This window comes from Mustela nivalis (genome assembly GCF_964662115.1).
Source record: "Mustela nivalis genome assembly, chromosome: 7".
NCBI classification, from domain to species: domain Eukaryota; kingdom Metazoa; phylum Chordata; class Mammalia; order Carnivora; family Mustelidae; genus Mustela; species Mustela nivalis.
The window spans coordinates 98,837,476-98,909,564 of NC_139026.1; the positions used below are offsets into that span (position 1 = coordinate 98,837,476).

The 72,089-nt window shown below is 35.2% G+C and overlaps 2 pseudogenes across 2 annotated transcripts; one reads left to right on the forward strand and one right to left on the reverse strand.

The window, feature by feature from the left end:
- Positions 1-34,272: 34,272 nt before the first annotated feature.
- On the reverse strand, positions 34,273-36,267 carry LOC309868686 (RNA-binding protein EWS pseudogene; annotated as a pseudogene). Its single transcript has one exon. The product of its transcript is annotated as an RNA-binding protein EWS pseudogene (transcript).
- Positions 36,268-40,302: 4,035 nt separating this feature from the next.
- Positions 40,303-40,881, forward strand: LOC309870025 (ATP synthase subunit d, mitochondrial pseudogene; annotated as a pseudogene). Its single transcript has one exon. The product of its transcript is annotated as an ATP synthase subunit d, mitochondrial pseudogene (transcript).
- Positions 40,882-72,089: the final 31,208 nt, after the last annotated feature.

The window sequence follows — 72,089 nt, forward strand, 5'->3', positions numbered from 1 at the left end:
CCCCCCCTGAACTAGAGTTGTTCCTGCCAACAACCCAAGAAATAGATAGATTTAAGTTCCCTTGAATAAATAATTTGTATCCCCTAAATAGACTCACCTGAAACCTAGGTATAGAGCTGAGAGTGAGTTGACTAAAGCACAGAGATACTGTTTCTCTTTCTAAACTCCTTCAAGTTCAGCAAACTTCACATTCACTTGTTTTGCAAAATGTCATTTCACAGACCAAACTTGCAAGCAATACGGGTTTGACTTAATAGGGATATTATAATTGATTAACTTATAAATTGTCCTTTTGTATCCAGGGTCAGTCTCGATTACTCCATATCTGCTATGTGAATTGGGCAACCCTTACTTTTTGTCGGCATGGCAGAATTATTGCATCATGCAATTTACAGTCATAAAAACTCTTTGTTATTTGTAATAACACATTACAAATATTTTGAGAGAAGTCATTTTCATTTATTCTTTAAATCATTGGGATCTGTATTCATTTCTATCAAAGACCTATGTACCAAAAATGCCTTTTAAAAAATAGAAAACTAACTTACCAACCAGTTATTTTACCAGCTTAAAGAAGACAGGCAGGATCAGGTTTGTACTTCCATTAGTCTTAAAAGGCCTGTGATTGGGCCTGGAATAAATTGTACAATAAATGGTCAGAGAACATCGGATACCTGGATAATACAGTGGTCTTGCACACAATTAGTCATTTTGATGAATATTTATAAATCCCTGTGTATTTAACATTAGTATATTATATTTTGAGTGGAAAATAGCTGTGTGTTTCAGATGGCAAAGTTTCGTGTGTCAGTGGAGGTCCCTGGGTGCTTGTAAGTCCTTGCACTAGAAATGCATCTGGAGTGCAGTTGTTTGTTATGTAAAACTCTTGAGAGCGTGAATTTGTGACTACAGCATTTCCTAGCCTCTTCCGAAATATATAAATCTCTCAAAGGCAAATTGTCATCTACTCTTAAATGAATATGCGAGGTTACCGGTGCAAGCAGTCCTCCTCCTAAGATGATGAAGATTTTAGAATACATAAGGAGTTTCTGCCGTGCATTCCTGTGTGTTGCATCTGAGCAAGTTTATCTGGCCTCCTTCTGTGAAGGACTTTCGATTTTGATTTCTGAGTCTAAAATATATCCTCATCTTTGGAAATCTACTTATTATTGAGATTATTTTAATAATGCCATCTGTCTTCCTTTTCCATTGAAAAATTAAATTTATATTCAATTACTTGTGGTATTTTTCATTGTTTAACTGTGTCATTATCTATTTCCTCTTACTTATCTACTTGAAAATAAATATAGATCTTCTTATCTTAGGTCTGTAGTGATCTCATCATGCTCAAATGAATTTCAGAAAGCTGGTGGTTATCCTTTTCCTTTCATCAATAAGCTGATACTTTTCAAAAAATCATATTATTAAAGAATATAGTTCACTTTAACTTTTCATTACTCAAAGTTTTCATCCTACCTTCTTTCAACATCTGCTAATAACTTTTAATGTCCTGTGGCTATTTTTAAAAAGTTTAGAATTGAGGATTTCTCACTCTTTCTCTCTCTCCTATTTCTGTAGCATAAAATTATTATTATACCACAGTAATCAAAGATCTTATATCTCTTAGAGTCATGTTATTCAAGTCATAATATTATTTTTATGGACCTATCCATATGCTAAAAACATATGGTTTCTTCATTTCTCTCCACATATATGTTTCTTTGTTATAAAAATTATTATATGCATATATATTTATAAATAGAGATATATAGATAATACACTAAATTTATATGTCTTGCTTTCTGCCTAATACTGCAAATAGCACTTAATTCAGAACAACTGTTAAAGTAGCTACATGATGCTTTTATTTTTCAAATATACTAGAAAGGTTTCTTACTGACTTAAGGCACTACTGCTATCTCTACCATAAAACTCAGCATTGTGCTCAAGTGAGATTCTGTTGTCTCCTTTGCCACTTGGCTTAATGAAATATTTAAGGGTACATGCAGAGTATTTCAGAATTTCCCTTGTGATTTTCCTTGAATCCACCCCAGTGTATTCATAATCAGACTAATAGTGCTTTTCTGCTCGAAACATTGCAAGAACGTCATATCATCCTTGTAATAATATCCAAAATCCTTATAATGGTTTTATTTGGTAGGTCTTATAGGATATTATCTCTGCCAATTTTTCAAATTCCCAACCATGTTTCCCTGGTATATTTCTGATGTATTACATCTAAAATCTTGACCAGACTTCTTTGTGCAATTTTTTAATCTTTGTCAAACATACCAACCTGATTCATGCTTTATAACCTTACCATTATTGTTTTCTTTACATGAAATTCTGCCTAACTTCCCTATCTCTTAACTTGCTCATTTTTTCACATTATTTTTAATCTTTTCTCATGTAAAAAGCATATATAATGTTTTTCTGAGAGAGAGATCTTTACCTCGTGTCTTTGTCTGCTTGGGGTGCTGTAACTACATCATATCATAAGACTGGGTGGGTTAACCAATAAAATGCCTTTTCTCATGATTCTAGATGATGGGAAGTTCAAGTTCAAATGCTGCTGGCAAATTTGGTTCCTGGTGGACAATTTATTCATGGCTTATAGATAATTGCCTTCTTGCTAAGACCATTCTCAGATGGTCTTTCCTTAGTGCCTTGGCACAAAGAAGGAGAGCAAACTCTGTTTTCTCTTTTTATAAGGACACTCACTAATCATTATATCAAGGCTCCACACTCATGACTACATTTAACCTGAATTACTTCCTTGGAGTCCCCACCTGCAAATACAGCCACACTGGAGGTTAAGACTTCAACATATGGATTTGGGAGGGATGCAAATGTCATACTATTACTAAAATAGTATGATTCTTCATCTACTGTTCTGTATCCCCTATTCTTCTGTGATTCTCGTACTGAATTCAAAACTATTTAAAATGCTACTACAGGACGCCTGAATGGCTCAGTCTGCTAAGCATCTGACTCTTGATTTCAGCTCAGGTCATGATCTCAGGGTCTCATGACCCTAGGAATGAGCCCTGCATCAGGCTCTGCACTCAGTAGGGAGCTGGCTTGAGAGTCTCTCTCCCCCTCTGTTCCTTCCACCCCCACTCCACTCTCTAAAATAAATAAATCTTTAAAAAAATAAAATGGTAGTATATATTTGTTTTCTTGTTTATGAAATCTCAATGAATTCAGACATTTTTTCATATTTTTAAAATTCATTTTCCTAGGATCTGTTATTTGTTAAGCATTTATTATTTTGGAATAACTAAATGTTTCAAGAACAAATGAATCCATTATGGAATAATAATAGAGTCAATAAAATTTAGGAAACAGAGACATGTTTGAAACATGCCATGAAACATCAGAATGTCATGGCTCTAATTGAACTTGGGCACTTCTTAAGCCTATGACTTTCCTCTTAATTCAAATTTGTGTTAATAATATCTAGGGCAACCTGAGTGGCTCAGTTGGTTAAGGAGCTAACTATTGATTGCAGCTCAGGTCATGATCTCTAGGTCCTGATAGAGTGGGGAGTCTGCTGTAGGATTTTCTATTTCCCTCTGCTGTTCCCCTACCCAACTTGTACCCTCAAACTTTCTCTCTCTCTCTAAAATAAATAAATCTTTAAAAATAATAATAATATCTAAGTCTCTGTTGGATTTCCCAAGTAGAACAGAGGGTTGGAGATGTCATTATATGATTTGTATTTATCAAATTTTTTTTTTTTTGTATTGAAGTAGTTAGTATTCAAAGCAGCATGGAGATTTTATTCATTTTTTACTTACAAATGAGATCTTGTAAGAATAAGTGAGTCATGAAAGCTCCCATCACTCCTATTTCAGACAATTTGTGTTACTCATATTTCTTTTAGGAAACTCTTCCAACTCTTTAAGAATTGTTTCTACGTAACTCTATTTTTTTTATTAAATTTTTTATTTTTTATAAACGTATTTTTATCCCCAGGGGTACAGGTCTGTGAATCACCAGGTTTACACACTTCACAGCACTCACCAAAGCACATACCCTCCCCAATGTCCATAATCCCACCCCCTTCTCCCAAACCCCCTCCCCCCAGCAACCCTCAGTTTGTTTTGTGAGATTAAGAGTCACTTATGGTTTGTCTCCCTCCCAATCCCATCTTGTTTCATTGATTCTTCTTGTACCCACTTAAGCCCCCATGTTGCATCACCACTTCCTCATATCAGGGAGATCATATGATAGTTGTCTTTCTCTGCTTGACTTATTTCGCTAAGCATGATACGCTCTAGTTCCATCCATGTTGTTGCAAATGGCAAGATTTCATTTCTTTTGATAGCTACATAGTATTCCATTGTGTATATATACCACATCTTCTTGATCCATTCATCTGTTGATGGACATCTAGGTTCTTTCCATAGTTTGGCTATTGTGGACATTGCTGCTATAAACATTCGGGTGCACGTGACTCTATTCAGGGAGTGAACAATATATCCACCTTGATGATTATAGGATGCAAACATATCCTTATATAATTATAGAGCACTTAAAGTGTAAGTACCCATTGGACAGAGGTAACTGAGTAAAATTACATAAGAAACTGTTTGTTAAACAATTTCTGTAGAGTTTAATCGACCAGAATATTGGTGTTTTCAAAGAATGTATTTTTATTTAGACACTTTTGTTTGTTTTGTCTTGTCTCAGCACTGGTTTTGTATTTGTTCTCATTGCTCTGTATTGCCTGCATGCCTAAAGAATAATGGTGTCCCTTCTTCACTTTTGCCCTCATATAATATGAGCCAAATTAACCAATCCAAAATACACATAATGCATATGTGAATCTATTTTTTCCTCCAGGATCCTACAGTGCACTCACTAGAAGGAGAAGTTGCTTGGAAACAACCATTAGGATAAAATAATTTGATCTGATATGATTATGGACCCCTTAAATCTGTGACAGTTTCATCTCTTAGTCCATTGATTTCAGAGAACAGCTTCTGGTACTTAAAAAAAAGCTACATTTTCAGTGGATATTGGAAATGATGTCAAGGAAAGCCACTCCTCTAAACATCACTTCTAACCTTCAATACCTCATTATTGACCAGATGCTGGCTCATTCATTCAAATTACTTAATTGAACAATTCAAGTTCAAGCATAATGTAGACAAATTAATTTAGTGACTGTCAATGGCTGACATTCCCTGTGAAGCTTTAGAAACTTTCTGTATAATTTGTAATAATACTCTGACCCATTTTAAAAACTCATTATTTGAGTGAACATTGCCTTGAATTCTGCTTTCAAATACCATTGTGTTTTATAGTCGTTTATGTTTTCTTTTCCTTATTGACATAGGGTTTTACTCTTCTTTTCATATCTTGAATCTAGTCATCTTATGACACTTATTTTGCCTTTATTGTTTAATAGTATGGGTTCAGCTTCACCTTCTAAACCAACATTTTTACAAAAGTATTTGGTATCAGAATTTCAGAGGAGAGACAGGGCATACAATACTTCCCATGTAAGAAATTATGGAAAAAGAAAGAAAATTTTTATTGCACACCCAACTGAAAGATAAAGTGCCCTCCAGTCTCCCAATTGTAAAAGATACAATCTCAGCTACAACAGTAGATTTGCAATCAAATCCACACTGAAAACTGAGTGTTGAGATCATCATCCATTTCCAAATTCCTTTTAGTTTGTATTTATAGAGAATTCACAAAGAATTAAAAACTTAAAAAAAGGACTGCCTAGGGAGCACAGTTGGTTAAGTGCTGGACTCTTGATGTGGGCTCAGGACATGATCCTCAGGGTCATAAGGTCAAGCTGGCATGAGATTCTGCACTGAGTGGGAGTCTCCTTGAGACTCTCTTTTCTCCATACCCCTCATCTCTCTAAAATAAATAAATGAATCTTAAGAAAAGTACTTAGAAAAATTTTTCTTATTCAAAATACATCATTCTTTAGAAAAGTGCTTAAAGCTAAAGGAAAATAATCCATCTTTTTTTCTTTCAGATTTAACTTGTCTTTTAACTCTCAGAGACATAAATGATATGACCATTCTTTTATAAAATCAACAATTTCCTAAGAATATCCTGCATAAATAAAATACTTTATGTAAAGTATATGTGCACCATATTTAAGAGAGTTCTTTGAGCTTTTAGTAGGACAATTTATAGCAAATTAAGTTTGAAGTTATAAGATAAAGAAATATGCCTAAAATAAAAGTATATTGATAAAATAACAATAAAAGAGAATCCTAGCAAATAACTAAAATAAAAATGGCATAATTTTAAGGTTGTTTGACTCAGTAAATTTTAAACTCTTTATAATACTGTATGAGAAAATTTATGTAAATCCCTAGTAATGCAAAGAAATCTATAGTGGCAGAAGGAGAGAGACTACTTGCAGAACTGGATTGGGGAGTTGAGGATAGGTGGGAAGGAGAAATTAGAAAGGGTATAAAGAAACTTGGGGCGTAAGCTACATGTTTGTGATTTTGGTGATGGTTTTGCAGATACATGCATATGTCAGATTGTCAAATTGTACCCTTTAAATTGGTGCAATTAATTGTCTATAAATTATACCTCAATGAAGCTGGAAAAATACATGCACAGCAAAATTGGCACAACTAAAAGGAGAAATAAATCTATAAATAGATTGGGAGGCTTTAATCTCTCTCAGTAGTTACTAAAACAAGAAGATGATACACGAGCAAAAGATAGATGATTTGAAAACCATTTAATCAAAATGACCTCATGAAAATACAAAGGACATTGTATTTTATGGAATAAAAAATAAAAAAGAATACATTCTTAATTACACATAAAAGATTTATCAAAATTAACCATAAACTGGCCTGTATGGCATCAATGGTGAGTTCCTTTAAGTATTTAAGAAAATTTTATATCAGTTTTACATAGAGTATTTCAGGAAAATAGAAAGTAAACACGTAAGAACTAGTTAAATGAAGCAACTATAACTAAATCAAAATCTGGTGATTTTTTTTTTTTTGCCAGAATTCTACCACAGAGAATTATTAAACATCCATTTTTCCATTAACATACAGTTACAAAAATGCTGACCAAAATAGGATCAAAACAAATTAATATAAAACAACAGGGGTTTGAACAAGATTTATTTGCAAAGTGAACAATCTTCAAAAATCATATCTTATGTATTTATCACATTAACATGGAAAAAAGGTGAAAACTTAGGTTGTTATCTTGATAGAGTCCGTAAAAAACTTTTAACAAATTTTAACACTGATTTGTAGTTAAAAAATTGGAAGTTAAAAAAATCAAACATTTTAAAAATTGGAAAAATTAGAATAAAAGACAGTTTTGTTAGTGATTTTCAAATACAGTAAAAACCTAGAACATATATATTAACATGGTTTATTGGATAAATATATCTGAGGTCATCAATTTTTTACAATAATGTGTTAGAGGTCCCAGATATTGTAATAAGGTGATAAAATTTTTTAAATATCAAATTTTTAGATGAAATGACTGTGTAAAAAATGAAACTTCAGATAAATATCTATCTATTGCCAGAAACCATAAACTATTTAAGAATAATCTTAGGAAAAATGTCTTCTGAATCTGTACATTTTAAAGTACAAAATGTTGAGAGAAATGTTATTGAAGAATAATTAAATATACTAAAGGGCATTTATTCCTCTTGAATTAAAAACCTGATTTAAAGATGGCATCTAACTACTAGTAGTCCTTGTATTTTTCACATCAGGCCCACATAGAAAAAAAACCAAAGGAATAATTGCCAGTTTTACAAAAGAAAGTTCTTAGTGAATGATGAAATAGGAAATATACATAAAACATACTAAAAATTATTCAGCCTTAAAAAAGAAAAAATCCTGCCATTTGCAAGAACATGGATAAAACTGGAGAGCATTATGCTCAGTGAAATAACAAGGAACAGAATGACAAATATTACTTGCTACAACTTACGTGAGGAATCTAAAAAAGTCAAAGTAAAAGCAGAATGTTGCTTAGGGCTGGAGGAGGTAGGCAGGGGAAATAGGAAGTTACTAGTCAAAGGGTACAAAGTTTTGATAAAGGCAAGAATGAGGCCTAGAAATCTACTGTACCCCATAAGGCCTGTAGTTAATAATATTGCATTATATAATTTAAAAAATTGCTAAGCATATAGGTCTTACATTGAATGGTTTTTATTGGATAAAAAATAATAAAAGGACAAGAAGAAACTTTAGAAATGATGGATATGATTATGGCATAGATTGTAGTTATGATTTTACATATGTATATTATCTACAAACTTGGGATAATTGTTCTGTGTTCTGGAACTTTACAGTCTTGAGTTCTCTTTCAGGACAAAGATTTTTGAAACTTAATCAGTTTGGTTTGTTTTTTTAATGATAGCACTCCTTTTATAATGTAATAAATATTAAACAGTCTAACCACTGTAATATATGTGAAGAGTGCACCTGGAAGAAGACAGAGATTGGTAGGCAGTGGGAAATAATAGAAGAATATACCTTTTTGTTGATGCATCTAAAATACAGTACACACATACACAAGCCATATGCAAAATACTCTATGTATTTATTCTATTGAAAATTATTAAATCACTTCTGAGTGTTAGATGTCTACAATGCAGGAAGATTATAATATAGTAGTTGTATTTACATACAATATATGGATGTCACAGATTGGTCAGAATATTTTTTTCGCCCCACATTCTATTTTGAGATATAACTAGCCCATCAAATGAAGGTGAGTATTTCTTTCCTCCTTAAGCTGATCTTTTAACATATTTGACAGCATATTGAGGAATGATACCGTGTCACTCTTAAGGCTGGATTTTAGGAGAACCACAGTTCCTGCCTTAGCATCTTGAGATTTTCCTTCTTGGAGACTACATTCACACAAAGGGGCTGACATGTTAGAGAACAGAAGCTTCTGGCTGTCTCAGTTGAGACTCAGTAGACAGCTAGCACCAGCTACACAAGTGAATTCATTTTCAAACCTCTAGATATGCAAAGTCCCAGCTGAAACCAAGCAAAGATTAAGAACTGCTTGGTCAACTCACAGAATCATGAGAAGAAATAAATGTTTATTATTTGTGCTCCTAAATTTTGGAGTGATTTGTTATACATCAAGAGATAACCAAACAAGTCCTGAAGTCATAGCTCTGTCTTAAAAAATTGCAATGAAATATTTTCATGGAGAAAGTATTTTAGGGGGACCTGGGTGGCTCAGTCAGTTAAACGTCTGCTTTCGGCTCAGGTCATGATCCCAGGGTCCTGGGATCAAGCCCTGCATTGGGTTCCCTCCTCAGCAGGAAGCCTACTTCTCCCTCTCCCACTTCCCCTGCTTGTGTCTCTCTCTTTGTCAAATAAAATCTTTTAAAAAATTAAATTTAAAAATTTAAATTAAAAAAAAGAAAGTATTTTAGAAAACTGTTTTGTATATTTATCTTCCTCTGCTATTTTCTATCTCTTACCACCCATTTTAAAATCTGTATTATTTAAACCAGGGGTCAGGAGACCATAGCTCACAAAATTGTTATGGGTTGAACTGTGTCTCCTAAAGATATGCTGGAGTCCTAATGCACAGAACCCATGAATATGACCTTATTTAGAAAAAGGGTATCCAGTTGAGATGAGTTCTGGGTTAGGTTGAGTGGTATCTTTATGAGAAGAGAAGAGACACAAGGAGCACACCATGTAACAATGGATACAGACTGGAGAGATATTTCAAGAAGCCAAGAAATGCCAGAGATTGTTGGCAACTACCAGAAGCTAGGAGAGAGGCATGGAAGTGATTCTTCTTCAGAGTGCCTAAAAGAAACCAACCCAGCTGAAACCTTGATGTCAGACCTATAGGCCACAAAACTGTGAGAGCACAAGCCACCAGAGGTGTAGTGATTTGTTATGATACAGAGCCAAATGCAGCCTACCACCTGTTTTTATAAATCATGTTTTATTGTAGTCCAGCCAGTTAATTCATTTGTATACTGTTTGTGGCTGCTTTCAAGCTACAATGGCAGAGTTGAATAGTTGCCACAGAAATCATATGACCTGCGAGAGTGTGTGTGTGTGTGTGTGTGTGTGTGTGTGTGTGTCTATCACCTATTATGTCATGGATCTTTTCTGAACACAATGGCATAAAACTAGAAATCAGCCACAAGAAAAATCTGGCAGAAAGAAATACATGGACGTCAAATAACATGCTACTAAACAATGAATGAGTCAACCGAAACATCAGAGGAGATAAAAAATATATATATATGGAGACAAATGGAAATGAAACCTTAACGGTCCCAAATCTTTGGAATGCGGCAAAAGCAATTCTTAGAGAGATTACAGGCCTACTTCAGGAAGCAAGAAAAATCTCAAACAAGCTAACCTTTTACTTAAAGGAGCTTCAAAAAGAAGAACAAAGTCAGTAGAAGGAAGGAAATAATAGAGATTAGAGCAGAAATGAAATAGAGGCAAAAACACAATAGAACAGATCAGTGAAACCAGGAGTCCTAATGCACAGAACCCAGAATGAGTTCTAGCCAGACTCATCAAGAAAAAAAGATAAATAAGTAAAATTAGAAATGAAAGAGGAGAAATAAGAACTGACATCACAGAAATACAAAGGATTATAAAGGAATATTATGAAAAATTGTATGATAATAAATTTCTATATGCTAATAAAGAAATGGGTAAATTCCTAAAAACATATAACCTTTCCATACTGAATCAGGAACAAATAGAAAATTTGAACACACTGATTACCAGAAGTGAACGTGAATCAGTAATCAAAAAAACTTCCAACAAATGAAAGTCTAGGACCAGATGGCTTCACAAGTGAATTCTACCAAACATCTAAAGAAAAGTTAAAACCCATTTTTCTCAAACTGTTCCAAGAAATAGAAGAGGAAAGAATACTTCCAAATTAATTCTACAAGGCCAACATTACCCTGATCCTAAAACCAGACAAAGACACTGCAAAAATTCTACAGGCCAATGTCTCTGATGAATATAGATGCATAAATCCTCAGCAAAATATTAACAAGCCAAATTGAACAATACATTAAAAAAAAAATCATTCTCCACAATCAAGTGGGATTTATTCCAGAGATACAAGTGTTGTTCAGTATTCACAAATTCACAAATCACAAATCATCTTTTTTTTTTTTTAGAAAAGATTTTATTTATTTATTTGGCTCAGAGAGAGAGATCACAAGTAGGCAGAGAGGCAGGCAGAGAGAGAGAGGAGGCACCAGACTCCCTGCTGAGCAGGGAGCCCAGTGCAGGGCTCCATCCCAACCCTGAGACCATAACCTGAGCTAAAGGCAGAGGCTTAATTCTCTGAGCCCCAAGCATGATACATCTTATTAACAAGAGAAAGGATAAAAAAAAAAAAAAATCATCTCAATAGATGCAGAAGAAAAGCCTTTGACAAAGTACAACATCCATTCATAATAAAAACTCTCAAGAAAGTGAGTTTAGAGGTAAAATACATCAACATAATAAAGGCCTTATATGAAAAACCCATAGCTAACATCATAACTCAATGATGAAATACTCAGAGCTTTTCCTTGAAGGTCAGGAACAAGGCAAGGATGTCCACTCTTACCTCTTTTATTCAAGATAGTATGGAAGTCTTAGGAGCAGCAATCAGACAAGCAAAAGAAGTATAATGCATCCATATTTGTAAGGAAGAAGTAAAACTTTCGCTATTTGTGTAAAATATGGTAATATACATAGGAAACCCTAAGGGCTCCACCAAAAAACTACTTAACTAGTAAGTGAATTCAGTAAAGTCACAGTATACAAAATTGAGCCACATACAGAAATCTGTTGCAATTCTATACACTAATAATGAAGTAGCAGAAGGACAAATGAAGAAAACAGTAACATTTACATGAATGTATACATATACACGGGTGTATGTATATATACATGCATTTACACATACATATATAGATATGTAAAATTTAAATTTATTTTTATTTGAAATGTGATGTTTGAGATAAAAACAAAATATATTTGCAATATCTTCCTCTATAACAAATACTAAAGTTATAATGCTCTATGGTAATGGGGATACTTACCAGTAAAATAAGTCATCTAACAGTTAAAGTATTTGCTTGGTTCCCATAGAGATTCTGAGATGAATAAATAGGATTTTTTAATATGACTTTGTCCTGAATTATATTCAAATTATAGTCTTTATTTATGAGGATAGTTTGAGTATATTGTTTTGATTAAATAAATAAAAGGATCAGTTGTTTTTATAATATCTATTTATACATAGTCAAAAAAGAGCTAAAACCCTGAGTTACTTTTAAATCCTATTTAGAGTCAGTAAAATTTGAGTTAAATTTATAAAATGGTAGATTTCACTTGGTTCTAACTTAATAGTTCTAGGTAATTAGAGAAAGTATTTTAACACAAAATTTGAAGCTCTCATCAGAATTTCCTAAATATATGTAATATTAAAGGAAATATGCTATATAATCTTAAAGTTCATCTTCATAAGATCAAAGTGACCTCCACACTTATGAAACATGGAAATTCTAACCAAAACATAAATTTTAGATTTATGGAAACTCGTATCAACATTTATAAGCTTTATATCTTCTGCATCTATATTCTCTTTGTACACCTCCAGATTTAAAAGTATTCTTGGGAATTAATGCTTTCTTCCTAGTATAACTGCTGTTAAAATATGTCTCTGGAGCAATCATGTCTACAGAAATAGTTCTTTGGCGATATATTTTCCTTTGTGTCCTTTGACAATTATTTTTTTTTTGTCAAAAAAGTAGAAAACAGCTTTATCTCCTGTATTTGGAATAGTTTACTTTTTAAAAGATTTATTTATTTTAGAGAGAGAAGGAGGGAGAGAGCATGCATGTGAGTGAGGGGAGAGGGAGAGAGAGAGAGAGAGAGAATCTCAAGCAGACTTGCTGCTGAGCACAGAGCTCTGACATGGGGCTTGATCTTACAATCCAAGACCACAATCTGTGCTGAAATGGAGTCAGAAGCTTAACTGACTGAGCCACCCAGGTGCCCCTGGAATAATTTAAAGTGTGTATGTCTGTCTGTGTGAGGAAATGTGGGTGGCTAGCACCGAAACAGGAAAAGAAAGGAAAATTCTCTAAGAGATGTTTTGGCTATTGTTATTTTTTAAAATGGTAATATTTTCCAAAATGTTGTAATATTTACTACATCATAGGTTTCATGACTATTTGATAGCAACTGAGTTATATACATACTGTCTGTGGGCCATATTTAAAATAACTGTCAGTGAATTGTTTGCAGAATACTCTATCAAAAAGTTGCAGTATATATACACAATGGAATACTATGCAGTCATCAAAAGAAATGAAATCTTGCCATTTGTGACGACATGGATGCAACTAGAGGGTATCATGCTTAGCGAAATAAGTCATGCAGAGAAAGACAACTATCATATGATCTCCCTGATATGAGGAAGTGGAGATGCAACATGGGGGGTTAGGAGGGTAGGAGAAGAATAAATGAAACAAGATGGGATTGGGAGGGAAACAAACCATAAGTGACTCTTAATCTCACAAAACAAATTGAGGGTTGCTGGGGGGAGGGGGGTTGGGAGAAGCGGGGTGGGGTTATGGACATTGGGGAGGGTATGTGCTATGGTGAGTGCTGTGAAGTATGTAAACCTGGCGATTCACAGACCTGTACCCCTGGGGATAAAAATAAATGTTTATAAAAAATTAAAAATTTAAAAAAAAAGTTGGCAGTTTCCTTAGAAAGCAAGAGTAAGATACTGGAGTGGGACTTTCACTGTTCCCCAGCATTGGCAACTGGAAATGCAAGTATAAGGTTAAGAGGAATCAGGAGAGCTTCATTAGAAAGGAATCTTGAAAAGAGGAGCATATTGGTAGGTGAATGAGTCAGCTCCTCACCTCTGTCACCCTAGCCATCTCGGCTTCTGCACTGCCATAAATCCAGGAGTGAGGAGGAGAGATTTCTTTGGATCATGAAGGAATCCTGGGGTTTTCTTTCTTCCACCAGGAGAGAATTATGACTGTGCAATCCTTTCAGTGAGGGTGATGATGTTTAAGACATAAACTCCTAGAGATTTTTCCTAAAAGAAAGGGAGACCGCCTTTCTTTGGGTGTTTGCTTACGCAGTGCACTTAAGGAATGTGGTTCTGTGCAAAATGTCTCTATAACCTGTAACAGCCTTAGTCTAAATAAAACAATGATAAAATAAGTAAATTATCTTTAGTGGATCAATATAAACAAAGCTGTCAAAATGTAAATAGAGAGTTGAGAGACTGCTGTATATTATTTAAACGAGAATTATTAGATGCAAAAACAAACTTTATTTGATTAATAATACTTCTGTAACTCCTTTATTACTCTCATAGAGTTTTTTTCCTTGCTGTTTTTAAAAGCATATCCCACTCTAAAAAGTATTTTGGATTGGGCGCCTGGGCGACTCAGTGGGTTGAGCATTTACCTTCAGCTTGGGTCATGATCTCAGAGTCCTGGGAGCAGGACCCACATCAGGCTCCCTGCTCAGTGGGGAGAATGCTTCTCTTTTTCCCACTCCCCCTGCTCATGCTTTCTCTCTCTCTCTCTCTCTCTCTCTCTCTGTTAAATAAATAAATAAATAAAATCTTTTAAAAGAAAAGTATTTTGAATAAAAAAGGAAGAATACTTTGACGCAGTAAATTCTAGTGCCCTTTGGAAGCAAAAGACAGTTGAACTAATTATCAATATCTAGTTTGGCTTTGAGTTCTCAATTTTTAAAACACCTTGGAAAATAGTTTTAAGACAAATAAGTCATGCACTTATAACCAGATACCAGTGAAGGTCTCTTTCTCCCTTAGTATTTAAAATAAATCTTTTAAAATCTGTGAAGAACAGTGTTCTCTCAAGGATTATTGCTCATTCCTTGCAGCAAGCATTTTCATGGTTACTGCTGGCTCTGAGCTCCTACTTTGCTAAATTTAGAAATCCTATAGTATTTCACTTGGATTGTCCTGTTTATACCTTAGTGAAATTCAGGCCTTTTACTTAATTTCTTTCCCAACAGAACTTTCACCTGGTATTAGATTGCATTAAAGATTCTAGGGGAAAAAATAGAAATTAAAGTTAAATATTCTAACTCTAGGCAGTGCTTCATCCTTTTTCTTTTTAAAAAAAAAATTTAAAGATTGTATTTATTCATGAGAGAGAGAGAGAGAGAGAGAGAGAGAGGAAGAAGCAAACTTCCTGCTGAGCAGGGAACCCGATGCAGGCCTGGATCCCAAGACCCTGGGATCATGACCTGATGCTTAACCATCTGAGCCACCCAGGTGCCCCAATTCTTCATCCTTTTTAGAGCTGTGAAACTTGAGTTGGTGTCATACTCCACATCTTCCCAATCACTTAAGAATCCATTCAGATTCTTGTGTATAGAGCTTTCTCCTACTTGGTAGATTTTTTTTTTTAATTTTTATATTTAGTTAATGGCTTACCTTTTCTCTAAAATATACAGAACTAATGGGTCCAATAATAGACTCTCTCCATGACCTAATGAAACATCATCTAGGTAGAGAGCTCATTCTCCATTTTGATAAAACAAACAGAAAACACTCAGCTTTCTCAAGAAGGGAGGAGGTATAAAAGACTTTTATCCAGGTTTAGTGTTGCCTTGAGTATATTCTGTTGAAATGCTTCTTTACTATTCTAGTTATTAACGCATGCACAGCACTGAGAGATTTACTCTAATTTTAACATATAGTCCAAGTTTCTCTGTGAAGGAAAGAGAATCCATTAGAACACAGTAGTTTAGGAAGCCATATGAAAATGACAGAAGGAAGCCAGGGAATGAAAAAGACTTAAGCCATGAACTTTGGGAGGAAATCAATATTGTTGTGGTATGAATATAAAACACATGAAACTAAATTTATTCTTGGATTGAATTATATCACTTAATGATGTAATTGCATCTTAATGATGTATTTCATAATCACATATTGAGAGAATTATGACTGGATATTTTAGGCAAATCTCTAGATAAATCCAGTACTTCTTTTTTTTTTATACATTTTTTTTTAAAGCTTTTGTTTGTTTGATAGAGATCACAAGTAGGCAGAGAGGCAGGCAGAGAGAGAGGAGGAAGCAGGCTCCCCACTGAGCAGACAGCCCCATGTGCGGCTCAACCCCAGGACCCTGAGATCATGACCTGAGCTGAAGGCAGAGGCTTTAACCCACTGAGTCACCCAGGCGTCCCTAAATGCAGTACTTCTAACACTCTTATCATCCTTATGTATACTCACACTAGTCATCTGAAACTTTCAAAACATGACAGATACATGGAGTGTGGGTTTTATAAGGACATTAAGAGGATATATATCCTCTGGACCTCTTATTATACAATTAATAACTTGAACATAAATGATGATGTATCTTTAACAAAACTACAGAAAAATGGCAAAGTTAAGACGAATCTTGATTGTAAGTTTATTTTAGTTTTTTTGTTTGTTTGTTTTTATAGCCAAGGTTTAAAATAATATACTATTTGCTTACTCATACTGGAAAATGTACACTTTATATTGATATTTATGTTTAGCACAAGTTATTCATTTCTTCAGAAAGTTGTTTGTCTTTGTTCTGGCTTCTGTGACAAAAATATGGACTGAGTGGCTTAAACAACAAATAACTTTCTCACAATTCTGGAGGCTAGAAGTCCAAGATCAAGGTTCTGCCAGCTTCTGTATCTGGTGAGACCTTGTCTTCTCCCTGTGTCCTCATGTGGCAGAAGGGGGAGGGAGCTCTCTGTTATGCCTTTTAATAAGGCGCTAATCCCATTCATTAAGTCATCCTCATCACTCAGCCACTTCCTAAAAAATTCCACTGTCAGATAACATCATACTGAGGATTGAGTTTGAATATATGAATTTGACGGGGGGAGGGTAGGGACACAAATATTTAGTCTACAACATTATATAGGAAAGCAAAATATTTTTAATTTTTTTGAGATATAAATATTTTAAATTAAATTTAAAGAACCATTTGAAGGTATTTTCTTGTAAAACAAAGTATCTTTAGGAAAAGTGAATATTCTTGTTTATCTGTTTAGTTGTTAAATGTATTCATATCAATCTATGTTTACATATCACTGTATCTACCTATATACCAGTATACATAGATGTATAGGTACATTTTAGTATGCCTAAATAAAGTAATTCCTTCCAAATTAATTTTGTCTTCATTCAGTAGGAATAAAATTTGAGGTATTCTCTAAAACAAATGTAAAATTAACTTTTTAAAAAATCTATTTTCATAAACTCTGTGTGGCAGAGGTATTATGTTTCTAAACGCAAACATGTATTAAAAACAAATGCTTAGATGTTCTTTAAAACCAAGTTTCTGATCTTGTAAAGGCTTGCTTCTTACCAAATTAAAGTTAAGATGATGGTATTTTTCTTATATATACCTAACGTTTAAAAAGAAATTTTCTGTACACAACATTAAAATATGAATATTAGTTATATTTTAAATAATTTTATTCCAGAATTTTAATATGCTCTCTTGCTAAATAAGTAATATTAGCTAGATTTATTTAGAATATACAAAAATAACTACTTGCAGAGAAGATAGATAATAGATAATTTAAATAGATTTTATTTCATCACTATTCGTGACACTAAGGTAAACATGCAAAGTACAAAATTTCATATCTTTTTGTTCAAATTTCTCATACAATTCAGAAAGAATTTGGCTTAAACATACATATATTGAATTGGCATAGTGTAAAGGATTAGTTTTTTTTGTTTTGTTTTGTTTTGTTTTCCAGTTAAACTTGTACTGTGTCTGATTTGGGTATTAGTTTTAAGACAATACCTTTCTCATACAAATCCATAGGAAATTTAGGAAAGTAAAATATTGGTTGTCATTACATATGCATATAAGACCAACTTGAGCATTAAGCATTCATCATTATTTTGAAATAAATTTCCTTAATCATTTTATAATTAAGCTGTATTAATTCACTGATTTAATTGACTGCGTTTGATGATCTGCCCTTTCTGGAACTTTTTTCCTGCTCTGTCATAATTTTAAAGCTGAATGCATGAAGAAAACTGAAAAATTTCTTGGGTAAATATTTATATTTAATTTTCATGGAAAATAATTTATTTCAAGCTGATATTCTATTTCCTAAATAAAATTGGTCTTTTCAGCCAAAAAAAATGACGTAGGAAATACAGAGTATTATTTTTTTAAGAAGGAACAATGAGATTTAATATGATTAAAAGTGAATGAAAACCATGGTAAACTTAAGTAAGGTAATGTATGTATGGATTCATATGTAACTTAACACCAAGACACCAAAATGAGTAAATTTAAGTATATTCTTACGTTTTGAGAAATCAATGGAAGTAGGGTCAGATTTCAACAATGATTTTAGGTTTTATCAACAAAAGGAAAATATAGCTTTAAACTGGAAAGCATGATGGTAAACTGGAAGGTATAACACTAGGTTTTGTAATATTTAGAAGTTTACACAATATGTTTGTTTTTTTCTCATCAGATCTTCCCAACCTGCCTTGTATACAGTGTAAAGAATGCTCGTTGCATAGTAGATTAGACAGAAGTTTACCTCTGCTTTCATACTGATACTTTGTTTATGTGATAGCATCAAAAAGGAAATGTATAAACCTTATAAACAGAGATTCATGGGGGAATAAAGAGCCAACGATGAATAAATATTAATAGGTAGTAGAACAAAATAAAAGGATTTAGCATGGTTAAAGGAGCTAAACACCAAGAGCCTGCAAAGGGGGATACTTATAGAAAGAAAGATAATTCAAGCCACATATTCCTAGAAATCCTCAAGGAGCCAGTAGGTGCAATGATAAAGGCAAGATGAGTGGGACTGGCTAAAAACAAGGGAAATAGGTGAGGGCATTTATAAGAAGTAATGAGATCCTCAAGTCCTTTCCTTGTCCACACATCTGTGTAAGAACTTCTCCCACAAAGATTCTGTATTTTCTGTACATAAGTTAGAATAAAAAGATTGTAGTCCTGGAGAATTAAGATGGTGAAAGCTGGGGAAAGGTGATATATGGAAACAGGAAAATGAGTCTTCATTCCTCCACCCTCTTACATTGTGAAGCTTTAAGATTACTGAAATCCAGATAAGTGTGTATCCCTCTGGAGAGGGATGGGGAGATCCTTTGGAGAACCTGAGGAAACTGTATGGCAGAACAACAAAGATTGCCAGACATTTGTACCCAACACAAAGGTCACAGAAACCAAAACCAAAATCAAAGAAAGAGAGAATATAGGTCACTTACCAAAGTTCAGGAATTCAGATGGGAAAGATTCTCTCATTAACAACACTGCATACTAGAAGAAAATGTAAAACTACTTTGAAATCCTGAGCAAAAATGTTACCTAAAAATCTACACCCAGCCCTCCCCGCTAAGAAAAAGTGAGTATAAAAGAAACAGGTCATTTGTAAACAGGATTTCCTAAAACATCTACTTATCTTCCTTAGGATACTTAGGGAGAATGTGATGCATTAAATAATAGAGTCAACCAGAAAAGAAATTGTCAAGGAATGAACCTGAGAAACAGGACTTAGTACAGAATTAGGACACAGTCTCAGGAAGAAAATCGTCTGTTTAGGCAGTAAACAGTACAGATTGTAGAAGGAAGATCATTTCATAAGGGCTTCATGATGGTAGAGTAGGAAGGAAGGAATGACTGATTACCTCTTGTGTAACATAATATGGAGACTATTCTGTACAGAGGTTTATAATTTCATTGGAAAGAATTATGATAGAGACAGAAAAAAACAAAAGATATAAAATCATTTTCATTATTGACTCTAGGAAGTATAAAAAAGCTATTACATATAGGAAAAGTGATCATGATTCACTATTTGAATCAGCAGCGATCAGTACATAACTATTAAGAATAAATGTTAAAAGGTAAGTTAATTTAGTGAGAAAAATGGAGAAAAAAAAGTGTGAGCTTGAGTCAGTTCGAGTAAGAATTTGGGGATTTAGGCTTGAAGAATTCCTTTTTTTTCCCCAAATTTTAATTGTGGCACAAAAAAAACTTAGCTTAAAATTTACCATCTTAATTATTTGTTATGTGTGTAGTTCAGTAATGTTAAGTTCATTCACACTATTATGCAACCAATCTCCAGAACTCTTTTGTCTTATGACTCCATATCCTTTAAACAATACCCATATCTCCCTTTCCTCAGTCACTGGCAACCACTACTCTATTCTACTTTCCGTCCTTATGAATTTGACTACTCTAAGTACTTTATGTAAATTTAATTATATTTGTCTTTTTGTAACCGGATTATTTTATTTAGAATAATGTCCTCAAGGTTTATCCATGTTGTAGCCTGCTTCAGAATTCTCTTCCTTTCTTAAAATTAAGGATATATTAAAAAAAAATTAAGGCTATATAATATTGCACTGAATATACATAATCACATTTTGCTAATTTGTTCATCTGCCTGTGGACATTTGGGTTGTTTCTACCTTTTGGTTATTGGGAATGATGCTACTATGAAAGTAGTTGTACAAATATTTCTTCTGGTTTCTGCTTTTAGTTCTTTTGGGCACAGATCCCAAAGTGGAACTACTGGATCATACGGTAATTTTTCCTCAAATTTTTTGAGGGACCTCCATACTGTTTTCCATAGTGGGTACACCATTTTACGTTCCCATTAATAGTGTGCAAGTGTTCCGGTGTCTCCACATCCTCACCAACACTTTATTATTATTTTAAGATTGATTTGAGAAGGAGAGACTGTGCGCATGTGTGCAAGGGCAAGGGGGAGGGGCCAAAGGAGAGGAAGAAGCAGACTCCCTCATGAGTGGGAAGCCCTTGGCAGAGGCTGGAGATCAGTCTCATGAGGGGCTCATTCCCAGGATCCTGAGATCATGGCCTGAGCTGAAGTCAGACATTTAACCAACTGAGCCATCCAGCGCTCCTGGTTTTTTGATAGGAAGTACCCTGATGGATGTAAGGACTGACTCATCTCTTAAAACTTTTATTGTTGGTGAGGATGTGGAGACACCGGAACACTTGCACATATGCTTTTATTGTTTGATTAACTATTTTAAAATAATGTTCAAAAATAATAGTTTCAAATGGCACTATGACCAAGTCTAGCAAGTATGAGTCTGAGTTGTATGTGCTTATAAATTGTTTAACAATTTTACATTGGCTGTGCTGAATAATAAGTTCCCAGTCTAAAGAATGGTCTTAACATCCATACCATAGAATTTGTTAATATTCACATATGGTTTAATATTGATATTACTTGGACTAAGACATAAGTGGCACATTGCTATTTAGTCTGGAGTGTGATTAATTGCAATAACAAAACACATTTAAAAAAATGGGAGCTTATTTTTCTTGTGAGAAATTTGGAGTTACACATTTCCTAGAGTGGTTTTTTTTTTTTTTCATGTTTAAACTATTCATCTTTACTCCCATATCATGCAAAGGAAAATCCAATAATTAAGCCCAGAGAGGTAATACAACTTAAAATTACAGATCATGCAGAAAATGATTTTGGCAATTGAACATGCCAAAGTTTGCCTTATTTATTCCCATTCTAAAACTGAAGAGTTCATTTCTGGGTACAGACACAGGAAGTTAGGTTTATACCCTTTCCACTTTTCTACATATAGTCAAAACCACATTGCAGTATATAATGACAGTTCTAGCTGTCTTTGCCACAAAATAATGCATATTTTGATGCTCATGATACTTTTTGGCACTAATTCCCCACAAAATCTGGAAGAACCTTGGAATTTTAGTCTTTAAAATAATATGATGATACTCTCATTAAATTGGTGGAAAAGAGGATTATTTTTTCAGCTTTATTGAGGTATAATTGACAAAATTATGAGATATTTAAAGTGTACAACATAATTTAATACATGCATACATTGATCATAATAGGATTCCCCAGTTGAGTTAATGCATTCTTCATGTAACATTTTTACCTTAAGTTCTACTTTCTTAGAAATTCCAACTATACAATAGAGTGTTATCAATTACAGTCACAATGCTATGTATTACGCAGGTCTTATTCAATCTTATAATTGAAAAGTTGGACCCTTTTGCCAACCTCTTTCAATTTCCTCTAACCCCAGCTTCTGCCAAACACTTTTCTACTCTCTGTTTCTATGAGTAATACTTTTTCTTAGGTCACACACATAAATTTTAACATGTGGTAATTGTCTTTGGCTAATTTTACTTAGCATTTACATACAGGTTCATTTACACTGTTGGGAATCACAGGATTTCCTTCTTTATTCAGGCTGAATAATATTCCATATAAATATCACATATGCAATGTGCCTGGGTGGCTCAGCCATTAGGCATCTGCCTTCAGCTCAGGTCTTGATCCAGGGTCCTGGGATCGAGCCCTGCATCCAGCTCCTTGCTCTGCCGGAGGCCTGCTCCTAGCATATTTAATATACCTGTTAGTATAACTTCTTTAGAAAAGTGTTTATTCAATCTTTTGCCCAGTTTTTAATTGGGTTATTATTATTTGCTATTGAGTTATATGAATTCCTTATATATTATGAATATTAATCTTATATCAGAAATGTGCTTTGCAAATATTTTGTCCTATTCCATAAGTTGTCTTCATTTTGTTGATGGCTTCCTTTGCTGAGCAGAAGCTTGTTAAGCTTGATGTAGTTCTGTTTGTTTATGTTTTCTTGTATTGACTTTGCTTTTGGTATCAAATCCAAAAAATCATTTCTAGGACCATTGTCTAGGAATTTATTCCCTCTTATTTCATATAGGAGTTTTATGATTTCAGATCTCATGTGCAAGGCTTTAAAATATTTTGAAGTTGTTTTTTTTTTTTTTTTTTTTTTTTGCTTTTTGAGAGGGAGAAGAAGGAGAAGGAGCAGGGAGAAAGGGAGAAAGAGAATCTTAAGCAGGCTCTACACCCAGCATGGAGCCCAATGTGGGGTTTGATCTCACCATCCTGAGATCAGGACCTGAGCCAAAATCAAGAGTCAAATGCTTAACTGACTGAGCCACCCAGACTCTCCTGATTTTTATGTGTAGTGTAAGATGGGATCCAATTTTATTCTTTTGTATCTGGCTGTCCAGTTTTCCCTGCTTGATTTACCCTGCTTGCTTTACTGAAGAGAATTTCCATTCTCCATTGTGTATTCTTGGCTCCTTTGTCAAAAATTATTTGGGCATATATGCATGGATTTATTTCTGGACTTTCTGTTCAGTTTCATTGATCTGTATGTCTAGTTTTTTTTTAAGATTTTATTTATTTATTTGACAGAGAGATCTCAAGTAAGCAGAGAGGTAGGCAGAGAGAGAGGAGGAAGCAGGCTTCCCACGGAGCAGAGTGCCCAATGCAGGGCTTGATCCCAGGACCCCAAGATCATGACCTGAGCTGAAGGCAGAAGCTTTAACCCACTGAGCCACCAGGCATCCTATATGTCTGTTTTTATCCCAATTCCATACTTTTTTGATTACTGTAGCTTTGTAATATAGTTTGAAATCATGAGGTGTTGTATCTTTAGCCTTGTTCTTTCTCAAGATTGTTTTGGGTTCTTTTGTGTTCCATACAAATTTTAGGATTTTTTCCCTATTTCTGTAAAAATATACTAGAATTATTTAATTGTTCAGCTGGGTTACTAAGAACCCAGACTCTGCCTGTCTTTCCATTCCACTTCCTGAAAATGTAATCTTGTCACCTACGGCATGGTCAAAAGATGGCTGTCATAGCTTCAGATACCAAATCTGTGTTCAGTACAGGAAGTAGAAGTAGAAAGGGAGCCAGTAGCAACACTAACCACAGTGCCTTCCTTAATCAGGAAAGCAAAAACCTATCAGAACCCCACATGCCTCTAAAAAGACTGCTCAGTGTCATGTGCTCATTCATTGCTATGAGGGAGATGTGAATGTGACAATTAAGACGGGGCTGCCTAGAAACCATTTTAGCATTCTATCTTCAAGGGAAAATTGAAGAAATTAATAATGAGTAAACAAAACACTGATCATCTGCACTTATTACTTTTATAGATTTTAAAGAATAAGAACAAAAATCAAAAATTTTCAAATATAGGTGATAATAATATCAAATTTAATATGGCATGAAGAATGGAAAGGAGGTATTAAAACAATACGAAGTTGTCCAAGATAATTTACATACATTTCTTTCTTTAGGTAACCAATTGGGATTCAAACTCTGTTTTGTTGAGTTTTAATTACCATGTAATTTCCATGACCCACCATGTAGAGTTTTTTTGTTTGTTCATTTTTATGGGTGGAGGGGGAAATCTAAGCTCACATACTTATGTTTCTAACAGTATACGAATACATGTAGAAGTTCGTGTTAAAAATCATTTGAAGAAAGTTTGGAAGCTTAGTGGACTGTAAGCTCACTATAAGCCAGGGGCAATAAGATTATCAGAAATTCTATACATACTCATGCTACCTTAATAGAATAACTTCAACTCAAAAGGGATTCATCATATCGAAACTAGCCAAGTCACACACAAGGCTCAGTGGTTATGATTTTCCTAAGCCACACATTCTGATGTGCAAAAATCAGAACTGTCTGTTTTGATTTATACTGGACTTCATATTTATCTCACATTTCTATTTCAGCCTGCTGCCAAAAACTTAATTTAGTAATTTCCAGGAAAACTAAATCAAATTCCAGGATTCTTTTCAATTGTTTTAGGTTTAAAACTTCCCAGCCCACTCTACTTTCTCCTCCCAGGGGTTATTTCTGAGTGCTTGGCTTATGCATTCTATGATGTGGTGGGAGGTGTTGTGAAACGGTTAGATTTAGATCAGTCTGTTCTCTGAGACACAAATTACTGGTTTGATTTTCAGGACTGCCTCCCCCTGGTGTCTACTGAGAGAAAAAATATCCTGCTGGCTCTGGTCTCAAATTCTAGTGAATTGTTTACAGTTCTGTCCATAGTCATTTTTGTGGGCCAACTCTTATCACCTTCAGACCATGCTTCTTTTCTTTAACTACTTTTAACTCACTTGTCTGCCCTATCTGGAGGAGTAGGGAAAGTTACACCCCCAATAAATCCTTAAATTTCAGGGGAAATTCAGAAATTCTCATCTTATGTAGGAATTCTTTGCTTCTGATCATCTATTCTCCATTGTGAGATTGGTGATACCAGAGTATAAGATATACTAGAGCACATCTCTGCTTTCTGTTCTACTTATAATGAGAAATTGTTGCTAAAGGTACATTTCAATGAAGGCTATGAAAGCTTTCTCTCTTGCTGGACTCACCACACTGTCTATAATCTTAAAAAAAAAAAAAAATCTTAGCAATGAGAATGGAGATATTTACCTTCAGGGGTGGGGTAGGTATTCCCAGAATTATCAAGTGTGAATCTTTAATGTTAATTAGTATATTAACCTTTAGGAATGTGAAAGCCAGCCAAAATCAGCCTTTAGTGTTTTGAGGAAGGAGAAAAAACCAAGAACATTTGCACAAAATGGCTTAGGAGAAACAAGAGTAGTAATAATGGTATGGAAGACCTGAAATATGGTTTTGGTAGATAACATGGTCCTTGCAACAAATTAATAGTCTCCCACTGTTTTAAATGTTCTTATTTTCAAATGGAAATAATAGGTAGTAAATTCAGACTTATACCTCTATTTAATGCTGGTTTCTAGAATGCTTAAGCTAAATTGTATATATCCCTATGAATTAATTTAATGAATCCCCACTCATGTTTTTGAAAAGTGCATTCAAGTCTGCACCATGTTTGCCTAAGGAAATGAGATTTGAAAATTTCTGTCCCCAAACTGTCAGCTTTGTGCTGATATAACACTCATGTCACCCACTCTCAGAAATACTCTATATAATGCCTTTCGTGAACACTGCTTGGGCTGTGAAGTTCTATTTACTCCAAGAAATCTCTTTAAGCTTTTGTAAATGGTGCATTGTAGTATGCAAGAAGCAGACCTCCAAGGAAAAGATAAAATTTCTCTATTTGGTTGTCTAACAAAGACTAGGAACCTGCATTCTTCGAAAAGAAATACAATCATGAGATAGATCAGCTATAGCTGTAATGAACACCTGAGACCTGTAACTTTTTAATCATGAAAGTTATTGATCTCTTCTTATAAGACTGTGAGAAATATGGCTTTTTTGGATACACTGTCTTGAACTTAATTTGATAACTTCTAGGACATTTTAGCACACTAGAAGATAGTATAAATTCTCTATTTTGTTTTCCTGACATTTTAGAATAATTTTCTCTAATCCTTAGGTGATTATTAAAAAATTACTTTAACCCAGTATGTTAATTCTCACCTCATCTTACCCAGCCACGTAAGGACTATATTAAATTTGGCAGTATAGTAGTTTCAAATATAAATGCTCAGTTTTATAAATTTAAATATGTACTTTTCTTTATGCACAGTAGCCATATTCCTGTTTTAAAGACAGTGTTGATTTTTAGAATTTAGTCATTTCTGTTTTCTTTAATTTTTATTTTCTTAAAACTTAGAATTTAAAATATATATTAAAAGATCTTTAGATTTAGACAGATTATTGACTTATATCATTTTTATGCATATATAGAAAGAAAAACCTAGTGAAATAATTTTGGGTAAGGTATTTCTGAGGCAAAAACAAATACATCACAACTGCTACATGGCTAATAGTGATTGTAAGACCATCCTGACTTTAGAGTTGTCAAAATGTGAAAAAAAAGTAAGCATCATCATCCCCATGACCTTGCTTAGGAGATAATTCCAATATTGTTGATGTCACTATTGCATACCTTCATGATCACACCTTCCTACTATCCACCCTATAAGAAATCACTATTCTGAATTTTGTGTTCCTCATTCCCTTGTTTTTCTCTTCAATTTTCCCAATATTTATTCTAAACAACACATTGTCTGGTCTTGTTTAACTGGTATAATAAGAGAACCTTATTACATGTATTCTTCTGTGATCTTTTCACTCAACTTAGCATTATGTGATATTCATCCATACCCACGTGTAGATCTACTATTTATTTTCAGTGTTGTACAGTATCTGACTGTATGCATGTCATGGAGTTTGTAAATTCTCTTGATGAACATTTGGGCGGCTTCTAGTATTTTTCCATTACAAATGCATCTGCTATAAACATTCTTTTTATTATTATTTTTTTTATGCTATAAACATTCTTAATAGTTGTACCCTGAAACATGTATGAGAGTTTTTCCAAAGTATCAGATGTCTGGAAATGGAATTGCTATATCTAGATGATATTATTCAATAGGATTTTCTGCAATTATATAAATATTCTATGTATCTGGGCTAATAGGTAGCTACAAGCTGCTTGTACTGTTGAATACATTTGACTCTTTAACAACTTGGGTTTGAACTATGTAGGTCCACTCATGCACAGATTTTTTTCAATATGCATAGTACAGCACTATTAAGTGTATTTTCTCTTTCCTGTGATTTTCATAAAAATGTTTTTCTCTAGCTTCTTTATTGTAAAAATACATATATAATACATTTAACAAAAATATGTGTTAATTGGTTATGTCATTGTTAAGGGTTCTTGTCAGTAGTTGACTATTAGTAATTCAGTTTGGGGGGAGTGAAGAAGTTATATGTGGATTTTTGATTCCTTAGGGGTATTAACCCCTAAGGGTCAAGTGTACCTGAAATAGACCTAATTCATACTGAGGACCTCCTGTGATGTCAGGTGCCTGGTCCTTGCTTCCCAACCTAAACTCTTGGGGAACTAGCGCCATAAAGGGGATGAGGCAAAAGCCAATTCTCTTGAATCTTTCACACTTGCAAAATTTGAACTAGTTGTACATGTGTTTCTACTGTTTCTACTCATTATCAAGCTGCCCTAGATTCTTATATAGGGGAATGTGCCAGGCACATTTTTAAGTGAAGGACCTCTGTCTGCTACCCCCTCAGCTGTTCTGTTTTTTATTTCTTTTCCATCAACTCTACTAGTTGCATGTTTGGCTAAGGACCAATGAGAGAATAATTTAAGTTTGTTGTGGTGTCAGTTTATACTCTAGTCCCTGCTACTGCCCCTTTATCAGGCTTTGGACTTTTCCTGACTGCAAACACAAAAGAACATATGCTTGGAGTGAGTACACTGGGAATTTTATGAACACCGTGTATGTGGGAGACAGGTTGGATTCCCTTGCCTCTTCTCCAAGTATAAGCAGAAAAGGTGAACTAAGATAGCCTGGAAACCACATAGAGGCTTTGATGCTAACCTTATCATCATTCCCTTTTTCGTGAAGCCCCCTGATCCCTGAGCTTCTCTTGTTCTTTACTACTAACATAGAATGCCCATGGTGTCCCCATCTGTTGCTCTTAAGAAATAGGTAAATTTTGCCAATTAGATAAACCCATCTTTAGGCATGCTGTTCTTTCTTACAATTCTTAGGTGGAGATAGTTACAAACTTTAAAGGAAGTATCTTGGTTAGCTCCAAGACATTTGAAGACTCATATGCAATCTCTTTCTTTGGTGGCCTGACCACGATCAAGCAAAGAACCACAGGAGAAACTTAACTGCCCAAGTGTACACAGCTCATAAGTGCCAAATCTGGCATTTAAATCTAAATCATATGGTTCCAGAGTTTTGCTCTGTGAGGTTTGCTATACGTCTTACTTCACTACACATCACATTACTTCATAGTGATGCTCATTCTTATCACTTGTCACAATTGCTGTTTTACATATATAGTGGCAGGTGGTATTAAAAGTAGACAGGCATGTGCATATCACTGTAATGGGTTGCCATGTATAGAGGATATTAAGACCCTGCTACATAGGCGATAAGTCACTGCAAGTGAAATTGGGCAAAAAATGATGCCATTTCTGCCATGGATCTGGAGTTAAGAGTAGAATTTCATTTTCTAGGAGGTCAGTAAGACTGACTAAAATTTGAAAGTAACTAAAGTAGCTGAAAGTATATGAAGATAAATACTTAGACTTAATGAAAACTATCAAGGATTTAATTGTGAAATGAGCTCATCAAAACAGAACCAGAAAAAAAGGAATTTATGCCTGTTTCTGAGTTTCCAGTACTCTTGGTATTTATCTGCTGAGGAAATACTTGTTCTGAAAGCTTAAAGGGCAGGAAATTGGGACTGGACATCAGTAATTTGTTAATGTACCATTTCAATATTGCATTATTGATGATTCTTAAATTCAGTACTTATGGAATGGAGGGTTCTGGTGACTTGAGTTTTTGTTTAATTGCAAACACTTGCCACAAACATTGTTGAACAACTTCCTAGATTATATTACAGAAACTAATTCCTAACATCTCATGTTTTAATAAATTAGTATAATGCAATTTATTTCATTTTCTTAAAAATACAGCTTATAAAAAATAACTGGGCTGAATCCTCTTTATTTATTTTGATATTCAATTTATTCATTGTTGTTTTCTTTTTTTTTTAATTAATTAATTTATTTTTTAATTTTTTTTATAAACATGTATTTTTATCCCCAGGGGTACAGGTCTGTGAATCGCCAGGTTTACACACTTCACAGCACTCACCAAAGCACATACCCTCCCCAATGTCCATAACCCCACCCCCCTTCTCCCAACCCCCCTCCCCCCAGCAACCCTCAGTTTGTTTTGTAAGATTAAGAGTCACTTATGTTGAATAAAGAAGGATTTTTTTCACTTTTTTGGCACAAGATAATGAAAAATGTAGTTGGTATTGCTATCTTTCCAACATGTTTTACTTATTGAGATAGGATAGAATGTTGGAGTAAAGTGCGAAAATCACTGAAAGAAGACCATTTTGGGTGGTATAAGAATGTATAACAAGACCACATGCCTCGGTCAAAGGTAGTGATATAAAAGTTTCAAAAGATATTAACATTTAATGTACAGGATGAAAGATGAATAGAAATTTGCTAAACAGAAACAGAATATTCATGATTAGGAGGGCAGTATAAATCATTGTCTAGAAATGAGAACGATCCTCAGGAGCTTGGGATTCTAAAGGAAGCTCACCACAGGGACACCTGGCTAGCTCAGCTGGTAGAGCATGCTACTCTTGATGTCAGGGTCATAAGTTCAAGTCCCACCTTGGTAGTAGAGTTTACTTAAGATGAAAAGAAAATCTTAAACAAAAAAAAAAAAAAAAAGGAAAAAGAAGAAGAAAAATTTCTCTATAAATAAACTATAGGTTTGCAAAGAAGGCGGCAAGTTAGGGAGAGTGGTGAAAGCTGAGGCTGTATGGATAAAAAAGAGCAGATGAAAATCACTAACTAATTACATATCAACTTTACTGAAGATGATCTAAATGTCAAAGGATGCTACTGAAGAGGTTAAGCAAGTGAATGGTGTCATTCCATTTACATTTTATAAAACTGATTCACACTTCAGTGTTGAAAAATCAAAAGATAAAATGTGCTATAAACATACAATGAAATATTATTCATCCTTTAAAAAGAAAGGATATCCTGTCACATTCTACAATATGAGTGAACCCTGAGGACATCATGCTAAGTGAAATAAGAGTCACAAAAAGACAAATACTATATGGTTCTACTTATGTGAATTATCCACAGTAGTCAAATTTATAGACCAGTAGAATGGGGGTTACAAGGGCCTGGGGGAGGGAGAAATGAGAATTATATACTTAACAGTAGTTAATATCATAAAGTTTATGTTATGTGATTTAAAACTTTAGTTTTTTAGAGCAGTTTTATTTTCACAGCAAAATTGAGAGAGGTAGAGGGATTCCTCATATGCCCCTGCCCTCACACACGCATAGCCTTCCCTGTTATGAACATCTCTGCCAGAAAGTATTTGTTATAGCTGATGAACCTGTCCCTAGTTTACATTATGTTTCACGCTTAACTTTGTATGTTCTATGAACTTGAACAAATGTATGACACGTATCCATTGTTATCATATAGAATATTTTCCCTATCCTAAAACTCCTCTGCACTCTACCTATTCCTTCCTCAAGCATAGAATGTCATGTAGTGGGACACCTTTTTAAGATGTCATGTAGTGGGGCACTTGGGTGGCTCAGTTGGTTAAACATCTGACTCTTGGTTTTGGCTTAGGTCATGATCCCAGGGTCATGAGATCGAGCCCTGCATCAGGCTCCATGCTCAGTGTGGAGTCTGCATGAGATTCACTCCCTCTACCTGCCCCCCACGCCTCCTTGACTCACATGTATGCATGTGCCATCTCTCTCTCTCTCTCTCTCTCTCAAATAAATAAATAAATAAATATTTTTAAAAGTGTCATATAATTATGATCATATAGCATGTAGCCTTTTCAGATTGGCTTTTTTCACCTAGTAATACGAATTTAAGTTTCCTCTGTGTTTTGCCGTGGCTTGATAGCTCATTTCTTTTCATTGTGGAGCAATATTCCTTTGCCTAGATGAACCATAGTTTATTTATCCAGTCACCTAGTGAAGGACATCTTGGTTGCTTCCAAGTGTGGGCAATTATGAACAAAACTGCTATAAACTTTTGTGGGAAGATTTTTGTGTAGAATGTTAACATGTTTTTTACCACAATTAAAATAATTTAATATTTAAGGACTGATATGGGGCACCTGAGTGGCTTAGCTGGTTAAGCATCTGACCTGGTTTTGTCTCAGGTTATGGTCTTGGGGTCCTGGAATTAAGCCTCATGTCAGGCTCCCCATTCAGTGGGGAGACTTCGTGTCTCCCTCTCCCTTTACCCTTCCTCCTGCTCATACTTGCTCTCTCTCTCTGTGTCTCTAATAAATAAATCTTTTTTTAAAAAATACATACTGATGGGCGCCTGGGTGGCTCAGTGGGTTAAGCCGCTGCCTTCGGCTCAGGTCAGGATCTCGGGGTCCTGGGATCGAGTCCTGCATCGGGCTCTCTCTGCTCGGCAGGGAGCCTGCTTCCTCCTCTCTCTCTCTCTGCCTCTCTGCCCACTTGTGATTTCTCTCTGTCAAATAAATAAATAAAATCTTTAAAAAAAAATACATACTGATAGAATAGTCAGACTTATAAAAATCCAAATGAAAAACCTAGTGATCTGACCTTGAGTAGCAGTACTGCACATGAAGATAGGTAATTATATGCAATTTTTTTAGGGGATAGAATCAAATTGACCCATTCTGTTCATTGTTCTAGAGATATAACATCCAGAATATTTGGGTAAGAAAACAATTTCACTTTTGACGTGTTGAATTTGAAGGATACATCAAATGTCCACAGACAATTAGAAATATGTTTGGACTTTGGGAAGAGTTTTAGGCATAAAAATATATTTGAGGATCACCAGAATTCAGCAGTTACTAATATTCTTTTTAAAACTTCCCTCTCCATGACATTCACTCACAATGAAAATGATCCTCAATTAGAAAGCAAGAATCTGGGGCGCCTGGGTGGCTCAGTGGGTTAAGCCGCTGCCTTCGGCTCAGGTCATGATCTCAGGGTCCTGGGACTGAGCCCCACTTCGGGCTCTCTGCTCAGCGGGGAGCCTGCTTCCTCCTCTCTCTCTCTGCCTGCCTCTCTGCCTACCTGTGATCTCTGTGAAATAAATAAATAAAATCTTAAAAAAAAAAAAAAAAGCAAGAATCCCCTTTACATGGGGCACCTGGGTGACTCATATTGCATCTGCCTTTAGCTCAAGTTATGATCCCAGGACCCTGGGATTGAGCCCCACATGGGGCTCCCTGCTCCTCAGGAGGCCTTCTTCTTCCTCTCCCACTCCCCTGCTTATATTGCCTCTCTCACTGTGTCTCTCCGTCAAATAAATAAGTAAAATCTTAAAAAAAATCCCCTTTAGGGGAATATATTGGATATTGGGCAGTGGGAAGGAGCATATAATTTGGAAATGCTCCTTAAGGATTTGAGACAAGCTTTCCCCTTCCCAGTGGAAGCTGCATCATCCTCCCCCTTTTGAAATGATAGTAATTGAAGGTATGGCAGTGTATGAAATAGTTTAGAGAGATGTTCTTGGGTGAGAAATGAACCAAGGAGAGAATCCTGAGTCATAGTACAGTTTAAGAAATGGATAGAAGAAAAAAATGTCCTTTATTTTGAGTAGAATTCTAAAGTCCCACTTATATTCCCTTTCTTCTATAGCAGTTTGTTTTAAAACTGAGGTTAGGTGAGGTAAAATTTGGGCGAAGAACAGGGACGGGAATGGGGATGGAGGTATTCTATAAAGGGTATTCTTCCTTTTTTGGTTTGTTTTACTATTCTTCCATCTTCTTACTTCCTAGATTCCTGATTAGATTAGAATGATGATTTCCCAAGGTACACTGAGGTGTCCTCAAAGCACCGTGGCAAACTCTTAGGGGTGCTGCCAAAGAAAAATTGCATCCAAAAGTCTAAGGAAGACTTTATTCATTACCGCTGCAACAGGGGGAGAGATGCTGAACTCAAGTCCGCTGAAGCAAAATGCAGGAGAGTTTCTAAGTGTTATGGAAGGCTAGCGGAAAAGTACTGAAGGACATTAGGGGGATGGTTGGCCAATGTGATTAGGCCATCCATGTTTTCTAACTGATGGATAATGAAGTTAGGTTCTCATCCCCCAACAGAGACTGGGAGATAGGGGCACTGTCTTTCTGGTGATTACATTTTAAAAGGATGGCTCCCAGCTACTTGAGAAAGACATTTCTGGCTTATAAAACTGACAAGAGGCTGGGAGAAGATTTACATCTCAAAGGGGCAAAATAACTTGAAATTGTAAGTTTTCTAAAGTAAATGCTCTGAATAAAGGGAAGTCAGATTCTATAGCCAGAAAGAATCTTGCCTAACATTTAGTCAACCTAAGGGGCATTCTTTGTCAGTACCTCATAATATATTTTTATATGCAAGAAAAGAACAGCAGTATCTCCCAGATACCACACTGACGACAACTATTATATTGTTTTTACATAATTACTTTTGACTTAGGGCATGACATGGAAAAATTACTAATACTTTAAAGGTCGCATAAAATGAGAATTTATGAATCTCCAGATTTGAACAAATAATGAAGGGGTATATAATCAGATGTTCTGTATTTAGCAGGAGGGGACTACTACTATGTTGGCAAGATACCAGGATAACACACTCTTTTTTTAAAAACTGGAGTTTAAAGGGTAACATATTTATAGAACTAATTCTTTTTTTTCCCCCCCATTTAACTTGTTTTAATGTTTCTTCAGAAATGGTGAAAAATACTAAAGTACAGACAATGAAAAATCATAATGTTGTGGCCAACATTATAAATATGGAATTATAAATTTAAAACATTTTTGGTTTAAAAAATAAATCTGGTAGTCAGTGCAGCTCTCTGGGGGCTGTGCATCTAGTAGGGCCAGTTTCTGGGTTCCTGATGGTGCTCACCTTTATCCATTTTTCCAGGTCCTCCGGGCCCGCCTTTTCTTCCTTTCATCTGTTTTATCAAAGGTCCAGGGGGTCCTCCAGGGCCACGCCATCTTCCTCTATGAAAGCCACCTAGATCTATTCCCTGGCCACCATGGAAGCCCCCTCTGGCTCCACCATGGCCATCTTTGAACATCCCACTGGGACCACAACGATCCATGAGGCTGTTTCTTTCGCTCCATATATCACCAGGGCCACCGCTGCCACAGTCACTGCCCGGAGGTGGAAAGGGTGGTGGAAGGAAGCCTTCAGGCTTTGGGGCCTTTCATTGGCTGCATTCTGTTCTCTAGGTGAACAGAATGATTTCCACAACCTGGATTGGGGCACTGCCAGTCTCCAGCTCAGTGCTGGACATTTCCTCCTCCAGATGGGTTCCCTTGGGAACACTGGGGCCCTTTGGGGGGGAAGCCACCTCTATCTCCTCCATGGTCTCCCATGTGACCCATGGGGCCCCCAGGATCTCCTGGGCCCCTGGACCTGCACGAAGTGATGGCAGCATTCATCTGCCCTCACAGGGTGGCATGCCACCCTGCAGACTGTTCCTTGGAGGCTTCTTCCGAGCAAGAGAAAACTTCAGCTTGCTCCCTTGAAAATCTTTCCCATCAAACCACTCCATGGAAGCCTTCGCAGTTGGTGGGTTTTCATGGGACATTGTAGCATCACCTTTGGGCTTTCCTGTTTCCTTGTTCAAGTAGATATGGATCATAGGTTGTCTGATTCTCTTGTTCATCTTAACAACTCCACACTGCTTAAAGATATTGGCCAGATCATCTAGAGCCACATTGTCATTTAAGCCTTGCACAGAAATTGCACTGTTGTCAAGAGTCTTCATCTGGATGTACAGGTGGGCCTAGACCAAGATCTGGTCCTTCACCCAAGGTTCTACCAGGTTTATTGAAGTCACCTTGCTCTCCAGCACCCATTGCACCACATCCTCCTCCCTGCCCACCTATGCTCATGCCTCCATGATAAAATCCCCCTCTTTCCTGGCCCTGGTTATCAGGGCCACTCATGCTCCAGTTTTCTCCTGGTCCAGAAAATCCTCCAGAGCCCTGCCCATAAACACTCATGGTACTGGAGTGGTCCTGTTGGAATGGACTCTGCTGCCTGTAGCTGCTGCTCTGTTGGCTATATTGAATTGGTGCCTGCCTGTAGGATCCAGTTTTGAGGGAGATAACTAGTGGGTGGTTGCTGTCCATAGCTGCTTTGTTGACCATAGCTACTCTGCTGTCCATAGCAGCGTGGCTGCCCATAGATGTTCTGCTGAGAATAACTTCTCTGATCATAACTAGTCGACTGTGTAGAGGAGTAGCTGGTGGGAGGGTAAGATGGTGGTGCTGTGACTAGCTGCATGGAGAAGCTCCCAGCTACCTGGGGATAACTGTAGTTACTTTGTCCATATCCTAGGCTGGGCTGGTTGTAACCCCCTGTCGTAGATTGAGGTTGACTAGTCTCAGCAGGTTTGTTACCATCCTGTGGTCTTGCAAGTGTGGTGGCTGCCGGCTGCTGCCCATAGCCTGGGTGAGCAGGCTAAGTACCATAAGCAGACTGAGCTGTATAGAAGGCCTGGGTAGTAGTGACCATAGCAGTGGTGATATCATAAGCACCAGTGCCATACCCCTGGACAGGCTGACTGTATGCCTGGGGGGGCAGTTGGAGTAGTATAACCAGCAGGAGGCTGTCCATAAGAAATTGCATAGGCCGTCTGCCCATAGGTAGCAGTGGTCTGAGCCTGGGTGTAGCTGACATCAGTGGGCTGTCCATAGGTTCCATAACTTTGCTGCCCATATGCCTGGGTGGTCTGTGCATATCCTTGAGTGGGATGGACAGTTTATGCACTGTAGCCCTGGTAGGCTGCAGCTTGGCTGTATGTTCTGTAATCCATGGACACCATTTTCTCTCCTTTCTTCTCGTTCTCTCAATGTCTGTCTCCCTCTCACTTTCCCTCTTATAGAACTAATTCTTAAGACAAAGTTGCATGAGAAGCTTTTCTGTCTTTTTTTGTTGTTGTTGACTCAGTCTCTTACAATGAGGATAAAAGACAATGATAGAAACTTTTCTGTCAGTCTATATAGACGGTTCATGGGAGGGTCCTATTTCCTCACATATTCTATGCACCCACTCTGTTCACTTCCTCTTATTTGTCTTTTCCCTTAGCTGATTTTTAAATTTAAGTGTATGGATAATTTTACTGAGTGTCATCTCTGCTTTCAAAGTAGTCTTAGCTTCAAAACACTTTCTGGAAATAATCTTTATGCCCAAATATTTGTTTACTTATATTAACTAAGGTAAATGACTTTCTAGTTTAAGTTTTCAATAATCCATGAAATATATATTTCTAAAGTGCTCAAGGACTACTGAAGGGGTCTTTATAAACTATGTTTTAATTGCATACATAATGAAGTCTATTTACATTACATACCTAAAAGGACTCCAACAAAAGGAAATTTTCTACCAAGTATTTATTTTATGAAAGGGATCAGCAAAGGATATAGAGAATCTAAGTTCAGAGAATTAAATGGAAAAATATATCTATAGTATGACATTATGGAATTAGTGGAAGAAATCAAGTTAAATGAGATTGCAAAGGATATATGCTTATCATCTATTAAAAAAATAACCAACTCATGATTGTGATGAGAAAAATTTAATGGGATACTAGGAACAGAAACCAAATTGTCATTGGTGAGGAATAATGTGAGAAGAGGAAATAATGAGAGAAAAGTATGAATAGTTCTTCCCAGAAATTTGACTTGAAAGGTCAACTATTAACTAAAGCTTTAACTGAATGAAAAATTAGAGTTAAAGGAAGCTGTGGGGTATTAGGTGGGCATAATTAAATGTTAACTGGAAGAAACCAAAAGAAAGGAAAAAGTTGAAAGATTGATATAGACATATATGTAGCTTAGTCTCTATAATGTGTAGCTCTATCTTCAATAACAGAAACTTGAAAAAATCTATATTTAATATATTTTATACATCTCACTGAGATTTGTAAGGTAATAGAATAGTCTAAGGTATTTATTTATTTATTTATTTTTTTAAATTTATTTTTTATTTTCAGCATAACAGTATTCATTATTTTTCACCACACCCAGTGCTCCATGCAATTCGTGCCCTTTATAATACCCACCACCTAGTACCCCAACCTCCCACCCCCCACCCCTTCAAAACCCTCAGATTGTTTTTCAGAGTCCATAGTCTCTCATGGTTCACCTCCCCTTCCAATTTCCCCCAACTCCCTTCTCCTCTCTAACTCCCCATGTCCTCCATGCTATTTGTTATGCTCCACAAATAAGTGAAACCATATGATAATTGACTCTCTCTGCTTGACTTATTTCACTCAGCATAATAATCTCTAAGGTATTTATAAGATAATAAGGGAGGTAGAACTTAGAGATTTGATAAGAGTGGAGAAATTTAAGAAAATATACTGGAGACACTAGATAGAGAATGGATTAAGAAAACAGTACTGAAACAGAGTGGATATTAAGGACACAAGAATTTAACACCAGTCTTCATAATTTTTTAGAGATTTTATTTATTGATCTGAGAAAGGGAGAGAGAGGGGGCATGTACACACGAGTTGTGGGGCAGGGGCAGAGAGAGAAGAAGAAGCAGACTCTGTTGAGCAAGGAGCCAGACTGGGAGCTAGATCCCAGGACCAAAACCTGAGTTAAAGGAGACACTTAACTGACTTAATCCATCTTCATAATTATCTGATTTTTCTCTAGCAGAGCTCAGCAATTGTGTTATCTATTGCTATGTAACAAATTACCCTAATACTTAGTAGCTTCAAATAACAAGCTATTATAATGGATCAGGTATCTGTGAGCGGGTTAGCTCTACAGTTCTTGCTCAACATGTCTCATGAAGTTACAGTCAAACTATAGTTCCTAAAGACATGATGAGGGCTGAAGGATTCACTTCCAAGTTCACTCACATGGCTGTTAAAAGAGTCTCCATATAGTTACTCACAACATAATTCCCCTAAAGTAAGTCATGAGAGAAAGAGCCAGAGAGAATCAGAGGTTAACAGTGCCTTTATAACCTAATCTTGGAGTTACATACTACCACTTTTGCAATATACTGTTTTTCACACTGACCGATCTTAGTCCAGTGTGGAAGGAGGCTTCATGCCAAAAGCTACAGATCATTCAGGGTCAGTTTGAGATTGGCTACTACAGTAGGGGCAGAAAAGAGAATGCTGTCAAATTCACAGATGAATGATTTTTGTCAAGTGGTAGAATAGAAGGATATTGGAAAAGTGAGTTAAGAATATTGAAAAATTATTGGGTAAGCTGTTGGGATATGAAATTTGATCTGTAAATGAAAGAAAGTGAAGGATCTAGTAAGTAGGAAGGACGTAGAGGAATACTGGGATTGGATAATAACAGTTAGATAACTAAATAACAGCATTAGATAATCTCAGTAGGAGCCTGAAATCATTTTCAGTTATTATTTCAAGTCCCAGAATGAGAAGGAAGAAACACCGTTGGTCAAAATGATATGAAGAGAAGATATTTGGAGATGATTGGTAAAGGAACTACTAAGTCAGGATGGCAGGTGTCAAGTGTGGAAAGAAAGACCATAAGTTCTAAAATATTTATTATATTAGAGGAAGTGACGAAGAGTTCAAGACAAAGATGGGGAGGGAGTGTTTTTAACCCAGTGGACTAAGTCTCAGAAAACCAGCGTTTAGCCATTCCCTACCCAAGTGAATAAGTGAATAAGCTTAGAAAGCATTAAGGTACAGAAGTCTAGGTCACAAATTAGGTGTTCATTGGATGTAGGACCTGAAAAGACTTCATGGAAAGTCATTTCCTCGTCAAGAAGCTATTTTTTTCAACTAAAAACAAGAATGAAGAGCCAGAGGATTTAGGGAAAATTTCAGAGAGCGTGAATTCTAGGACAGGGCGGAAAAATAGGACTAAGTGTAGAAGAGAGGAGGTAGGTGGAATATGACAATGATCTAAAGGCTGTCAGATTGGGGGATGCTCAAAGGTTGCTTAAGATGTAAGATACATTGTACTTAACTGACTATAAAATTAATAAGAAAATTAATTCTAGCATCCCACCAGTCCACTGGTGTCTGAGGACAGGCTTTGTGGTAGTCTATGTAGCCTACAGATCTCTGAATTTTAACCCTGTCAGGCTTCAGCTACAACCCTGGAGTACTGGCGTGTTCTAAAGAGGTTCCTCTTGGTAGTGAATCAAAAACTCTGATGTTTCAGGAAATAAATGAAGATACCATACAGTGTTTGATGGTTTACACAACCAGTATTTCTGCAACAATGGATGAGCTGGTAGCGTGTGGTAATATTGTTTGAATGGATGTGAAGCTGAGTAGAACGACATATTCTACACAATAGATGTTTGGAATGGAGGGACTCTTATATACCAGTACTATGACATGATGATTCATTTATGAAAGCTGTAAGCTTTATTGATTCTACCTGTGCAATTTGAAGCAATTGCAGAAATTTTATAAAGCAACTAACATCCATTGAGCTTAGTTTCTTGCTGTCCGCTCTAATATTAAATTTTTGCTAGAGGTGATGGAAATGGAGACATGAAGAGAAGGAATTGACTAATTTTCTTTATTTAAAGGATTTTTCAGTGTTCTATTTCTATTATAACACCAGTTCTTTAGAAAGCCATTCAGTAACTGACATGTTTATAAACAGTGAATTTCTTTTCTGTTGACTTTTTTAAAAACTTTATTTTTTCAGTGTTCTAAGATTCATTGTTTATGCATCACACCCAGTGCTCCATGCAATACATGCCCTCCATAATACCCACCAACAGTGAATTTCTTAAGAAAATATATTTAATTCATATTTGTATTTTCAGTGCCTAATATAACATCTATCCCACAGTAGGTGCAGAAGGGATATTCTTTTTATTGTAGGACTTAAGAAACAAAAACTGAGGGGCAGCCGGGGTAGGTGAAGGATCTCAAGATGGCTGGGCGAAAACTTGCTCTAAAAACCATTGACTGGGTAGCTTTTGGGGAGATCATACCCCGAAACCAGAAGGCCATTGCTAACTCCCTGAAATCTTGGAATGAGACACTTACCTCCAAGTTGGCTACTCTCCCTGAGAAACCCCCTGCTATCGACTGGGCTTACTACAAGGCCAATGTGGCGAAGGCTGGCTTGGTAGATGACTTTGAGAAGAAGTTCAATGCCCTGAAGATTCCTGTGCCAGAGGATAAATACACTGTTCAGGTGGACGCTGAAGAAAAAGAAGATGTGAAAAGTTGTGCTGAGTTTTTGTCTCTCTCAAAGGCCAGGATTGTGGAATACAAAAAACAGCTGGAGAAGCGAAGGAACATAATTCCGTTCGATCAGATGACCATTGAGGACCTGAATGAAGCCTTCCCAGAAACCAAATTAGACAAGAAGAAGTATCCCTATTGGCCTCACAAGCCAATCGAAAACTTATAAACTTGAGGTGGGGAAAGAGCTCTGGCCCTCGTATTATAAACGCTGGACATTAAAAATAATGGATATGGTAAAAAAAAAAAAAAAAAAAAAAAAACTGAAGTGAATGTTGCCCAAAGCTACAGTAGTCACTTTAAAAGCAAGAGAAAGAGAGATAAAAACTTTATTGCAGATTTTGCTGACTTGGTATTTATCCACTGTACTTATATTTTTCTATGTATGCGTTTTTCTGTCAATTTAGCTTTATTTTGCTTTGAAGATTCAGTTCTACCAAAGCTATTGAAAACTGTTCCGACTTAATTAGGAAAGAGCTATCTGAATCCTGATCCCCACCTTGAAAATTGTCTCCCAATTTCTTTTAAAGATAAATACAAACACACTGAAGATTTTATTACTATCATTTTGCTATTATCAGCAATTACTTACATTAGTAAAATAACTGAGTTCAGGTAAACTTGTATGAAAAGTTTGGCAGTTCCCTGGGTTTATCTCTCTTCTATTAATTTTCCTCATTTCATGAAAATTTCTAGTGTTGCAAACATAATAGTGAAGTAAATTAAATGAAAATAAGTTGCTGATTGTTTGGGGACTTGTATTTTTCAAATCTTAATAGTCGCTAAAACAAATGCACACTTATGAATTTCTCTTTACAAACTGTTTTCCATGCATCAGTATTTCTATCCTTCTGACCACCCTCAATCCCCAGCTTGGAATTTCAATAGGAAAATAAAACCTACAAAATGAAAACGAAAATCAATCTTCTTTTATTTAGGAACAAATTAAATTCCCCTTCTAAGGTAATGATTTTTACCTTAAAGCAGTGATAACTATCTTGTTGCTCTGTCAAGGTTTCTCACCTCCTTATCTTACAACAGTTAACCTTAATAATCCCCTCACTTTCAAGCTCTTCCTGACTTATGGCTCTTTAAGCACTTCTGTTAAGCTTGATCGTTTACTTACACTTGGCCTCTAATGGAGTCAGTGTCACTTTGAGGATTGTAAATGGATTCTGCTGAAAATCAAGTTCTTCAGACACTCTAGAATTAATGTTTTTTTTTTTTTAACCTTCTGGTAATTGATATCTATGTTAAATGGATTTTCACTCTGAGTTTGTAGCTTCCTTTGAGGTAAATGAAAGAATACTGAATTCTGATTTCTTTTTGGTCTCCCAATATTTGATAACATCTAATAAACATCTTTATAAATATATAAGTAAGAAGATATGGTTCCATAATGGCAAACTTAAAATGTATTTCAAAATAGAAATTATATTTTTAGAATCTCAAGGCAAATTCTATCATTAGTCATTTTATGTAGGTCAATAGGTCAGCTTTTATCCTAATCCTCTGTAATATTTCCAATATTCTATAATAAGTCTAAACATTAAAAAAATATAGTACTACTTATGTGAATGACATGTATTTTAGAATATTCACTTTTTTTTTTTTTTTGCAAACAATAACACCCTCATTTTCATATTAGAAGGTAAGGAAAACTTTTCTAGGTTAACTTAAAACTTTATCATTGGCTATTTACTTATTTATGACTCTATATTTATAAATGATTCCTCTAATTGTCTTGTTTGGAAAAGGAATTATCTTTCTTATTTTATCCCTCAGGAAGTTTCTGAGCAGGTCTTTAGGTAACCAAATCAAAGGAAGTGCGGTTCTAATAAACTAAGAATTGTTTTGATTTTATTTTTTCCTTTGGACTTCCCACTCATTAAAGGCATTTGAGACCATACTATGTCAAAAGCAAATACAGCAGCACTTGCTATTATAGAAAATAAGTACTATATGAGCTAAATACTCTACCAAATATTTTTAGTATTCTAACTTGCTTTCTCTTCACAACAATTCTGTGAAAAAGTTAGTATAAACCTTATTAAGAGAAGAGGAAATAAATTCTCAGAATGGTTAATAATTTTCTCAGTATTACCATGACTAATAAATGCTAGAACAGGAATTCTGACTCAGATGCACTGCATGTTATATTTATAAATACTGTTCAAATAGGCAAGGCGATGATGAGGAAAAATACAAATCCTAAATACAGTGAGAATCTCCAAAGTAGGCAAAGGCTTCTTTCCATCAAGCTCAAGGAGATTGTTACCTTGCTTTTAAATAATGAATCAGGGCAAGTTGAAAGCACAGCTTCTCTTAAAGATTGAGTAAATATTTGCTTTATAGCACATCACCATTCTTTTATGTTAGGAAAAAATATAGTTTTATCAGTGTATAATGACTTCTAACTTTCATTATATTGCATATTTCTTAAAAATACCCATTACTACTACAGATTTATGAAAGAGATAGCAAAATGGCACAATTATTGTAATGAAAATGAAGACGGCAGGATGTGAGAGAGGTCTGCAATGGAAAATAATATATATTCATCTGCCTGTCCTTTTTTTTTTTTTTTTGCCTGTGCTCTTACATAAGTACAGAAAAGGCACCCTGATTTCGTAAATGATTTAAAGTGATCTTTAAGTGTCTGTGACATCACGGTTGATGTTACAGATAAAAAGTATTATGAAGCTATCAGTTGTATTCTAAATCAAGGCTAGGAAATGAGAGTCAATGAAATATATTTAGAATCTGTTTCCTATGGAGGACAGAGAACAAAGGAGTAAAACTGAAGAATGAAGGTTGACTAAGCACTCTTCTACCCGTTTATTTCCTATAACCTTACACACAGTCTAAATTACAGTCATACTATACTTTACGACAGAATCTAATGTAAGGGAATAAGATATATTTACAATGAGTAGAAGTAGACTGAGTATTACCTTGTTTTATATTCTACAGTGTTGTCTTCAAGATGTGTATTCTATCACAATTCTCATCTCTGCTTTATGATGATAGAGCAAATAGGCCAACTGGTATCAGCCTTTCAGCTATGAACGAGAGTAACATTGACTTGTGTCTCATTCATCTTTCTGTAAGCACACAAAAAAGCTGCATGAAAACTCTGCAGTGGCTCTTCCCATGACTAAAAGTGGGGAAAATTTCCTCAAAATTTGAAATTATATTCAGTAGTCTCTACATGGCAGTAAACTTTTATCTTTTCTGAGAGATTTAGTAAAAATGAATATAATACATTATAAATATATACCTAAATATGCATACTAATACAATATAAATTATTTCACTGATATCATTGTAACTTCAACTTTATTCAAAACTCTTTATTCATTCTAAGTTGAAATTCATTAGTTATGATGAACCTGAAACTTTATGTAAATTTTATACTTGTTTATAGTTGTTATTTATACCTAAGATGTTTCCTCCATAGATCAGTGAAATCAAATTATATTTTCTGAATTATGTCATGGTATAATATACTGTTCAAGAGGGAAATGCTGGAGTCAAATTTTCCTGAAGTTGAATCTTAGCACCACAATTTATTTACTGAGAGACCTTGGCCAATTTACTTAATCTCCCTATTCTTAAAATTTCCCCAATTTTTATCAAAGTATGATAATAAGAATACCTGCCTTATAGAGTTTTTATTAGCATTAAGTTTCCAAATATATATAAAGAACTTAAAATAAGACTGGGCTAAAGTAAACACTCTAGACAGATTCTAATTCTGCAATTATTTCCATCTTATTCTATGCTATATACATTGACATGCATTTAACTATGTGCTATACTCATTTATACACATTCAGTTATATACTAGACATTCCTATATATCTGGTTATACTATCAATAGTCTATACTTTTATAAATTCAATTACATGACATGAAAGAGACTGAGAATTTCTAAATCTGTCTTTACTATTAGAAAAGAGACTAAGAACTAAAAGCATTCCTAGCATCTTTATGGTTATGGTAGATTTAGGCTGAAAGAATGATTCTGTTATTGAATTAATAAATTCCATTATTAAGACATACGGAAGATATTCAAAATGAATTCCTAAGTTGATCAACTATATGTGGTTACTGACTGTTGCATTTGTTAATCACAACCATGTCCCCATCCCTATAAACATAGGGAAACATAACCTTGACAGAGCATATTAAAAAAAAGTGAATTAAAAGGAAAAGTTGAATAGTTACTACATAGAAGATATTTGTCCCCAAACAAGTAGATGTTAGATAAATCTAGATTTTAAAGAGGTAAATGTAGGCCAGAAATCTAAGGTAGATTAAGATGAAGGTTATAAAATAAATGAGCTATTAGAAATTGATATGGACAGGACAGTACAGATAAAAAGTAACATAGGAGGTTACATTAAAAATTTGAGTTGTTAGGGGCGTCTGGGTGGGTAAGTGGGTTAAGCCGCTGCCTTCGGCTCGGGTCATGATCTCAGGGTCCTGGGATCGAGTCCCGCATCGGGCTCTCTGCTCAGCGGGGAGCCTGCTTCCCTCTCTCTCTCTCTGCCTGCCTCTCTGACTACTTGTGATTTCTCTCTGTCAAATAAATAAATAAAATCTTTTAAAAAAAAATTTGAGTTGTTAAAACAAATAACTAATTTTAAACATTAAAAAAGAAAATAGGGGGTGCCTGAATAGCTCAGACCTTAAGCGTCTGCCTTAGGCTCAGGTCCTGATCCCAGGGTGCAAAGATCAGACTCCCTGCTCTGTGGGAAGCCTCCTCCACTCCCCCTGCTTGTATTCCCTTTCTCGTTGTGTCTCTCTCTCTGTCAAATAAATAAATAAAATATTTTTTAAAAAATGAAAAAAGAATGGATTTCACTTGCCCAGGAAATATTTTTTTTAAGATTTTTATTTATTTATTTGACAGACAGAGATCACAAGTAGGCAGGGAGGCAGGCAGAGAGAGAGGAGCCCAGTGAGGGGCTCGATTCCAGGACCCTGGGATCATGACCTGAGTCGAAGGCAGAGGCTTTAACCCACTGAGCCACCCAGGTGCCCCTATCCAGGAAGTAATTTTAACTGAAGAGTGACAATAATCTCTTTAGCATAAATGAGGATCATGGATTTAATTTTTATATTTATGGATTCATCTCTTAGGATAGAGAAATAAGGAATATCAATTAACAAGGGTAAAATTCATAGTTAATTATTACATAAATAAGGTTTGTTGACCTTGAAAATAAAAAAGCCAGTTACTTTACCAAGAAAATGGGTTTATTTAGGAATAGCAGAGGAATTACAACTTGAGACCAGCCATAGCAAAAAGCCATAAGCCAGTCTAGAGAACAGAGGACAGGACCACTCTTTTATAGAAGAAAGGGGCTGTTATAAACAAAAAGTCCACTGGAGAAAGTGTAAGTTCAAAGGGCAGTGGCTTTTCATTAACTGAGTTGTGACAATCTCTCATTGGCTGGGCTCTTGCTAGGCAACAAGAAAATCTCCCTTCCTTCTGCTGGTAGTAAAGTAATCTCTTCCTGGTGGGAATGCAAAGTACTTCTCTTCCTGTGCGTCTGCAGAGCTGCAAGGAGTGGTACAGTGTGAGCACTTTCCTTCTGACTCCTGGACTCCATTTTATTTTATTTATTTATTTATTTTTAATTATTATTTTTCTTTTTTTTTTAATTTCTTTTCAGCATAACAGAATTCATTGTTTTTGCACAAAACCGAGTGCTCCATGCAATGTGTGCCCTCCATAATACCCACCACCTGTCTCCCCCAACCTCCCACCCCATTTTAGATGGACTCCATTTTAAATAAGGTTTTCTTTGTTCACTTTCACAAGTTATATTTCTTATGTTTTTTTACTAGTATATTTTTATGTTACTATATAAATGAGAGCATTATTTGATATGCAAAAGCACTTTATAGAATAAGCATATGACATAAACTGCTATTTTGAAGATCTTATCTTTGAAAGCATTGAGTTCCAATATTTTGGAATAGGGCAAAAATGAAGAGGAATGGTAAGATTAAGAGGGGTGAGATAATCCACAGTGTGAAAAGATTATTAAAATGAGAGTTGGAAGTAGACTGATACATTTTACAGGTTTAGAGAATTATTAAATATTGGTCATTATAGCATTTTCCAAGAATAAGACCATTGAAAATTTTAATGTTATTTTAGTACTAAGGAATATTTGATTTTTTTCTTTCTTTTAATACTTGAAATTCAATTTATAACCTGGATATAAGTGTAACGACTGTAGAATATGTATTTTTGGTGGTTTGTATGTGGGTGGGTGGTGTGGCTGTGTATAATTCAGTTTCAGTAGAACATCAACCAAAAATGGAGTCTCTGTTTAGATGATATGTATTTTTTTCATAGATTTTTGCTAATATGTCAATAATCATGACCAGAATCTGCTATTTACTTTGTCTCAGATAGTCTTTCAAAACATCTACTGAAATTCAAGAATTAGTATGTTCACTACTTACCTTTCCTTACCATACCTTTAACAAGTATGGACTTGTTAATGTGTATTATTAACTTCAAAAAGATACTAAAATATTTTGTATATTAGATTCCATAAAGGTATAAATATACAATACAATTTTTAGTTATTTTTTCTTTTAAGTAAAAAGCTTTTTGGGGGGTATTTTTAGTAATATACTCAATATCTTCACTGTCTTGCTTTTAGCTCATGCGAAAGTGGCTTCTGCCTCTACTTTTTTTAAATTAAAGCAAAACAAGTTATTGAGGAAATATATATCCAGAATAGCTCTTGATAATGAAGAACAATAGGAAGAGATCAGCTATATTCTCACATAATTTTTTATTTTAATAAACCAAGATAGATAATAAATATGCAAAGAAATTGCCTACAAGTAACAGTATGATATAGGATAATTAATGTCAAAAATTTTTACTGTTTTGAAGTTGTGATGTTCTAACTTTTTTCAGAGAGGCTAAAAAACTACACCATTATGTGAATTATCCTAATTTTTAAAGTTGGACACTAATTAGAAAGTTTAAAAACACACAAATACTTTATAAGTCAAATGGACCTTGAATGTGGATGTCTGAAAGATGTGGGTCACTCTTTTTGCACTCACTGCTTCAAACCTTTTTTGGAATGATACATGCACTTGTTTATATTATCTAGATCCATGACTCTTCCTCTCTATCTCTCTTCATTTGTATAGTATAATTGTCAAATGATGTTATAAATATGATCTAGAGTGATATTGTGATTTGTAATAAGGAATACGTATTTGGTCTTCATTGCTTTTCCTGGTGCACAGCTTCTAATATCCATAATTTCTTAAGTGTTAAGAGCAACAGGAGCATCTTTTTTCCATAATATTGGTCTTTTACCCTTGGTTCCTGAAATAGCTTCAAAGCCATAAAGTTGAAAAGAATGTCTCTTGCTATATATAAAAAGCCCCTTTTAATCACACCTGAGTTTATGTTAATGAGATGATTTTTGGAAAGCCTTTAGACCACCACAGGATGTGGGCTGATTGCCAGGGGAATTAAGCATGTGATTAGAGAATTGAAACGTTCAGTACCACCCTGACCTTGGGGAAGGGGTTAGGTTGAGAGATTGAACTAATCACCAATGGTTGATGATTTAATCAACCTTGCCTAAGTAATGAGGCCTCTGCAAAGATCCCTAAAATATGAGGTTTGGAGAGCTTCTGGGTTGGTGAACACATAGAAGTGCTGGAGGGTGATGAGCCAGGAAAGGAGATGGAAACTCTGTTTGCATCCTTCACATACCTGGCTATGCGGATCTCTTCCATGTGGTTGTCAATAAACTGAAGATCTAGTTAGTAAACTATTTGCCTGAGTTCTGTAAGCTGATCTACCAAGTCATCTGGGCTGAAAAGGAAACTTCTCATGTACACTTAATCAGTCAGGATCACAAATAATAACTTGGCCTCCTGACTGGCATTTGAGATGGCGGGAGGATGAGTCTTAACCTATGAGATCTGATGCTAACTCCAGGTAGATGGCTTGTAATTGAGTTATAGGACACCTAGTTGATGTCCACAGAGGATTGCAGAATTGTGTGGTGTGTGCGTGTGTGGGGGGAAGACAAAAACACCCGTTATCTGGTGTGAGAAGTATTCTGTGAGTAGTGAGTTAAGGAACCAGGTGTTTTCCTTTCATTTAGTGACCAGAGAAGTGAAGTATTGAGAGTAAAGTGATAGAATAAAGAGAAAGAAAAGTAGAGTTTTTTTCCTTTCATCTGGATACCTTATGGATGTCTCTAATTTTGTATGCCATATATTTGGTTTACTCCTTTTAGTTTTTTACAAACAGTGGCTACAGATGTGGAACCAGGCTGTTTCAGTTTAAATAATGATTGTGCCAATTACTAGTAGTGTGGATTTAGGCAAGTCAGTTAAAATTCCTGTGCCACAATTTCTTCATATATAAAATGGGTATATCAGTTAGAGTCCAATCAGGAAACAGGAACCAAATGCTAATTTGAAATGGGGACCTTTAATATAAAGAGTTATGACCTATAACAGGGAGATTCCTATAAAGGAGAAAGAGAGCCCTAAAGAATACCCTAGGGATGCGGAGAGTACCTAAGGAATGCATACACTTGGAAGAGGTCTCCTTTCCCAGAATTTGTGATTCAGATCTTATTAGAAAAGGTATAGTTATAGTCAGATGGGCTGTGAAGAAGTCCTCTTGGTAGTCCCACACCAGAATTGATCCACATTCTCTGGGCAGAAGCTAAGGTGTGGAGAACTGCACTAGAATCCAGCAAATGGGAAGTAACTCTTCTAGGATTCTAGTGAAATACCCTACAAGGTATCTTTGAGTCTCACTGGGACTCCTTCCATGGAGGTGCAGCTGTAATTCAGTATGGGACGGCTCCACTCAAGGTTCACCAAAACCCCTGGAAGGCATGCAGTTTAAAGCAAGGAGAAGGGGAAGAAAATAAGATAAAATATAAAAAGAAAAAACAACAGAACCAGGAAGAGAAGTCCCTTCCTGTAGTGTCCTTCCAGTGCCATCTACTATCTAAGAACAATATGGTGTGAAGGAGAAATATTTAAAGGGCCCATCTCAATTTTCACAGAGCAGATAAGAAAGATTGGAGCAATAAATTGATAATTGATACATTAGCTTCCAAGGAAGTGTAACAAATTACCACTAACTGGGTGGCTTGAAACAACAGAGCTTATTCTGTCATAGTTCTGGGTCCAGAAATCTGAAATCAAGTTCAGGGCTTTACTACCTCTGGAGTCTCTAGGAGGGAAGGAATCCTTCTTTCCTCTTCCAGCTTCCAGTGCCTGTTACTATCCCTGTGACTACATCACTTGAATCTCTGTCTCTGTCTTCCTGTGGCCTTCTCTTCTGCTCTCTCTCATAAGCGCACAGGAAGGGATAACCTCTGTAATTCAGGATGATCTCATCTCAAGATATTTAACTTACCTACATCTGAAAATATTCCTTTACAATAAAATAACATTGAAGTTCCCTGAGATTAGGACATGGCCACATCTGTTTCAGGGCTACCATTCAAATCTTTCTGTATCGGGGATGATAATAACAGTGTTTACCTTCCAGCCTTCTTAATGGTCATAAAGGGATTAATACACATAAAATACTAGAACAATGTCTTACTCATAGCCAGCACTCAAAAAGTTTTTTTTATTGTCATCGTCATTGCCTTTTTATTGAGGCCACCATCCTCATCACCAGGTTATTGTTCCATTTATCTGTATCTGTGATTCCTCCCTACTCACTGCCCTTCTCTTTTACTTGTAGATAAGATAAATTGGAAGTGGTACCCTGACTCTATATTTACTTGAACTTGTACTGTATTTACTTGAACTCTGTATTTGTCTGAACTTATTTCCCAATTTCTAACATGGAGATATTTTATTTCATTTGAATTGAATGCTAGGTAGGCTTATCCTGACTGAAGATAAAGAAATTAAATTTCATCAACATTATATAACATAATCAGTATCACTTAATAAATGGTGGTGACATTATTTAGTTTAGTCTTTGTGATATAGTATTTCATTACTGTTTCTACTACTAGTACTCCTATTTCTGTTATTATCTTCATTAATGATATCACTATCTTTAAAAAACATACATTAGAAGATTTCTCTGTCTCATTTCCATTAGTCTCTGTTTTTAATTAATTAACAAATCTTGGAAACCTATCAATTATAAGAAACACATTTTCCTGAATTGTCTGTCTTTCTTAATTACCTCTGCAGTTATTGTTTTCTGTCTTTTTGTACCCTTATAATGCAATACCCCCTTAAATGATTTCCCTAAGTTTTGTGTCTCCCTTCCTCATTCTTTCTTCTATATAGCAAAAAAAGAAAAAAGAAAAAAATGTTTGTGAAATATAGATCTATTATCACTCTACTGTTTTAAAATTCCTTTATGGTCTTTACAGTTCTTCAATATCTGGGACCAAAATATTTTTTTAGTCTTATCTTCTGATCACATAAACTCCCACAGAGTACCACTAAATGATTTCTCCCAAAATATTGTAAACATTGTATATCTGTTCATAGAAGTTCCCTTTTCATATTATTTGGAATTTAAATCCAGCTCAAATATCATCTCTTTTATAAAATCTTACTCCAAATCTGAAAAGATAAAGGAACTTTTATCTTCTATGCTCATACCAAGTGAGAGATCTTTGATTTCACCACTAGGAACACCCAATTAATGAGATTATGCAACTAGAAACCTAGGTTCTCTCCCCTGGAGAGTATCTGGAGAGTTCTCTCTACTCTTTAATAAATTAGGAACATAAAAGAATGCTCTGTGTTATCAAATGGCTACATGATAAAGACTAAACAATGTTTTTGTTTTTTTTCCACTAAGAGTCTGCATTTTATAAATTTTTATATGATTTACTATATAAGAATAAGAGTACACATAAGAAAAAGACAAAAGCTAATATGAGTTAACATTTAATTTTGGCTATGCAGATACTAGAGCCCAAGTTATAGGGTCTAAAAATAGACATATTGAACCATTAAACAATTCAATTCAATTAAATAATTAAACCCATTAAATGGATATTAAAATAATGAAAAACGACAAGCATTACAGGATATAATGCTCAGATATATTCATAACTCTGAACTCCCTGTTACTAAATCATACTTCTATTCTGGTGTAGGAAAAAATAGAGACTCAAAACACTAGAAGTTGAGTTTAGGTGTAATAATTAGTTTCTGAGGCAGGATGCCCTATGGTTACGAAGATACATGTCTCTCAGATTTTGCTGCAGGGGGTTTCAGACTCATGGAAATGAATGGAAGCCTAGGAGTGTTTGGTTTTTTTGCTGAAGAGAAATAAGTGAATAGGGAAGGAGAATTGTACCTCCTACCCTCTAAGAACTGACACTCATAATTCCGTGGGAAACAGAAAAAGCCGGTAAGAGATGGGCAGAGTTTGGGAGGGAAGACAACTGCCTAGCAGCAAAGCAGCAGGAAGGACATGAGTGTATATGGGATGGGTTTCACTGAAGAAAAGTCCAATAAAATCATGTTGAACACCTGTTCTGGAAAGTCACTGGGATGGTACAGAGTGATCAGAATGAACAGCTGCACGTGCGTAAGATATGTTGATGTGAGACTTTTCAAAGCATTCTTTAAGTTCCATTGTGTTGTGCAAACTGCATTATCTTGGTATGGGGAAGGCTTTCCCTAATATTGCTGATGGTATTATACACTTGCATAGAATAAGAAGTATTCTGTGATAAAATGTATTATTATAAAAATGTAAATAGTAGACATCTAGCTAATACCAAAGAACCTTGATAAAACATTGTCTTTATTACTTAACATTACAAAGTTTTTTTTTTTTTTACCAAAAGGAAAAACAGAGCAATTGAGGCACATAATAACTTTCTTCCTTCCCTGAATGGGCCATAGAGGGAAAGAAGGCAATTAGATACTGTAATTGTCATTCCTAATTCATTCTTACTTCTTCTTCTGACATTATATGCTTCATAAAAATAAAGCTTTTTTTTTTTGCTGTCATGGCTAGAACGCAATGGAGAGAAACACTGTAAAAAGTCAGTTTTGCATTCCTTGAAGAGTATTTCCTTCTAAAATGATTTCCTGAATTCCAAATACTTCACTAACTTATCCAAGGCCAAGTTAAGTCTTAGTCTAATTGAGGAAAGAATATCACATCAGCAAATCTCCTCATGCATTCTGAGGGAGGAAATTCTGATATTAAGATTATAATCCTAGAGAAAATATGAAGAGTAGTTATGTGTATTATTTCCTATCCTAAATAGAACTCTTTTACTTTTCTTAGTCTTTTGGTTTTGTGTCATTTCAGTTTACATATGTGGCTAAGTTAAAGAGATTCAAAACTGGTGAATTTTATTCCTCCAGCAGGAATACAGAGGACATTTTGTCAAAACAATAGTACTGTTGGCAGCTTTGTTATCTGGGACACAGGCTTTGCTAGCTTCTCTTACATCATACCACACATGGATGATAAAGCTTTTGAGTAGGAAAGCTTTACCCGAAAGGCAGGAATAGCTATAGAGGGAGCAACACTCTAGGAGTGCTTGGAGTGGTTCACAGGGCAGTTAACTATACATTAGTCTCCCCAGTAATCCGAATGCCAGATACCTGACAAACAGAAAGAAGGTAGTTCGGGGTGGTCTCAATTTTCTAGGCTCTTTTTTTTTTTTTTTTTTAAAGATTTATTTATTTATTTATCAGAGAGAGAGGGAGAGAGAGTGAGCACAGGCAGACAGAATGGCAGGCAGAGGCAGAGGGAGAAGCAGGCTCCCTGCTGAGCAAGGAGCCCGATGTGGGACTCCATCCCAGGACGCTGGGATCATGACCTGAGCCGAAGGCAGCCGCTTAACCAACTGAGCCACCCAGGCATCCCTTCTAGGCTCTTTGAACCAGAAAATGAACTGTGATTCCAACACAAAGCTCAGGGGGCAGAACCACATGGTAGTAATGTTGTGTCAAAGCTGGTATAGCCCAGAGAAATATAATTGTGATGAATTACTATGCTGCGAGTCTTAATCTTTAGAGCATTATTCTCTCATTTCCTCCAGTCTCTGTACAGGGATTATTATACAACTCAAACCAAGACAGCACAGCAAGCATAGGAAAGTATATTTATAATCAGCTGTTAGATTTTTGCTTTTGTATGTTTTCTTTGTTTTTTAACATCTCTCTCCTTTTTCTTTTTTTTCTCTCTACCCCCCCTGCCCCCACCTTTGGAGGAGATAAAAGGTTGTTTTTATGGGAATCTACAATACTAGTAAAAATCAAAATTTGACATGGTATTTCTACAATGACCTAGGTATTAATGACTTTGAAAAATAAACAATCATATTCTTATGCAAGATCTTAAATTCAATAATGTGTGAACTATAAAATATAAAAGGAAATGGAAAGCAATTAGATAAGCATACTCTTTTTAATATGAATTATTAAATTCAGTGTTTGGGTGGAATGACTTTATAGGAAGTTAGATGATAATTTAAGTAAAGGCTACTTAAAGTTTCTTTTAAATCCATACTGGGGGGTGGAGGAAGTGCTGTCTTGAGACAGTCTGCATACATTACATGCTAACCTTCCAATAGAAGAGGTGTCCTGAAGTTGCAGAAAGGACTTTGGATTGGGTCAGGGGACCCCGGGCGAAAGCAGACAAAGCAATCTTACAGAAGCAGAACTGGCCGGTTAGCCCACGAAGGCGAAAAAAGCACTACCAGGATATTGAAGGCCTGGTTACTTATCAAGTAAAGACAATTGGGAGTCTCCTGGTGGAATGTTACATTCCTGCTATCAAGCATCCTTGTTAATGAGATTTAGGTTTAGAAGAAATTTAACTTTATTTACTTTTCCTTCTACCTTCGCCTCGTTCCGTTTTCATGGAGGGGAGGGTGACATTAGGGCTTGAGGAACTGAGTTCTGTGTCCCTGGAAATTGGGCTATTGATAAGGTAACTTCTTTGTTGTAAATCTCAAGGACATTTGCAAACCAAGGGAGACTCCTACCTTGCAGGACTGTGATCTCTGCAAGTTAACTATTTATGGTTTTATGGCAGTCAGGGGTGCCTGAGGAATGCTACACATATGGAGGGGAGCGGGTGAAGGGGGGTGGTGCAAGGCGCCAGCCTTTGCTTTGTCCTCAGCCAGCCTCCTGCTCCTTCAGTGACAGGAAAAACCAGTTATAGTTCATGCTACACTATTAATTAGTTTTTTATGTTTGTAAAGAAAATTTGCCTTATCTAGGCCATACCTTCCTAACTTACTAAAGTGGAAATGCTGAATTAGATATTATTTGGTTCCCTCTCAAGTTTGTCGTGTTATGATTCTGAACATAACGTAGGAAATTATAATGCATAACCGGAAGAAAAATTGTGGATGTAGTAGACAAGTATTTTAAAGCACTTATAAATATGCCCCATCAGGATGTATAGATAACCAAAGCAAGGAAAAAATAGAAAGAAGACAATAAAATATGAAGGCATGTGATGTAAAGTAATTGGGACATGAGAGGTGGGGGGGCACTACTGAGGGGTTTGCGAGACATGCAGTGTCATGGAAGGGTGGCCACAATGTCTGTAAAAATGAGGAAGTGAAGTAAGTATTCGGAAAAGAGCCTAAGGGCTTCGATGGTTTTGCTGCTGATTGATAGTGTGTGAGTTACAGGGGGCATCTTGGAAATGATTTGTGGGATCTACTACGACTCTGAGACTAGGCAGAATGCCTGCATGCAGAGGCTGAAAAGAATAAAAGTGATGGAATATCAGGGAGACTTGGTTTTCTGGTTGTGAATGAGATAAAAATACATAAGACATGGAATTAGTTCTGACGGTCTATTCAGAAAAAGATGATTCATAATTTACTATTATAACCTTCTCAGAAATGGTCAGTGTGGCACTTCTCCCTGTTTACAAGGTGGCATTGTAGCCCTAGGGGTGAAAGTGAGGGATAGAGACAATGGTGCCGGTTCCCCACTGGGAGCATGTAGTTTCCTTCAGCTTATTTATCACTGGGTGCTTTTGCATCTGGGAGAAGGACAGTGTTAAGGGAAAAATGTGGCGATGTACAGGCCTCCTTTAATTTCTCCTACAGATACTGTTGCTCATAAGAATGGGGAATTTTCATAAGAAACACTTTAAATCAATGTACAGGTGGTTGTATTTGGCTGGATGGGTTAAGTTCAGTCTTTTAATATGAATAAACTCAAATTTAATTCAGATAAGAATGAACTAGAATAGTTTTATGCATTCTCATATTAGAAAGAAGTGTTTGGATTTGAGGATTTCTAAGTTCTCCATCTCTCAGACTTTGTAGGATATATCCATTCTTTTTTCCATGTCTGGGTAAAATGTTCCCTCCAATAACATAATACTTGGGGTAATCTTCATTTGAACATAGAATGTTAACTACACTCTACATGTAACTAACTACATGTTAACTACACCAGTGGTATGATTATTCTCAGTCCTAAAACTGGAACTGTATGTGCTCATGAATTGAGAAGATTTTAAAGTTTCAAGAAGTTTTATACATATACATAGAATTGTAATCCATTATCACTCACAAAAATGTATTGATCCATTTTCTCTTTAGTCATTTACTGTAATGTTTATTGAGCACCAACTATGTACCTGTCACTTGACTAATGCCATCAGTTAAAAATCACATTACACTTACGATAAAGAGGAAGCATGACAATAAATGACAAACTGCCTAGTAGTACTGAATATGACGTTTCAGAGAGAGTGAGTAATGAGTTTGATAACTGAATTACATTTCTAAGATGGACATGGAAGAAAGTATTTAACATGGTGGAAAATTGCTGTTAAAAGCCATTGAGATATGAAAGAGAATAGTATGTATAGGAAGGTGGAAGTCGATAGCAAAGGCCATTGTAATACAGAGCTCTTGTTGGTCTGTGAGTGGGACAAAAGGTGAAATTGGGAATGTAGGAAAGAGCCAGAAAATATAAAGATAGAATGTTGCTTTAAAAAGTTTAGACTTTATCCTAAACCAGTGAGAACTCACTGAATACTTTCCTGTTTAAGCAAGATAAAATGATATGATTAAAATTCAGTTTTAACTTGGTTCCATGTAAATGAGGGACTGAAGTGATTATACTGAAGATATGCTCATGAGTAGAGTTATAGCAATATGTCATGGAGAAATGATGGATTAAAATGAGCAGTGATTGTAGGGTACAAAGGAAGGGAAGGAAATAAATACTTATTTTAGTATGGTGTATGGAAAAGTCTTGGTGATATGATGTGGGTAAAGGCAAGGTGTACAACTAGAACAACATCCACATCTTGGACCTCTCTAGAAAAAGGACTATCTAGTAGGAGGTAGTAGATTTAAAGGTGTTGTATATAAGGAATGACTTTGTTCATATTTTCTCAAGTTTTACTTTGTTCCTGCTAGATTTCTGGAACTGTGTAACCATGGTATTATACTCCAAGCCCTTGTAATGAGGGATTTTTACAGTCTTGATAGGGCTGTAGGCAAAAATATACTCAACTAAATTATTGTATGGGTCAGATTTCTTAGTTGCAAGCATTGGACACTCATTTCGGCACTTTTAATCGTGGAATGAATTTATCAGAAAGAGTACTGAATAACCTAAAAAGGGAAAGAAAGGTAAAAATACAGGTTTGAGGTTACAAACACTGAAGGGAAAAAAAAAAAAAAAAAAAAAAACCCAGTAAGTTAGAGTGGATTCTACCTGAAGTCTGGTGATACTCCCTCTATATCTCTGCAGTAACAGGTTGCTACACTATATTGCAGTGACATCTGCAGGCTCCAACGAGTGTTTTTGTCAGCTCCCCATTTTTTGTCACTGCCAACTGAGGGGTAGGAGGTTGCCTCTGGTCCTGAGAACCTAGGACACTCTACTTCATAGGCCTACTGGATTGCAGGAAGGGCCTGGGAATGTGAGAAACTGGAATTTCTATCTTTTCTGGTGCCGGCCAATTGCCTCATACCCATATTCATGATATGGAGAAAAATGCCCCTACTACCAATGAGAAAGAAAGAGAGAAAGAGATTGAGAGGAAGGGAGGAAGGAAGGAGGGAGGAAGAGAGGGAGGGAAAGAAAAAATAAAAGAAAGAGATGCTTAGGTTTTGGGTGGCCAGCAATATGTGCGAAAAATAGTAGGAACTTACAGGACTGGTGTTTAATCTGGTTCTGTAGGGTCAGATATTGTTTGTGGAAGAAATGATACCTCAATTGAGGTGTGAAGGAGGAATACGCGGAAAAGACAGAATTTGAAGGCTGAAAGATGTAGGAGGGGTGATTCAGCATTAGAACTGCAGATAGCAGTAAAAGTTATTTTCAAAGAAAATTTTGTGTTTGCTTGTGTTTAGACAGTTGATTACTGGAGTGCCAAGGGAATGAGTTAAATCTTGGCAAAAGATAAAGCTGCATAGCATGAAGGGCTTTTGAACAAGATTAAGGAGATTGATATTTTTATAAGACAGCATGAAGTCAATGAAATACTTTAAGTTGAAAGGGGGAGATAATACTGTTTTAATTTTATTTTAAATTAATTGTAGATTTACCAAAAGTTGCAACAATGGCAACAAAAACTATAGAGAAGCTCCATGTACTCTTCGCACACCGAACTCTTGAAGATTTCCCATTTGTGTGTGTGTGTGTGTGTGTGTGTGTGTGTGTTTCTTGCAATTTTATCATGCTTGTAGATTTATGTGATCACCACCACAATCAAGACACAAAAACTTTATATCACAAGTCCCCCTAGTACTTGCTGTTCTTTTATAGCCACATCTGTACCCTCTCCACCACCACCATCCCTGCAACCTGGCGACTACTAATCTGTTCTCCATTTTTATAATTGTATTATTTTAAGAATGTTACATAAATGGAATTATGCAGTATATAAACTTCTAAGTTTATTTTTTTTTCACTCATTGTGCTTCCCTTGAGATACATCTACATTGCAACCTTCCTTAGCCTTACTCATTCCTTACAGTTTTTGATTAGTTTTCTAGTATGGGTATATCAAAGTTTGTTTATCCTTTTAATCATTGAGGGACATTTTGGTTATTTCCAATTTTGGCTGCTATGAATAAAGCTTCTATAAACATTTGTGCACCATTTTTCTTTTTTTGCATGAATATGACTGAATTTTCATTTCATTGGGATAAATTCTGGGTCAGATGATAGTTACATGTTTAGTTTTAGCAAAACTGCCTGTCTTGCAGACTGTCTGTACCATTTTGCATTCCCATCAGCAATGTATGAGCTATCCAGTCTCCATATCCTTGCCAGCATTTGATGTTGTCACTGTTTTTTTTTAATTTTATTTTTTTATTTTAGCTATCCTGAGAGGTGTGTACTGGTATATCAATGTGATTTTGATTAGCATTTCTCTAGTGGGTGATGGTATTGAATATCTTTAAATGTGCTTATTTTGTATTTGTGTTTGTGAATTGTCCATTCATGTATTTTGCCCATTTTATAATTGAAATGTGATATTTTTACTGTTGAACTTTGAGAGTTCTTTATATATTCTGGATACTAGCCTTTTGTCAGATATATGGTTTTCAAATATTTTCTCCAAGTCTGTAACTTGTCTTTTCATCCTCTTTATATAAGCTTTAATAATAAGTGTTTAATTTTTGGTGAGGTTTAAGATATTAGTTTTTTCCTTTTAGGGGTAATGTTTTCAGTGTCAAGTCTAAGAATTGTTCACCTGAATCCAGGTCCCAAAGGTTATTTTCTATTTTTGGCTCTTAAGTCTTAGAGCTTTATGCTTTACGTTTAAGACTATGATAGATAACTGAATTAATTTTTGTAGAAGATGGGAGGTTTTAATGCTTTATGTGGATGTCCAAATGCTTCAGTATTATTTGATGAAAAGATTATGCTTCACTGTCAGCATATGAAATATCTAGATAATTAAAATTATAGTTTAGAATTAGGGGAGACAGTAGAAGTAAAGATACAGCTTTGGATATCATTGGTGCTTATAGAGCACCTGAAACTATGTGCATACTTTTGCTTGTGAAGAATACATATAGGGTGGGGGTAGAGAAAAGAACTAAGAAATGTATCATCAAATATCTGTATTCAGAAGAAGGTTGTGGAAAAAAAAAAAAACAGTCAAGGAGATAAAACAGGAGTGGTATGAGGGAAGAAGCAGGGAAAAATGATGTCATAAAAGCCAAGGAAAGGAATTTTAAGAAGAAAAGTAGTGAAAAAAGTCAACTCTTTAGGGAGTCTAATTTGACATGCCACAGAATTTTTAGTTCTCACAATGGCAGCCTTGGTGTTTGTATTGTTCGGAAGACTGCAGATCTGGTTCTGTCACTCACTAGCTGTATGATCTTGGGCAAATTGCTTGTTCCTCTGCTAGCTCAACTTCTCCATTTGTGAAATAACATAATAGCTATATTTGTCTTATAGGTTTGTTGTTTGTTTGTTTTAAGTACTCTCCATGCCCAGTGTGTAGCCCAACCTGGAGTTTGAAGTTATGACCCTGAGATCAAGACTTGAGCTGACACTTAAACAACTGAGCCACCCAAGCACCCCTATCATGTAGGTTTTTATGAAGATCAAAATAGTTAACATAGTAAGTGCTCAGAATAATGCCAGGAATATAGTACACAGTTGGAAAATTTATTAGTAATTATTGAGAAACGGTCAGGTGATAATTGAAGGACATAAACCCTTATCAGTGCAAGATATAGACAAGGTTAGTGACCTTGAAAGGAATAAGACAGGGACAAGCCCTCCATATCTATATGATAAGCTCTTCTAACCAAAATGAGTGATTACTGCTTCTTTATTGATTGTAACTCTAATCCCTTTTAGTTCTCCCACCTCTTAGATAATAATTTTTAAAATACCAAATATCCAAATTGAGCCTCCTTCTTAACAGATCCAATCCAGCTCTCAAATTCCTTAGTTTCTCTTTACAATCATCAAAGAAAATTTCTAATCTTGTAAGAAGTTGCTTCAGATTCCCCTTTACTGAGAAATCCCCACACTTCCTTGCATTAAGTTCTTAATGTTAGCAAGTTAAATAAAACTGGGTTTGTTTGACTTCAGGTATGTTTCTAAAGATTTTGGCTAGTTAACATCAGTATTATCATAATTACTATCATTATCATCACCATTATTCAGCAGTTATATCCTTTACCTAGCATAGTATTTTGCATCAAAAAATGCTCCAAAACACCTGATGAATAGGTGAAAAAGAAATTGACAATTAGGAAGCACTTGGCTTCAAGTACAGCAGTTTCAGTAGTGGAAAGGCAAATCAAACTGCAGTGGACTAAGAAATGAGAGGGGAAAAGAGGAAAAGATAATGAGAACTGCCTGACCCTAGCTGTCCTTCTGCTAACCTCATGTACCCCTCCACTACCCTATCTCAAAAACATGGTTGTGCTAGGTGATAGTATATAATAAAGATAGCTAATTGAGGTATACCCTGTTGAGATAAGTTAGACAATTAAGTTTCAAATAAAGGACCTCAAAATCTTATGCCTTTTGAGATTACTAACATGTTTTTTCAAAAGTTATATTTCTTCTGTTAATGTAAGACTATTTGTAACTTTTGGGCACCCAATTATTTTGAGTCCTCCACTGTTTAATAAAATGTAGCATCTAATTTTATCTTCTCATGGAAATCAAAAAATCAAGTTTGGTTGGCATGTATGAGAACTAGAGTGCATTGTGAAGGTAACCTCTTGTGAGGAAAATGCACGAGTATTAACGCATGATTTTAATTTGATTCAAGCTCATGTTTAAACCACTGGATCTTGACAGAATTCCAAATAAAAATTCATGCTACATATCTAAGAGTTAAACGATTTAGAAAGAACAGATTGAGCAAACTTAAGGGGCTCATCAAAACTCACAATAAATGTAATAATTAAAATAGATTTAATTAATCCAAATTAATTAATCCTAATGGTTTTCTTACATTTAGAAAGTTTCTTACCCTCTCTTGTTTCTGTTTCTTTTTCTGTAAAATATGTATATGCATGGTGTTAAAGTGAGAATTAAAAGCAATAGTATACATTAAATATACTGTGTCTTGTCAGGGTTCCTGCCAGTTAGTAAGCTCTTGGTACATGTTAGCAGCATTCCATTTCCTGCCTAAAAATTTAGTTACTAAGCTATGGTTATAGAGTCAAGTTTTAGCTTATCGTATCATACTGTACATTAAATGTTTAAGTTGGTAACTTCTTGATGCAATAAAGTCTAGATTTCCATAAGCATTTAGATAGATTGTTATTTTAAAAATTCATCTCCAAATACCAATTCACTCTATTAAAAACAATTTCTTGCTACATTTTTCTTGAGCTCCAGCAATCAGGTATAAATTGATTACATATATGTGCATTGGGAAATGTACTTTTTGTCATAGACTGTGTTAATAGAAATTTAGTGTATGTCATAATTTAAGCAAATCTCTTAAAACACTGGCCAATAAAAGTAATTTTTGTGAAAAGTGATGGTTTGTATATTTTTAATTATTTCTCTGTGACTAGTATAGCATTTCAATTTGATTCAGATATATATTTCACATTTTTTAAAAATAAAGGCAACTTTTTTAAGGCTTTTTTTTTTTTTTTAAAGCAAAGGCAACATAATGAACTATTTTTATTCTTTAGCTTGAAGGCAGGTTATTCTGTTTGCTTAAATTGTTCAATCACTCTTTAGAACCATCCGGCATTCTGCCTGTTTCTTCTGCCTAAAACAAGCAGTCAATTTTAATTAACTTGGTGCACAGAAGTCTTTGGCATTTGTGGAAACTGGGCACACAGCCAATCCTCAAAACACCACTGATCAATTTGCCTAGAAAGAAGTAGAGGAATGGAAGATATTGGCTTAGAAAAGCTTTTGAGTGTTAGAATTGAACAGATATAAATCCAAAATTAAAATTTCAAAACAGTTTTATCTCAGGTAAAATGTAATACCATGTTTAAAATTATAGATTTAGCAATTATTTGAAAATTTTTGATGTGAATGAATGAGAGTGGTTAAAGGCCTAATTTTATTTTTTATTTTTAACATCTGCTTAAACAGTCTCCCATGGGTATTAAGGCAATAGTTTTGGAGGAAAGTTGATGAGATTTGGTAGTCTTCTTGGACTGACTCTGTGAGGAGTCATTAAGGTGATGAAATTATATATTGTGCTTCAAAGAATAGCAACATTTACTGTATAATTTTGTTCCTGAAAAACAAACCTGATTTTTAAAATATTCAACTTCTGTAATAGAGCAGGAAGTATACAACTAATAAGCCTGGTGTGTGCTTGAATAAATGTAAATTGTTTTACTGTTATTTCCAAAATAAAACTGCAAATAACTTTTTAAATATTCTCAATGAGAACATCTTAAAACAACAGGTTTTCTCAATCTTTCTAGTATTTTTTCCTTTAGTCAACAAGAATCACTCATTTTAAGGGATAAATTTTATTTTATTACATTAAGAAATCTTGTGATTCTCAAATTGGTATCATATTGCATACCAACTAAGAATGAAAAAGTCAAAATTTCAACCTAAACAGTGTCTCACAAGATAAAAATAACTTTGGCTTTCTTTTCCCTCTGAATAAACCACACTGGCCTCTCATATCTTCTTTGGAGAAATGTCTGTTTGGTTCCTTTGTCCATTTTTTTATTTTTATTTTTTTTTTTTACTATTGAGTTGTAGGAGGTTTTTTTAAAAAAATCTATTTGGGGTATTAACCCTTATCAGATATATAGTTAGTTTGAAAATACTTATTTTCATTCTGTAAGTTGTCTTTTTACTTTGTTGATGTTTTCTTTTGCTGTGTAGTGTCATATATTTTTGATAGCTTTATTAAGTAAAAACATAAAAGCACATTAATAATAACACATTGACTACAAATGAAAAACTATACATTTTCTCCTACAGTTGTTGCATACTATGACTTGGTATTTCTCTGAGATTTCACAAGTTAGAAAATGTGTGTTATTGTGCGTTTGTTCTTTCTGAACCCAGTGTCAAGTTATACTACATGGTCAGGATTGAAACAAATTAAATTTGGCCTACTTGCTATTAAAATTGGTATATAGCATGTAGAAAGTTAAAGTGTCAGCATGTTATCAGAAGAATTTGAATACAACAGAAGCAAACATGGGAATTATTAAAGCATTACTCACACATACACGTACATACTTGAGGTCCCATTATGGTCATCACATGATTACTCAACGGTAGTTACAGAGTTTATAAAAAAGTCCATATTCCTTGCTCAGAGCAGCAAAATATTAGGGTGAAAAAATATTTTGAGTAATGTATAATAATGGAGAAGATTCCTGAATAAAGCCTAAAGCAGGTTTCAAGCTTTGGATATCACTGAGTATTTTTATGAAATTGTAAAAAGCAGTCTTAAAATGCAGAAGACAGATGAGCACTCGGGTCAAAGGAGATGAGGAGGCCAGAATTTATCATCCCTCCCCACCTATTACTCTCAGCGTTGACTTTTCAAACATGTTTGATAATTACTTAGACTTCCAAAGATTAGTTTGAAGAACAGTGGTCTCATGTGTCGTACAGAATTTATATGTGCAATTTTTAAGAGAAATGAATTACTTTAGATTTAGCAGATGTTCAAATTTAAACAAATCATTAAACCTTACGGCATTTTTTCTTTATTTTTACATCAGTTATACTTCCTACTACATCCTTTCCTCCCTCTCACCACATATTTGTAAGAATTACAAGGGTGAAGTAGACCTGAACATGCTCCAGCTGGAGGCTGAGGAGGGATAGACGGGATTGTAATTTTTTGTGAAAGGAGTCCCTACTGGAAAACTGAAGATACTTGGGTAAAAACCTGTGTTTTTGACAAATCAAGTCAACTTCAAGTAGACCTTTTCTGTTGTGAGGACAGCACATCTGCAGCATTATTTTCTGATCCACCAGGATGTCCTGGTGCCACTTCTCTCCTTTATCCATATCCTGTTCATGGCCCTGAATATGGTATTATTGACTATTTAGTTTTGTGCCTTTCTTCTTCACTAGACTCTGGGATAACTCAAGACTTACATAATCCTATAGCCTAGCCCCTTCATAGCAGCTCATAACACAGAGTAACTGCCCAGTCTAAGTTTGTTGAGTGACTTGCTAATTGAATGAATGAATGAATAAATGAATAAATAATAATCTAATGTGATTGTATCACTAAGAGGATCTCTAACATTGCAGAACTTGATCAGTGACTAATTAAGCAAGAAAATCTAGTCACTCAATATTTCTTTTCTGCTTGCCCTTTATATTTTCTCTCAACAAGTTGAATAGTGAAATTATTCTTATTATCACTAATGAATGCTTATTAATAATTAATATTAATAAAATTATTAATGAGTCCTTATTTAAGCCATAATTTTCAATTAAAATTATTAAAATTCAGTTAAAATTATTAAGATTTTAAATTTTATTGTAGGGTTATATTAAGCTTTTTAACCTTGGAGGTTATAGAAAACAACTGCTTACTAGTTCTCTCTGTTTAACATCCTTACTGTCAATAGAATATTCTTTCCATTGCTCATATTTTATCTGGTAATTTACTTTTTTGATTCTTTTATGTATTTCACTTGTCATTCATCACTAATTATTAATTTATTAAACATTTATTTAGCCACCAAATTATGAAAATCACTGAAATAAGGTCTGGGAAAATAGAAATGAATAAGACATTGACCTCATCCTTAAAAGACAGGAAACTGTGGAGAAGACATGAAAAATCTATGGAGAAGACAGGAAAAATCAGACATGTACTCCTTGTTTCTCTAAATCCCACAACTGAGTACTAAAACTACATTCATAGGGGCTCCTGGGTGGCTCAGTGGTTAAAACTACAGTCATAATAAGAATTGGAGAATATAGGAAAAACCAGACATGTGACTCCTTGTTTCCCTAACTTCCACAACCGAGTGCTAAAACTACAGTCATAATAATAGAGAAATTCTATCTCTGCTTTTTTTTTTAAATTTTTATTTAAATTCAATTTAGTTAACATATAGTATATTATTAGTTTCAGGGGTAGAATTTAGTGATTCATCAATTGCATTTAACACCTAGTACTCATTACATCAAGTACCCTTCTTAATGTCCATCACCAAATTACCCCATCCCTACCCACTACCCCTCCAGCAACCCTCAGTTTATTTCTTATAGAGTCTCTTATGGTTTACCTCCCTCTCTGTTTTTCTTATTTTTCCTTCCCTTCCCCTATGCTTACCTGTTTTGTTTCTTAAATTCCTCATATGTGTGAAATCATATGGTATTTGTCTTTCTCTGCCTTATTTCACTTAGCATAATACCCTCTGGTTCCATCCACATCATTTCAAATGGCAAGATTTTATTCTTTTTGATGGCTGAGTAATATTCCAGTGTGTATATATACCACATCTCCTTTATCTTTTCATCTGTTAATGGACATATGGACTCTTTCCATATTTTGGCTATTGTGGATATTGCTGCTAAAAACATTGGGGTGCAGTTGCCTCTTCAAATCACTATTTTGTATTCTTTGGATAAATATCTAGTAGTGCAATTGTTGGGTCCTAAGACATTTCTACTTTTTAACTTTTTGGGGAACCTCTATATTGTTCTTCAGAGTGGCTGCTCCAGTTTGCATTCCCACCAACAGTGTAAAAGAGTTCCTTTCTCTCCACAACCTCACCAACAGCTCTTGTTTCCTGATAATTTTAGCCATTCTGACTAGTATGAAGTGATATCTCATCTGGTTTTGATTTTATATTCCCTGATCCCGAGTAATGTTGAGCATTTTTTCATGTGTCTGTTAACCATTTGTATGTCTTCTTTGGAAAAATGTCTGTTTGTCTTCTTCCTATTTCTTTTGTTCTTTGGGTGTTGAATTTGGTAAGTTCTATAGATTTTGGATACTAGCCCTTTATCTGATATGTAATTTGCAAATATCTTCTTCCATTCTATAGGTTGTCTTTTAGTTTTGCTGATTGTTTCCTTTGCTGTGAAAAAGCTTTTTATCCTGATGAAATCCCAATGGCTCTTTTTGCTTTTGTTTTCCTTACTTTTGGAGATGTGTTTAGCTAGAAGTTGCTGCATCCAAGGTCAAAGAGGTTGCTGCTCGTGTTCTTCTCTAGGGTTTTGATGGATTCCTGTCTCACACATAGGTCTTTCATCCATTTTGAGTTTATTTGTGTATATGGTGTAAGAAAGTGGTCCAGTTTCATTCTTCACTCTGTGATTGTCCAATTTTCCCAGCACCATTTGTTGAAGAACTGTCTCTGCTTTTTCTTTATCTAGCAATTATAGAAAGGTCAGGCCCTCATAGAAGTATTTAGGGAATCTCTAGAAAGTTGCTTATGTGTTCTCAGGAGCTCCATTCGTTATCCTGCAATACTGAAGTGGATATTTTGCTCCTTGGTATATGTTTTTTTGTAGAGGAGCCCAATGTCCACATGTAGGACACTGCTTATGTTGATATTGAATATACTTGTGAGGCTGTGATGCCACTGCTGTTGCCACTGAAGGCTGCCTTGAATCTAGCAGAAAGGCTCTGAATCAACTAGTGCTGCCCTCTTCTTATAGGAAGGAGTGTTCAATAGTGGCCAAGCACAGAAATGACGTCCAACTGAACTGAGGCCACACCTTGTCCCCTTCTTGAGAAAAATAAACAAAGCCTTAAGAATGTCTCCTTAAACTGTCTGAGTCTCAACTTGGTCATTAATGAAATTGGAATTTCTAATTTGCTATATTAATATGCAGACTTGATATATTTATATAATTACAAATATTTCATTGTAAATTTTCTAAACTCCAGGATCACAAAAGTATAATTTTCCCTTTAGGTCAGATACAGAAATTGTGTAATACCTCAGTGAATAAGTCTGATAAATCTTAATGAACTGCAATAAATAAATAGACAAATAAATAAAAATTTAAAAATTAAAAAAAAAATTCTTAATGGACTGCTACTGACTCACCACCTGCTTTTCCTTATATATCTTCCCTTAAAAAAGGGACAGAAGTTTTCTCTTTTATAACTTTTTTCTTATTATCATTTTTCCTAATTCTAGAAAGTTAAAGAGCTAAAAAAAAGAGTGAACTTACATTGGTTATATCTTGGCTACTAGAGAACATGAAATTACTCTGGTAGGGAATTAACATGGAAAAAGGTAAAATGCAGTAAAAATATATTTGTGAGAATCACTACCATACATATATTTTCTTGTGAAAAAGTATGATTTAGCTAGAAATAGCTTACCCATCTTAAGGAGGCTAATAATATCTCTATGGTGCCCCCCAAATCCCAAATGTGATACTATTATACTTCCTCTTTGTAAGCCTAATCATAAACCTTCTCTTCTTCTGGACCTTGACTGCTAAAAACTATGAAGTTCTGAGATGTTAGCCTGTTTACAAGCTGCCAAGTCAGCCTGCCACATTTTCATAGAATGCTGATGGAAGACACAAGCCCTTGGATCAAAGATGAAGTCACGTTTATTATTTACAGAAATAACAGGGACAGAATATCAGCAATTTTGTCTTGATTCTCTAAAACCCACCTCTTACAGAATGACCTAGAAGGACCATATGATGCCTGGGCACTATACGGTGTTTCATTATAGAAGAGGAACACTAAGCTTAAGGAACCCAGAAATTATAATGGGCAATACGATAGTGTACCCTGTGAACCTGAGGAGAAACAGTGTCTGTATTACACTGTACAGTAAGTAGCCTGCTCTTGGCTTGGAAGGAAACACCACCTCTGTCTCGCAATGCTGTTTGCTATATAAATATTCTTAAAGAGATGGTGAAGAACACAGTGTTTTCCTACAAGATGGAGAAAAACATAGGAGACCTGTGAAAACTGACCCAGTCCTTGAATCTCATCTATCCCTTTAACTTCTTCAATAATTACAATAATTGTAATAATACATTTGTATATCAGTGCATAAGTACAAAACAATCCATCAAGCAGCATGTTTTCTAGAGTCTATGGGAAACTAGTTTTTAAAATGTTCTACTGAAGTCAAAACAACTTTTATGTACATGGTAAACAATTCATTTTATGTTCTTTCTCCCTACATCTCCCTCCTTCTGGAATTTAAAAAAAAAATGGAATTTTCTCTCCTCTCTGAGAAAGTATATACTTTATTTCTTTTATTTTCATTTTATCATGATTCAACATAAACTATCCCATAATCATGAGGCCATATTTTCCATGTCTCAAGTAATCTTTTGGTAGTTGATTCATGTTTGTTTACACACCTCTGGTATCTTTTTACTAGATGCTTCTATATAATAGTGTATTGATTTTATTTCTAAACCATGATGCAACTGCAAACAAGCATCAACAATTTAAATATCTGTTCATTTTCTTGTTTTAACTAAGCAATATTTTCAGGAGATTGAATCATAAAATATAACTAGAGTGAATAGCATAACCAGTTGCTGGAGGGAATGGACATAGTGTTCCTGTTAGGGAATGGAATGCCCATACTTATAACCAGAACAGATTGCTTACAGTAGCAGAATCTGCACAATGCCTCATTGGTAATAATAGATCAGGAGTTGTGGGGAGGCAGAGGTATCGTCCAAGGTTGGTATTTCTTTCTTACATGTGTGGTGCTTCTAATAAGTGGGAACAGCTATGGAATAACACCCCTGCCCTTGCTTATTATAAACCATTCTCACTTTGGCATTAGAGATATGAATAGGACCTATAGGAAAGAATGGACTCCAGTACAACAATAGAAAGAGACCATTGACCAATGAAAAAAAAAATGCATGAAGCTTTATTATTTCCAGGATTGGACAGCCTAACCAGTTGGAAGTAAGGAACACAGCTGCTACTGATTTGTTTGGAAATTTTTATTTTCCAAGGCTTTCAGAAAGAAAAAAAAAGATTAAAATTCTTTGGTGTCATTCAAAAGGTAGAGACATTTTCCTTAATATAATGGAGGATGTAAATATAGCTGTTTCTTAATCAGATCCATAGGTGCTGCAATATGAACATCCCAGTTAATCCAATGACAGTCATTTAATGTCATGTTTAACATTAATTACAAGGTATAGCATAGTGCACCACACCTGATTTCAACTAAAAATATTATAGTATTTGAGAAATTATTTGAAAATAAAATGGATTTCAAGCCCAACCTAAACTTCCATGTCATCCTGGATGTGTGTGTATGTGTGCATTAGAGAAAAGGCAACTGAATTCTTTTCAAATTCTTACATAATAAGACATGTTTGCCTCCTTCACATTTATGTGAATTAAGATCTTTCCTTTAAAATGATATGTAGCAGAATATCAGTGTAAGAATTTAAGATCATTGCTGGGCTATTTAGAAAACCCACAGGATCTGTTTACATGACAGATAAAGAAAATTTTAGAGAAGTGTGTTTTGTTTTTGTTTTTGTTTTTGTATATAATATACTTTAACTCCAATGCTGTTCTCATATGAGACCATGGCAGATTCCAACAGAGGCCATAAAAAATATGTAAAGAGAAAATTTTCCTAAAAGCCCTCCTACCTTAGAAATACAAAGAAATATATTTTGATCCACGCATGATAGGAAGCTTTCTGACTGCAGCAGGGAAGTCAGTAGCTTCATCAATTGGTCCTATGTGTCACTGTGGAAGCGTCAGCAAACTTTGAAGGATATTCATGGTTTTCATCTACAAACTTAGTCCTAATCCTTGTCTGTCTGGCTTTACCCAAAGAGACTGACCTATATTGACTGACTTATATAGCTTCCCTAGCCTCATACAGGCATGCACACACACACACACTTTTTTTTTCTTTTTGATGTACTTTGGGTAATAAGAGTTTCATATTGATAGACTACAGTGGTAGCTAGAAATGTAGGGCCCATAATCACGAGAATCTGGAAAAAAAAAAGACAAATCCATATATATTTATAAAAGAGTTTGGTTAAGTTTTAAGTTTGGAGTAAAAAGTAGAATATTTGAATTAGTACTTACCAAGTAAAATAGAGTTTCAGCTGATATTTTTGGGTTGGGCATGACTTTTCATTTGAAGAACTATAGAAATAGAGCAATTCTGATTTTTTTTTCCTTGCTTCAAGAAAATAGCTTAACTATGATATGTCTATTTTAAACAACAGCAAAAATGCAAATTACAAATGCATATATATTTTTTTCCTTACATCCAAAGTTCCATTTCAAAGCGGAATTGAAAAAATAATACTACCCTACTGTGTAGTGGAAATGGGAAATGCAGGGGCCGTTAAGGAGGATTGTGAATTTATACAGTGCATTAGCACCAAAGAATATAAGCATGGATATTTCTTAAAAATTCAGGATTTAATGGCACTTGGATTTACACTGCTATCTGTCTGAGTTGCTAAATCCATGATGGGATCAAAATGTACCTTGCCAAAGAATTTTGAGATGGTTTTGTCCATATCAGTGTCTCACTTTTTAAATTTAATTTAGTTTAACAATGAAGAGTTCACATTAAGTACCCTGAACATAGGAAACACAATAACACATAAGTTCTTGTCTAACTAAGCCATAGCAAAATCGAAAAAAAAAAACATCTATGTTGTTTGAGGGTGCTGGCTCCTGATGGTTTTATTCAGCATTTATTACTGAATAGTAAATGAAGACAGTATAGTTCTGTCTCTCCTTCTGTACCCCATTTCACATTCATATCACCTATCCACCTCCCCATGCCCAAAATAGAGTGAATTGGTGCAAAATGAAAAATATATGCATATTTAAATGTATATATTATATATATCTCTCTGTTATATTACATATAATATACGTTCAAATGTGTTTTTTTTTTAAAGATTTATTTATTTATTTGACAAACAGAGATCACAAGTAGGCAGAGAGGCAAGCAAAGAGAGAAAGTGGGGAACCAGGCTTCCTGCTGGGCAAAGAGCCCGATGTAGGGCTCGATCCCAGGACTCTGGGATCATGACCTGAGCCGAAGGCAGAGGCTTAACCCACAGAGCCACCCAGGCGCCCCTCAAATGTGGATTTTTTTTTTTAAGATTTTATTTATTTATTTGACAGAGAGAGATTACAAGTAGGCAGAGAGGCAGGCAGAGAGAGAAAGTGGGGAAGCAGGCTTTCTGCTGGGCAGAGAGTCCCATGGGGGCTCAATACCAGGACCCTGAGATCATGACCTGAGCCAAAGCAGAGGCTTCAACCACTGAGCCACCCAGGCACCCCAAATGTGGATTTTGAGCATATATATTCAAATGCGAGTTTTAGGTCTTTTCAGGCTCTATTATGTATATGTGCTGCAGAAGGGAGCACTTCAGGCTCTATTATGAACAGGATGGTTTCTTTTGGGTGTGTTTGTATTCAAAGCTTTCAGTATTCAGTTATTAGGATTTCAAAAATTCGTAAAACATTATTTTAAATAAATTTTAATAGTAAATGATAT